At 41.2% G+C, this 72,089-nt stretch overlaps 1 protein-coding gene across 3 annotated transcripts; it reads right to left on the bottom strand.

The window, feature by feature from the left end:
• Positions 1-32,116: 32,116 nt before the first annotated feature.
• On the bottom strand, positions 32,117-65,847 carry LOC140199111 (MSL complex subunit 3-like). 3 transcript variants are annotated; one of them, XM_072260650.1, is made up of 13 exons: positions 58,115-58,353; positions 56,493-56,575; positions 50,741-50,836; positions 49,674-49,774; positions 47,604-47,731; positions 46,658-46,780; positions 44,981-45,141; positions 44,459-44,614; positions 41,923-42,188; positions 36,843-36,943; positions 36,518-36,617; positions 33,262-33,346; positions 32,117-32,829 (listed from the first exon to the last, which is right to left on the bottom strand). In XM_072260650.1, the coding sequence occupies exons 1-13, from the start codon at positions 58,283-58,285 to the stop codon at positions 32,730-32,732; spliced, it is 1,671 nt and encodes a 556-aa protein (XP_072116751.1). In that variant the 5' UTR covers positions 58,286-58,353; the 3' UTR covers positions 32,117-32,729. The 3 variants fall into 3 exon arrangements, with proteins under 3 accessions (XP_072116751.1, XP_072116752.1, XP_072116753.1); XM_072260651.1 differs by lacking the exon at positions 58,115-58,353 and adding an exon at positions 65,454-65,847 and having other exon boundaries at positions 32,119-32,829; XM_072260652.1 differs by lacking the exons at positions 56,493-56,575; positions 58,115-58,353 and having other exon boundaries at positions 32,119-32,829; positions 50,721-50,829.
• Positions 65,848-72,089: the final 6,242 nt, after the last annotated feature.

Here is a 72,089-nt window from a genome sequence, read left to right as displayed (position 1 = left end):
TTGATTCAGCAGACTGGAGAGCTTGGATCTGCTCAAGGTTTATATAGACAGAGAATATTTGATAGAGAACTGAAAATCATGTGGCAAGTAAAGCTTTTGACTTTCCATGTCTTTTAACCCCCAAAGATATATCTATCCACTTTAGCTAGGTGCTGTGAATTTTAGTCCTGTTGATAACCATCATATTTCACTTCCAATAAACCAAGTCTAAACAATTGCTAGGTACCAGTTACATAACAAAGACAAAATTTACTTGATGGCTTTAATGAAGTTCACTTAAAAGAACTTTAACCATCATTTAGCAAGATAAAGCAATAGCTCCCTCTAGAGAACTGGAGGTGTCCCAAGACTCCAGTCAGTTCACCAATTACACAGGACAACAAAGGTTTTGCTTCTTAAATACATTAGTGTGTATCTTATGGATTTTGAGTTGCTGATCATGAGAATCATCATCAAGTTTCCCTATCACACACCAATAAAATAAAATCACCTACATTTGTTATTTCAATTCATAATTCAAGTCAATTAAAATTTTTCTCACAGTGTGAGCTGAAAAGTTTTCTATCTTGTCTAGGTATGCCTGGGAATATTTAGACAGGGCGGATGCTGCATGGCAAGATAGATTTAGAAAGGCTATAAAATCATCACACACTCACTGTTCTACATATTGTGTTCACGTGTATATCGGCTTGTGATCAGGTTGATGCGCAAGACCTACACACAGAGCATATTACGTGTATCCATTATAATAAAGTAATTGTGATTAAATAATAGGAGTATTTGTAAAAGCAAGATGTCTCACCATTGTTGCAACAGCCGCAATACTTTCTGTTGCATTTGTGGCGAGTATACATTTAATTCTCAAAGATGGAGCATGACCCCTATTAAGAAAGCCTAGGAGATCTACTATGGGCTCTTCCCTGGTTTTACACAACTTGCGTTGTGAATTTTGGAGTTTGGCTCAGAGGCACTCGGAAGTCAATGCCATTCGCCGTCCCGATGATATGCTGAGAACAAAAGGATCATGTGACGGACTGCTACTTCTGTCCAACCTGTGTGTCTGGGTTCTCATTTAAAAACAAGAAACCCATTGACTACTCCAGTCTCCCTTCAGCCACGTGACCTGTACCGCATGACGATCGTATCGAAGCCGCCAGAGAAATGGAGTCTAGATGAAGTAGAACAAGATGCCACGATGCACGAGCCAGGAATGGAAATCAACACCAATACTGATACAGATTTTGAACCCCTTGTATCCAGTGAGCCTCATCTGATAACTCAGTCTGAGTTAAATGACCTGGTCAGAGATTTGGGTTTATCAAAGGCAAAATCAGAATTACTAGGTTCAAGTCTGCAAGGATGGCACCAGGCACAAAACTTTCTGTAAAGGATTTAAAAATTTGAGACAGATGTTTCACAGAATAACTGATGCCAAGGTTCAGTTAGGCATTTTTGTTGATCCACAACTCAAACAGATCATCAATGACAGGCAATTCGAAGAACTTCTAGTGGGGCTGAAGAAAATTATATGGAAGGCATTCAAGGATGTTGTTAAAAATTTCTTGGATGTAGTGTATATGGATTTCAGCAAGGCATTTGACAAGGTAGCCCATGTAAGGCTTATTGAAAAAGTAAGGAGGCATGGAATCCAAGGGGACATTGCTTTGTGGATCCAGAAATGGCTTGCCCACAGAAGGCAAAGAGTGGTTGTATTTGGGTCATATTCTGCATGGAGGTCGGTCACCATTGGTGTGCCTCAGGGATCTGTTCTGGGACTCCTACTCTTCGTGATGAGGAAGTGGAGTTATGGGTTAGTAAATTTGCTGATGACACAAAGGTTGGGGGTGTTGTGGATAGTGTGGAGGGCTGTCAGAGGTTACAGCAGGATGCAAAACTGGGCTGAGAAGTGGCAGATGGAATTTCATCCAGATAAGTGTGAGGTGGTTCATTTTGGTAGGTCAAATATGATGACAGAATATAGCATTAATGGTAAGACTCTTGGCAGTGTGGAGGATCAGTGGGATCTTGGGGTCTGAGACCATAGGACACTCAAAGCTGCTGCGCAGGTTGACTGTGGTTAAGAAAGCATACAGTGCATTGGTCTTTATCAATCATGGGATTGAGTTTAGGAGCCGAGAGGTAATGCTGCAGCTATATAGGACTCTGGTCAGACCCCACTTGGGGTACTGTGCTCAGTTCTGGTCACCTCACTATAGGAAGGATGTGGAAACCACAGAAAGGGTGCAGAGGAGATTGTCATACATTATTTCTCTTTTTGTGTTTGCACTGTTCATGACATCCTCGTTAGGTATTCCTTTCGTCCATGATATTCTTTGGATCCTCCTCAAAACCACATCTCTGCTGCTACAATTCATTTCCTAATGTTACTAGCTATTGTCCAACATTCTGAGCCATATAACATAACTGGATAAATGTAACATTTCAGTACTCTGAGGCGGGTTGTCTTGCCTAGTTTAGTATTGGTCAGTATACTCTTCATTCTCGTAAAGGTGTCTTTTGCCATCCCTATTCTTCTTTTGATGTCTAAGTTGCACCTGCCATCTGATGCCACCCAGCTTCCTAAGTAGCAAAAGTTCTTTACTTGTTTTATGTCTTCCCATTTATTCTCAGCCTGTAGATAGGATTCTCCTTCTTTTTTGATATCACCATACATTCTGTCATTTTGCAATTGATAGATAGACCCATTTTTGCACTTTCTTCAACAATCATATCAATTAAGTTTTGTAGTTCTTCCTCCGTACTTGCAATTAACAGTGCCATCTGCATATCTGAAATTATTGATGTTTTTACCGCCAACTTTGATTCCCAAGATGTCTCTTATTTTTTGTAATATTGTTTCACTGTACACATTAAATAAATCAGGGGAGAAAACACACCCTTATGAGAATAGGTTGAGTGAACTTGGCTTTTTCTCCTTGGAGTGACAGAGGATGAGAGGTGACTTGATAGAGGTGTACAGATAATGCGAGGCGTTGATCATGTGGATAGTCGGAGGCTTTTTCCCAGGGCTGAAATAGCTAGCACGGTTTTAAGGTGCTTGGAAGTAGGTACAAAGGAGATGTCAGGGTTAAGTTTTTTTTCCCCACACAGAGAGTGGTGTGTGCGTGGAATGGGCTGCCAGTGACGGTGGTGAAGGCGGATACAATAGGGTCTTTTAAGAGAGTCCTGGACAGGTACATGGACTTCAGAAAAATAGAGGGCGATGGGTAACCCTAGGTAATGTTCTGCACAGTTTTGTGGGCCGAAGGTCCTGTATTGTGCTGTAGGATGTCTATGTTTCTATGTAACTACAGAGCACCAAACTACATGCAGCTGGTTGACAACATGCTTCATACGTACAAAATCAATTGCAACATGTCACTAAAGATTCATTTTCAGCATTCCCATTGGACTTCTTTCCTGCAAATCTTGGTGCAGTCAGTGACAAGTTTAGTGGGCTCCTGAATTACCCATATGAACTGTGCTTTTGAAAAGAGAGAGAGAGAGAGAGAATTATTTAACACCGACATGTTGTTTTGAAAGAGAGAGAGAGAGAGAGAGAGAGAGAGAGAGAGAAAGTCTAACTGTTGGACTGTCACTTTAAGGCACTGGAAGTAACTTCTGGGTTTCTGCTGAGTTGGAATTGGAGATGGCACCGAGCAGCTCATAAGTTGCTATGGTAACCGAGGGTGGTTATTTAATGGACAATTGATGTCATGATTTTTCGGCGGCGTGTTGATATTTTCTTCAAGGACATGGCATGCTTGTGTTTTTTTTACACAGAGAGAGGAAGGAGGAGTTACTTGAATGACAGTTGTTGCTCAGCACAGGAAGATAAAATAGGAGGTCAGATGATAAACCTCAGACATATGTTTTGGACACTGAATGAGCATTGTTGTGCACGCAGAAAAAGTGGGTTTTGGGGGATCGATCAGGCGGATCAATCCATCACTCTTGCAGTGAAAAGGAAAGGGGTTGACTGGTGGAGAGTTGTCCATGTGTCCACCCTCACCTGGGGGATAGCTGCACCACAGAAAACCAGTACCCTTTGTTAAAGTCGCAGTCGGTGACTTTTAAAAGGATTTCGAAGGACAACGAGAAAATCGACGGCGTCAGCTCACCTGAAGACTCAAATCTCTCCCCCTCTCTCTCTCTCCATCACTACTCAACTCAATACCATGAACTGAACTGAACTTTACTCATCATCGTAAGACTGTATCTTTTTACCCCTAGACTTAGAGAAGCTTGGTTTTTCCAATCATATATTTCCACACTTACTAATATACTTACATAGATATATGTATAAATGTAAATAAATCAAACGGGTTAGCAATGATTATATAAAATCATTGCTAACCTGTTTGCTTTATCTACATTTATATTACTGTACTGCATAGTTACTAATAAATATTATTAGTTAATAGCAATACTGGACTCCAAAGTGTTTTCCATCTCTGCTGGTTCTTTATTCCCGTCACGGGGTACGTGACACAATGAAAATGAAAGATTTCACCAGGACATTGCAGTCATGGAGAAACAGTATCAGGCAACTGGAATCCATCAATGCTGGCTGATTATTGTTGGACATTTAAGCAAGAAGCCTGTGACACTGAGTACAAATGAAAATCATCAACAAAAAAAAATTAGCTTAGTTGAACGACTGCAGATCATCAGCATTGTTACACAATTAAACACATTATATTAAATAAAAGTTAATTTCTTGTTTCTCCAAGTCCTTACGTGGTACAAGTAGTCTGAATTTATATTAGTGTTTAGGTTTAAATCGTTTATCACAATCACAAAAAAATTCTGAGGAAGCTGAGAAAATCCATTGCTGTCCAGTGTCATTGTACATTGGATATGATTTACCAATTGTCCTAATTAAATTAAGCAGTTAAGATCATGATTTATTACCTGGGTGAGTGCAAGTTAATTTTACTTGACATGTTTAGATTCAGCAAAAAAAAATGTATCAAACTTGAATGAAGTGTTAGAAATTTACTTGCTCCCTACTCTTAATTAACAGACTACAATTTAATTTTACCTCATTTAAACTATTGGACTACTTAAATGTATGATAAATGAGCAGAATCTTGCCATTGTTGGTTGGTTGGTTCTGCTGTTCATTTAAACTCAAGTACTGAATGTATTTTTGTGTGTATGTGTCAAGTGAAGAACTTTACTGACTAGAGATTTAGAGGACTGAATCTGTCAACACGGAGCTCTTGAAACCGCTGGACAACCTCTTGGCTCCTGTGCAGATTGGACAGGGTGCAGCATTTGTCAGCTAAATAATTTCAAGAGGGATTTTAAAATTGAAATTAAGAGGCAAAGAGAATATATGTTACTTTTATTGTTTTTCTTCAGTGCATCTAACTAAGTGTTTTTATTTACATCTAGTATTTTAAATATTTAGATTTTAATGGTTTTTAGTGTTATCTTCAAGGTGTTAAAGTCAGAGTCACTGTACACTACCACACACAAACAAGCCCTTTGGCCCATCTAGTCCATGCCAAACCCTTATTCTGCCTCATCCCATTGACCTGCAACTGGACCATAGCCCTCCATATCCCTCTCATCCGTGAACCTATCCAGATTTTTCCTTAAATATTGAAAAAGAAGTACAACACTAGTGAATACAGCACAGTCTATCACAGCTAAAGATCTCCCCACCTTTGAGAACATTACGTGAAATGTTGTCACAGGAAAGCAGCATCAACCATCAGGAACCTCCACGACCCAGGACATGCTCTCTTCTCGCTGCTGCCAACAGGAGGAAGGTACAGGAGCCTCAGGACTCACACCACCAGGTTCAAGGCCATTTACTACCCTTCAACAATCAGGGTCTTGAACCACTCTCTGAGTGAAGTTCCCCCTCATGATCCCCTTAAACATTTCACCTTTCACCCATAACCTCTAGTTTCACCCAACCTCAGTGGAAAAAAACCTGCTTATGTTTATCCTATCTATATCCCTCATTATTTTGTATACCTCTATCGACTTTTCTTTCATTCTCCTATGCTCTGTTGAATAAAATCCTAACCTATCACCGGTCCCTATAACCCAGGTCCTCAAGTCCTGGCAGAATCCTTGTAAATTTTCTCTGCAATTTTCCAATCCTATTGACACCTTTCCTGTAGGTGGGTGACCAGAATTGCACTCAATACTCCTAAATTAGGCCTCAGCAACATCTTTTACAACTTGAATATAATATCCCAACTCCAGTACTCAATATGCTGATTTATAAAGGCCAATGTGTCAAAAGCTCTCTTTACTACTTGTGATGGCATTTTCAAGGAATTATAGATCTGTATTCTCAGATCCACCTGTATTGTCAGATCCCTCTATTCTATAACAGTCCTCAATGTCCGTGCTGGGGACCATGGCTTTTCTGCTCGTGGAAAGCTGGGTAGTTTAGAAACTGCAGCCGCTTCCCATTGGTTAGCTGCCTGGTGTCCAGTTTCAAATATCCTAGATAAAAAATAGCAAGTTGAAGGGGCTTGCTCTCTCTTCCTTTGTTTAAGGCAAGCGGTGCACATGACCATTGGGAAGGTATGCTCTGCACGCACTTTTAACTAAGTATGTTTGTTGAATATTCAGCTTTGTCGTTTCTGTAACTTGGGGAACATGAATGGTTGGTCGAATTTTTACTGTTTATAACTAAATGACTAATATACTTATTCGCAGTCAGTGTTTTCTGTCTCACTCACCAGACCTGTGAACCTGATCCAATGTTATAGTGCCCTCCCTCTCACCATATAAAATCTATCTTGGTCTATCCTCCTGAAGGGCAACACCTCACGCTTGCGTAACCCTCTCACTGGGGCTTGTATACAAACGGCTCGTTAACTAACTCTGCTAACAGCCATGTGACTCACCGGTGAGAAGGCCTCCTTTATAACAAAATATGTCTAGGGTTGGTATGATTTGGGGTTCAAACAAACAGGAAAGTTGGATATTCTGATTAATGGAACTTCGATTTAAATGAATGCTGTGTATATACTGCCCATACAGAACAACTGGTCACCAAGAAATAAATCTTACAACTGGATAAAATTATAATGAAAGCATATTTACCAATTTCAGCTTTATAAAACAGTTATGATAAGAAAGAAAAATAAAATAGTCCATTACAGTTAGAACAGTACAAATGCAAACATGACTATTGGAGCTCATTTCTTCCAAAAGTTGAGTATAACTGTTAGGGCACTGAATTTTCAACACCAATCTCTGGCAGAACTTTCCAGCTTGGTCTCCCTTATCTCGCGAAGCACTCCTTGCAAAAGCATCTTCCCATCGGATCGAATCCTACAGTCGTCTCCCTGATCTTCGCTTCTCCACATCTTCAGACCAAAAACCACAAACTCCACCACTCTTCATCACAAATCTCTCTCTGCCCAGCTCTCTCTAGAACCTTCTCCCAGTCCCACCATCCTGACTGGCTGACACAACATTCCTAAGTTGAACAATATGGCTCCTTATCATTAGCCAAAACCAAAACATTTTACAAGCAGGAAACACTGCTTTTACAGAAAACTACTAAACTGAAACTCCTTACAGAACAGCAGTAGAAATCTTAATTAGGGCATTACACCCATCTACATTAAATCCCATCTGCCTTTTTTAAAATCCATTTTCCAGCTTGTCCAGGTCCTGCTGCCAGCTTTGATAGTCTTCCTTGCTGTCCACCTGTCTAGGTGTCACATGCAAATTTGTTGATCAATGTCAGTGTTAGCTGAAGACGGACCTCCACCCACAGTTTTGCCTTATATCAAAGGCTGCTGGGGTATTTCAGAAGCAGGGACTTCATCCTGCACCCAGTCTAGTTGTTGCTTGTACCAGTGAGATGGTCTTAATGTATTTAACTCAATTAAGTGTGGTTGAGGTTCTGGGCATTAATGGAAGGAAACCCAGTTGTTGTTAGGAATAGCTGCGGTAATATTAGCTTATAATGGTAAGGGGTAGGATATGAGAGCGATTAGGTCTGGAAGTTGAAGGTTTGAAGCAGCAGCTAAAGTGACAAACACCATCTGTTCTCTACCAGTTCTGAAAAAACTTCATTCCAATCAAATAGAATTTTCAAAGCACAGAACAGAGTAGCATGCTCATACACCAACACATCTTTATCTAAGGATTCAAAGGCGTGCAGTTTCACAGCACAATACACACACCGCTGTGAAATTTTAGGTTTCATCCCAACTTGCTGAATTTAAAGCAAACTTTGGTGAAATATGTCAAAGTAAGCAGGTTCAGTCTGTCACCCAGAGAAATGTGCTGTACTTTCACATTTGTGTTCCAAGAAGGTAATATCACAGACGTTTCAACTGGTCATAGCAAAAATAATTTGGCACTCCTTCCTTTGCGGCAAGCTTCATGGACAAAATAATCAGTTCAGTATTTGTGATAGAGTCATAGAGAAGTACATCACAGAAACAGGCCCTTTGGCCCATCTAGTCCATGCTGAAACCATTTAAACTGCCTACTCCCATCGACCTGCACCAGGTCCATAGTCCTCCATACCAGGGGTCCCCAACCTTTTCTGCACTGCGGACCGGTTTCATATTGACAATATTTTTGCGGACCGGCCGACCGGGGTGGGGGGGGAGGGGTGGTTGCCAACGGCCAAGAGTAGCAGTCAAATACGTTGCGTTTACCCCGAAAAGACTACAGTGACCATGAAGCCTTGCGCGGGCACCAGTGCGCATGCGTGACTTGCACGTGCTGATTTTTTTTACAAATCGTTTTTGGCGATTCTGTTCGCAGGGAGTGGGGTAGTTAATCACGACCGGAATTTCGTTCCTAAAAGTGTTTACCTAACGAATTTAATATTAAACACACAGCGCATATTTTCCTCGCATGAACATAGTGATAAGTCAGTTATCGGGGAGGACAGGAGAGCTTGAAGTAAGTGTTGAACGAACTTCCAGTAGAAGTGGCAGAAGCAGGTTCGATATTATCATTTAAAGTTAAATTGGATAGCTATATGGATAGGAAAGGAATGGAGGGTTATGGGCTGAGTGCAGGTCCGTGCGACGAGGTGAGGGTAGCGTGCGGCACGGACTAGAAGGGCAGAAATGGCCTGTTTCCGTGCTGTAGTTGTTATATGGTTATGTAAGTAAGTCAGTAGCATCATAACATTTTAAGTAACGTTTGGATATTAAACACACAGCACATATTTTCTCCGTATGAACATATAAAATCATTGCAACACACCAATATCGCTGAATCAGTGGGAGCCCTGGGCTTGTTTTCCTGCAACAAGACGGTGCCATCGAGGGGTGATGGGAGACAGCGATACTCGAATGGGTTCCTTATGTCCAGTCTATTCCGCAATTTGGTTTTCGTTGCATTCATTGCAGAGAAATGTTGGAAATGGAAGCAACATTTTCAGTGCTTCCGTGGCTATCTCAGGATATTCACCCTTGACTTTGATTCAGAATGCCGGCAGAGATGTTATCTCAAACATACTTTTCAGCCCGCCGTCATTTGCAAGCTTGAGGAGTTGATCTCCTTCCCGCGCTGACATGGATGACACGCGCGTAATGATCTCGCGTGCGTTCAAGCTCAGCAGTGGAAGTGACAGGGAATGAGGAAAGGTGCAGCTGACTCATATCGCCAAATCATATCGTTTCCTCGCGGCCCGGTAGCGCTTGCCTTGCGGCCCGGTGCAAGTCCGCGGCCCGGTGGTTGGGGACCGCTGCTCCATACCACTATTATCCATGGATAGTGATATCCAAACTTTGTTTAAACATTGAAATTAAGCTTGCATGGACCACTTGTACTACCAGCTTATTCCACACTTTCATGACCCTCTGAGTGAAGAAGTTTTCCCTCATGTTCCTCTTTCACCCTTAACCCATGTCCTCTATTTGTAGTCTCACTCAACCTCAGTGGAAAAAGCCTGCTTGCATTTACCCTGCCTATACCTCTCATAATTCTGTATACCTCTATCAAATCTCCTCTCAGTCTTCTATGTTCAAAAGAATCCAATCTTTTCCACCTATTCAATCTTTCTTTATAACTCAAGTCCTCCAGACCCAGCAACATCCTTGTAAATTGTCTCTGCAATCTTTCAACCTTGTTTACAGCTTTCTTGTAGGTAAGTAATCAAAACTGCACTCAATACTCCAAATTAGCATCTTACACAGCTTCAACATAACATCCCATCTCCCGTACTCAATATATTGATTTATGAAAGCCAATGAGCCAAAAGCTTTCTCTATGACCATCTACCTGTGACACCACTTTAAGCAAATTATGGACCTGTATTCCCAGAGTCCTTTGTTCTACCACACTCCTAAGTGCCCTACTGTTTAAGACATACCCTGGTTATTCTCACTGAAGAGCAAAGCCTCACACTTGTCTGCATTAAATTTAATCTGTTATTTTTCAGCCCATTTTTTCAGCTGATGCAGATCCCTCTGCAAGCCATGACAGCCTTCCTCACTATTCAATACACCCCCAATCTTGGTGTCATCCACAAATTTGCTGATCCAGTTAAACATATTATCATCCAGATCATTGATATAGATGACAAACAACAAAGGACCCAGCACTGATCTCTGCTGTACACCACTAGTCATGGGCCTCCAGTCAGAGAGCAACCCTCTACTACCACTCTCTGGCTTCTCCCACAAAGCCAATGTCTAATCCAGTTTACTACCTCATCCTGAATGCCGAGCAACTGAACCTTCTTGATCAGACTCCCATGCGGGACCTTGTCAAATGCCTTACTAAAGTCCATGTAGACAACATCCCCTGCTTTGCCTTTATCAACTTTCCTGGTAAGTTCCGCAAAAAACTCTATAGGTTTGGTTAGACACAACTTAACATGCACAAATCCATGCTGACTATCCTTAATCAGTCCATGTCTATCCCAATATTTATATATCTGGTCCATTGGAATACTTTCCAATAACTTTTCCACAAGTAATGTCAGACTCACCAGCCTATAATATTCTTTTATACCTAAATTTGCACATTTTGTCAGGAGTGTTGAAGCAATGATCTGTTCCCTGGAAATCTCAAATATCCCACAAATATAAAGTCACATCAAAATATGCTTAATTTCTTGTTTCACTGTTAAGTTTTTACCATTGTCTTGCAAAGTGCTTTGCACTTTAAAACGAAAAGCTGTTACATGGGAAGGGTAGTCAAATGAAACTAAAAACAAATACACCCAAGCAACAGTGAATGTGCCAAATATTAAACTAAAATATTTTAACAAGAGTTTACAACTGTTGGTCTGAAAGAACCACAATATACAAATCAGCAAACAGGAATGAGGAAAGAGCACCGGAAACCGACAAAAGTTTTTTCTTACCATGTGGTTGCCACCATTTTGGAGGCGATCATTTTGTGAACTGTTTGTTAAACTGATTTTTGCTCCAGGATAACTGAATCAGAGCAACTGAACATGGACATAACGAGTTCCCTGCTGAGATCATTTCCAGATAGAAGCCTTTTATTATGTAAAATGAAGGCATGTCGAAGGAGCAGCCTGTCATCTGGTCTGTCGGGGCTAGTGTTTGGCTGACATAGTTGAACTGGTTCACACCAGTCTGAGTTGGAAATAACAAAAGGAGTTACTTAGGGCAGGGGTCCCCAACCTTTTTTGCACTGCGGACCGGTTTATTATTTACAATATTCTTGCGGACTGGCCGACCAGGGGGGGGGTGTGGAGGGTTGCCAACAGACAAGAGCAGCAATCAAATACGTTGTGTTTACCCCGGGAGAGACTACAATGACCATGAAGCCTTGCACGGGCACCGATGTGCGCATGCATTTTTGGCAATTCTGTTCAGTGAAACTACACTGTACATACATTATTTCTACTTTATATAGGCTGTGTATTTATCATATCATTCCTGCTTTTATTATATGTTAGTGTTATTTTAGGTTTTATGTAACACAGCGCATGAATATAGTGATAAGTCAATTATAAGTCACTTATAAGTCAATAGCACCATAACATTTTAAGTAACTTTTGGATACTAAACACACAGCACATATTTTCCTCATATGAACATATAAAATCATTGCAACACACCAATATCGCTGAATCAGTGGGAGCCCTGGGCTTGTTTCCCTGCAACGAGATGGTGCCATCGAGGGGTGATGGGAGACAGCAATACTCGAAGGAGGTTCCTTATGTCCAGTCTATTCCGCCATTTAGTTTTCATTGCATTTATTGCAGAAAACTCTGCTTGGCAGAGATATGTTGGAAATGGAAGCAACATTTTCAGTGCTTTCGTGGCTATCTCAGGATATTTAGCCTTGACTTTGATCCAGAATGCCGGCAGAGATGTTATGTCAAACATACTTTTCAGCTCACCGTCATTTGCAAGCTCGAGGAGTTGATCTTCCCGCGCTGACATGGATGACACATGGGTAATGACCTCACGTATGTTCAAGTTCAACAGTGGGCGTGACAGGGAACGAGGAAAGGTGCAGCTGACTCATATCGCCAAATCATATAATTTCCTCGCGGCCTGATAGCACATGCTTTACAGCCCAGTGGTTGGAGACCACTGACTTAGGGCACAGGTCTGGGGAAGAAGGGCTGCAAGGCAAGACTGATTGTAGCCGTAGGTCAAATCCATGAGAAACTGACACAAGTCACTCAGATAATCTTAAGCCAATGAAACTGAAAGATGATAGGTTGATCCAATAAGGAAAAGAGTAAGAATGGAAGATTTTGGGAGCACAGACAGTCACGACACTGTCGAGAACAACCATTGCAGAAGTGTATGACCCCACATCGGAAACATGGAGATATATAGGGATCAAGGAGATCCCTGGCCAGTGTAGATTCCTTTTCCTGGGTATTACCCTTTCTCTTCCTTTACTGTTCATGGAGGGTCAGGGAAACCTATTGACTGTGTGCACAAGTATTCAGTTGTGTAAATTCACATGCTTGTGAACTGAGCCAATTAAGGTATGTCAGTAAATAAAGATCCCCTGGGCCTAACTGGTCATTATTATTGGGGATGAATCCGTGTAATACAATTAACTTGCTGCTTTTACGCAAAATGTTGTAATAAAGCTAGACAGATATCCACGGCCTTCTCTTCACTTTTCACACAGTTTCTGCAATTTGCCCAGTCAGGACTCCCTCAGACTCATTGTAACCCCCTCCCCTCCTCAAGCATTCCCTACAGAGTCGGGTCTATGATACAAGGAACTTTTAAATCAACTTTTAAATAAACCTACACCAGTGACATGGATGCTTCAGATATTGACTAATGGAGAGCTGGATTTGAAAATGTTCAGATGGGCAACAAGTCCAGGTTGCAGCTCAGATTAAAGTACTGTAATAGGCAGTGAATTGAAGACTTATTGTCAACCACATTCAGTCTCAAACTGGCAGGCACCAACTATTCTCATCACCACTATAGGTGGTATGCAACAACAGAGTAACTCAATTCCAAATGGTGGCTGCTGGTGGACAAGCTGGAGATGAAGTCAGACTGTTGAGAAGCAAGCTGCAAATTTGCTTTAAGCTCAAGTTTTCAAGAAAAAAACAATTCAAAACTTGTTGTGAAAATACATAACAACGATTTTTTAAAAATCATGAAGAAGTGCCTGGATTTTCGACAGAACGTAGAAACACCTCTTACCTAAAGGAGAAATCACAAATGACCCATTGAAATATCATCTTATAACTTGTTTACAAACCATGTATAAAATTGTCACATCATGCCTCTCACAACTAATCACCACTCACTTAGATAACCACAATATACTTACAGAAGAGTAGAAATTATGCCTTAAGGTGTGTGAAAAGATATAAAGAACAATTAGTAATAGATTCTGTAATTCTAAATCAAGTTCGGCAGAAAAGCAGAAATCTTTCACGTTGTTATATTGACTATCAAAAAGCCTTTGATTCTGCCCCACACTCATGGTTAATAGAAGCTGTTAATATATGTAAACCAATATGTATGAAATTCTGACACCATCTGACCAAGCATTGGCATACTATGTATGAAATTCTGACACCATCTGACCAAGCATTGGCATACTATAATCTCCCTATCTATTAACAACAATAGTTATCAAAATAAACCAAGGCATTTTCCAGGGCAACTAAGCCCACTATGGTTTTGAATGCAAACAACAGGAATTCTGCAGATGCTGGAAATTCAAGCAACACACATCAAAGTTGCTGGTGAACGCAGCAGGCCAGGCAGCATCTGTAGGAAGAGGTGCAGTCGACGTTTCAGGCCGAGGGTTAGGGCCTCCTGACGAAGGGTCTCGGCCTGAAACGTCGACTGCACCTCTTCCTACAGATGCTGCCTGGCCTGCTGCATTCACCAGCAACTTTGATGTGTGTTGCCACTATGGTTTTGTCTAGCTTTAAACCTGCTCTCTCATTTACTGAATCAGATGAAAATAGGATATCAAATCAGAGACAACTAAATGAATTATACCTTGACACACTTCCTGTACATAGACAATTTCAAATTATATTCCTCTTCATCAATAAAGCTGAAGCAATTAATTCAAATAGTAAAACTATTTTCTAAAGATAAAAACATGAATTTTGTACTGTAGACAGTAAGTGCAGAACATTAAATATTTAGACAGATGCAATAGAGCTAGTAGAATATAAAACAGAGCAGCAGGGTACAATACAACCAATGGATGAATACGAAACACAAGTATCTGGGATATCAACAAGCAAAGAAAGTAGATCATAGTGCAATGAAGGGAAAACCTGAAACAGAATTTACTTCAAGGCTTATGATAATCTACCAAACAGAGCTCAATAGTAAAAATACACCAAAGGCAATAAACACTTTCGTTTTTCCCATATGAAAGTATTAATGTATATCTTGGTCTGAAACCGAGCTGGAAAATTTACAAAGAAAAATAAGAACTGAAATGACAAACTTTAGAAAACACTATATACACTTGAATGCACTTTGATAAACACTACCTAGGACAGGAGGAAAAAATAATAGACAAAAAAAATTACACAACAGTCCGAAAACTTCTGAGGATATATTTTCATCAACAAAAACAGGATTCGCCGCTTTACACAAGCATACGCAATTCTGATAAGTAGTACACACAACTAAACATAAGTGAAAGCACAATCCATAAGAATGAAGTAATTGTCACTACAGAAGAAGTTAATCAATGGAAGGCATGACCCTTCATAGAGGATAGCCCCGTGATCTGAGGGGACTAGATGTCGACAAAGAAGCATCAAATACCTGGCTTAGAGCTGGAGTCCTCTCCCCAGCATCAGAGGGGTTCCTTGTAGCTATACAGGACCAGATGGTTAATACAAAAAAAACAAAATACATAATAAAGTAAAGACAATAAATGCAGAAAATGCCAAGAGAAGCCAGAAACAATCCAACATATTACAGGATCCTGTAGCAGTTTAACTCAATCTAATTACTTACTCAGATACAATTAAGTGGCAAACATCATTCACTAAAATTTTGCTTTAAAATACAAACTCATTAAAGATACCATACCTTACAATAAATAAAGTCAGAGTCTTACAAATTATATTATGACTGGGCTATTATTACAGAGAGGACAATCCATAATAACTGTCCTGATATCATATTACAGGATAAACAAGCAAGAACAACTTAGTTAATAGATACAATATACATAAATCAATAAGTGAAAAAAACACCAGAAATATGCTGAATTAAAAGAGGAAATTGAAAGACTATGGAACATGAATGGGGTATTCATTGTCCCAGTACTAATATCTAAACTTGTATCATCGCAAAGTCACTACCCAAAAGCGTTAAACAATTAGGCCTACACAGCAATATTTATGTAAATCTCCAGAATGCCACAATACTAAACACCACTAGAATAGTTTGAAAGTTCCTAGCAACTGAGAAATGAGTTTGCTTGGCTATGCCCGTACCTCAGGTTTTACCAGCTTGACCTGAGAAAAAAAATAAAAACACATAATAACAATAAATAAATAGCAAGAACATGAGATGAAGAGTACTTGAACGCAAATCCATAGGATGTGGGAACATTTCAGTGATGGAGCAAGTGAAGTTATCTCCTTTGGTTCAGGAGCCTGATAGTTGAGGGGTAACAACTGTCCCTGATCCCGGTGGTGGTGAGTCCCAAGACTCCTGCATCTTCTTCATGATCTGAGTGGTGGGGGTTCCTGATGATGTATGCTGCTTTCCTGTGACAATGCTCCATGTATATGTGGTCGACAGCTGGGAGGGCCTTACCCCTGACAGAATGGGCCATATCCACTACCTTTTGTGGATTTTACATTCAGGAGCATTGGTGCTTCCACAGCAGCCATGATGCAGCCAGTCCATATACTCTCCACCACACATCTAAGAGGTTTGTCAAAGTTTTAGATATCATCCCAGATCTTCGATAACTCCTAATGAAGTAGAGGCATTGCTGTGCTTTCTTCATAATTGCACTTACATGCTGGACCCAGGGCAGGTCTTCTGAAAGGATAACGCCAAGGAACTTAAAGTTGTTGAAATTCTCTGCCTATGATTTCTCAATGAGGACTGGCTCATGGACCTCTGGTTTCCTCCTCCTGGAGTCAATAATCCGTTCCTTGGTCTTGCTAACATTGAGTAAGAGGTTGTCGCTGGAGGCCCCACTCAGCCAGATTTTTCAAACTCCCTCCTGTATGCCGATTCCTCAGCACCTTTGATTTGGCCTGCGACAGTGCTGTTGTCTGAATCATAAGTGTAAACTGAGTAGAGCAGGGGCTAAGCACACAGGCTTGTGGCGTACCTGTGCCGATGGAGATTGTGGAGATGTTGCCCATACGAACTGACTGGGTCTGCAAGTGAGGAAATCAAGGACCCAATTGCACAAGGAGGTATTGAGACCAAGGTCTTGAAGCTTATTGAGGGATGAAGGTATTGAATGCTGAGCTGTAGTTGATAAGGAGAATCCCGATGTATGCACCTTTGCTGTCCAGATGTTCCAGGGTTGAGAGAAGAGCCAGTGAAATGGCATCCAATGTGGACCAGTTGCGATCACTGCAAGTTGGAGCAGATCCAAGTCACTTCTCAGGCTGGAGTTGATATGCTTCATCACCAAACTCTCAAAACATTGTAGGTGTACACAAGTACTACTGAACGATAGTCATTGAGCCACATTCTCCTTCGGCATCGGTATAATTGCAACATGCCTGAAGCAGGTGGGTACCTCAGACTGCTGAAGTGAGAGGTTAAGGGCCTCAGTGAGCATTGCAGCCAGTTGATCAGCACAGGTCTCCGGTACTCGGCCAGGTATCCTGTCGAGGCTGAACGCTTTCCATGGGTTCTTCATCATGAATGATGCTTGCATGTTGGCGTCAGAATCTGAAATGACAGGATCATTGGTGGTAGTTTTAGTTGGTGATGATTTCCCCATGTTTTGACAGTCAAAGGAAGCATAGAAGGCATTGAGCTAATCTGGAAGCAGTGCCCTGTTGCTGCCTATGTTGCTTGACTTCACTTTGTAAGAAGTGATAGCATTGAAGCCCTGATTCAAGTTTAGTCTGGAATTGCTACTTTACCTGTGAGATACCTTTCTAGAGATTGTACTGGCCCTCTTGTATCTTACTTGGTCACCAGACTTGAATGCCTCTGTTCTGGTCCTTAGCAGATTGTAGATCTTATGGTTAACCCAAGGCTTCTGGTTGGGGAAGACTCTGAATGATTTTGTGGGGATAGTCTCGCCTACAACATAGAATAGTACAGCACAGTACAAGCCCTTCGGCCCACAGTGTTGTGCCGACCCTTAAACCCTGCCTCCCATATAACCCCCCACCTTAATTTCCTCCATATACCCGTCTAGCAGTCTCTTACATTTCACTAGTGTATCTCCCTCACCACTGGCTCAGGCAGTGCATTCCACACACCAACCGCTTTGAGTAAAAAACCTTCGTCTAATATCCCCCTTGAACTTCCCACCCCTTACCTTAAAGCCATGTCTTCTTGTACTGAGCAGTGGTGCCCTGGGGAAGAGGCACTGGCTATCCACTCTATCTATTCCTCTTAATATCTTCTACACCTCTATTATGTCTCCTCTCATCCTCCTTCTCTCCAAAGAGTAAAGCCCTAACTCCCTTAATCTCTGATCATAATGCATACTCTCTAAACCAGGCAGCATCCTGGTAAATCTCCTCTGTACCCTTTCCAATGCTTCCACTTCCTTCCTATAGTGAGGCGACCAGAACTGGACACAGTACTCCAAGTGTGGCCTAACCAGAGTTTTATAGAGCTGCATCATTACCCCACGACTCTTAAACTCTCTCCCTCGACTTATGAAAGCTAACACCCCATAAGCTTTCTTAACTATCCTATCTACCTGTGAGGCAACTTTCAGGGATCTATGGACTTGTACCCCCAGATCCTTCTGCTCCTCCACACTACCAAGTATCCTGCCACTTACTTTATACTCTGCCTTGGAGTTTGTCCTTCCAAAGTGTACCACCTCACACTTCTCCGGGTTGAACTCCATCTGCCACTTCTCAGCCCATTTTTGCATCCTATCAATGTCTCTCTGCAATCTTCGACAATCCTCTACACTATCCACCACACCACCAACCTTTGCGTCGTCTGCAAAATTGCCAACCCACCCTTCTACCACAACTGTTTTAATAAAGTCCGTGACAATGGTGGTGCATTCATTCAGATCCAGAGACAAGTCCTTGAACAGAGCCCAACCCACTAACTCAAAGCAATCCAGTAGCTGTCACTCTGCATTCCACAACCATCTCCTTGTTGCCCTCATCTCTGGAGCTTTGCCTTTTAGCCTCTACCTTTACGCAGGTAGAAGGACGGCCAAGTGATCAGATTTATCAAAATATGGTCTAGGCATGGAATGGTAAGCATTCCTTGTCTTAGAATTACAGTGGTCCAGTGTGTTGGACCTCTGCTGTTGATGTTAACTGGGCAAGGATTTCTTCAAACAAGCCCGATTGAAATCCCTGACTATAATATGAAATGCGTTGGGTGGACTATTTCTTGTTTGGTGATGGCATCATGGAGCATCTCAGGAGCTTGATTAGTGTGGACCACTAGTGCTATGTAAACCATATTTAGGATTACAGAGGAGAACTCCCTTGGTAAATTGGATGGTTGGCATTTGATTGTTAGGTGTTCAAGGTCAGAGGAACACGAGTTTGACAAAACCAACACATCAGAGCACCTCAGAGAGATCATCATGAAACACACACTTCCACCTTTTGTCTTTTCCAAATATTCCGTCCTTCCTGCATATCAAGAAGCCTTCAGTTCTGATCGCCATATCAGGTGTACTATAGGTAAGCCACATCTTGGTAAAACACCACACAACAATTTTTCATTTCCCTTCAATACACCAATCTTGTCCTCAGGTCGTCAATTGTGTTCTCCAGTGACTGCACATTTGCTGGCATGATGCTGGGTAGAGGGGCCTCAATCGTCTGTGTTTCAGGCTGCTCTGTAGCCCCTCCCTCCTACCTTGCTTTCAGCCTTGACAATGAAACTTCATTCGCTTAAAAGTGCCATTCCTGCTTGCTTGAGACTCAAATCCACCAAGTCCTTTTGAAGATTGTGGAACTTGTAGTACATCAAGTTGATTTAAGAATACTTGGCTTAAATTACATACTGAACATCACAGTGAGAATAATTCAAAAGAGGTATATTTAGAAGTATTGGACATAGTCCATAGAGCATTACTGTGGTTCACCAGCACCATCTTGAAGTCCATCTGTAGTTTCCAATCCATTAATTTCTAGAAATCAGCTCAAACTAAATTTAAACATCTGGCTTGTTTACAGAATCCCAAACTCAAATTCAAAGTAGAAGTGTCACAAGAGAACAAAACGATTTGCAGTACTGAGAGTTATAGAAACATAGAAACATAGAAAACAGGTGCAGGAGTAGGCCATTCGGCCCTTCGAGCCTGCACCGCCATTTATTATGATCATGGCTGATCATCCAACTCAGAACCCCGCCCCAGCCTTCTCTCCATACTCCCTGACCCCCATAGCCACAAGGGCTATATCTAACTCCCTCTTAAATATAGCCAATGAACTGGCCTCAACTGTTTCCTGTGGCAGAGAATTCTACAGATTCACCACTCTCTGTGTGAAGAAGTTTTTCCTAATCTCGGTCCTAAAAGGCTTCCCCTCTATCCTCAAACTGTGGCCCCTCGTTCTGGACTTCCCCAACATCGGGAACAATCTTCCTGCATCTAGCCTGTCCAATCCCTTTAGGATCTTATACGTTTCAATCAGATCCCCCCTCAATCTTCTAAATTCCAATGAGTACAAGCCTAGTTCATCCAGTCTTTCTTCATATGAAAGTCCTGCCATCCTAGGAATCAATCTGGTGAACCTTCTTTGTACTCCCTCTATGGCAAGGATGTCTTTCCTCAGATTAGGGGGCCAAAACTGCACACAATACTCCAGGTGTGGTCTCACCAAGGCCTTGTACAACTGCAGTAGTACCTCCCTGCTCCTGTACTCGAATCCTCTCGCTATAAATGCCAGCATACCATTCGCCTTTTTCACCGCCTGTTGTACCTGCATGCCCACTTTCAATGACTGGTGTATAATGACACCCAGGTCTCGTTGCACCTCCCCTTTTCCTAATCGGCCACCATTCAGATAATAATCTGTTTTCCTATTTTTGCCACCAAAGTGGATAACTTCACATTTATCCACATTAAATTGCATCTGCCATGAATTTGCCCACTCACCCAACCTATCCAAGTCACCCTGCATCCTCTTAGCATCCTCCTCACAGCTAACACTGCCACCCAGCTTCGTGTCATCCGCAAACTTGGAGATGCTGCATTTAATTCCCTCATCCAAGTCATTAATATATATTGGAAACAACTGGGGTCCCAGCACTGAGCCTTGCAGTACCCCACTAGTCACCGCCTGCCATTCTGAAAAGGTCCCGTTTATTCCCACTCTTTGCTTCCTGTCTGCTAACCAACTCTCCACCCACACCAATACCTTACCCCCAATACCGTGTGCTTTAAGTTTGCACACTAATCTCCTGTGTGGGACCTTGTCAAAAGCCTTCTGAAAATCCAAATATACCACATCCACTGGTTCTCCCCTATCCACTCTACTAGTTACATCCTCAAAGAATTCTATGAGATTCGTCAGACATGATTTTCCTTTCACAAATCCATGCTGACTTTGTCCGATCATTTCACCGCTTTCCAAATGTGCTGTTATCACATCCTTGATAACTGACTCCAGCAGTTTCCCCACCACCGACGTTAGGCTAACCGGTCTATAATTCCCCGGTTTCTCTCTCCCTCCTTTTTTAAAAAGTGGAGTTACATTAGCCACCCTCCAATCCTCAGGAACTAGTCCAGAATCTAATGAGTTTTGAAAAATTATCACTAATGCATCCACTATTTCTTGGGCTACTTCCTTAAGCACCCTGGGATGCAGACCATCTGGCCCTGGGGATTTATCTGCCTTTAATCCCTTCAATTTACCTAACACCACTTCCCTACTAACATGTATTTCGCTCAGTTCCTCCATCTCACTGTCCCCTACTATTTCTGGAAGATTATTTATGTCCTCCTTAGTGAAGACAGAACCAAAGTAATTATTCAATTGGTCTGCCATGTCCTTGCTCCCCATAATCAATTCACCTGTTTCTGTCTGCAGGGGACCACATTTGTCTTTATCAGTCTTTTCCTTTTTACATATCTATAAAAGCTTTTACAGTCCGTTTTTATGTTTCCTGCCAGTTTTCTCTCATAATCTTTTTTCCCCTTCCTAATTAAGCCCTTTGTCCTCCTCTGCTGAACTCTGAATTTCTCCCAGTCCTCAGGTGAGCCACTTTCTCTGGTTAATTTGTATGCTTCTTCTTTGGAATTGATACTATCCCTAATTTCTCTTGTCAGCCACGGGTGCACTACCTTCCTTGATTTATTCTTTTGCCAAACTGGGATGAACAATTGTTGTAGTTCATCCATGCAACCTTTAAATGCTTGCCATTGCATATCCACCGTCAATCCTTTAAGTGTCATTTGCCAGTCTATCTTTGCTAATTCACGTCTCATACCTTCAAAGTTACCCCTCTTTAAGTTCAGAACCTTTATCTGCAAAGTTTAAGTAGGAGAGTGGCCAGAAATTTTAAAGCAAGAGAATATTCGAAGGGGCTGGATACATGAGCATTTGGATAGACATGGGCTGATCAAGGATAGTCAGTACGGCTGTGTGCATGGTAGGTCATGTCTAACCAATCTTATAGAGTTTTTCCACGGAAGTTAACAGGAAAATAGTTGAAGGTAAGGGAGTGAATGTTGTCTACATGGACTTTAGCAAGGCATTTGACGAGATCCCGCATGGGAGGATGGTCAAAAAGGTTCAGTCACTCAGCATTCAAGATGAGATAGTAAATTAGATTAGACTTTGGCTTTTTAGAAGTTAGAGAGTGGTAGTAGATGGTTGCCTCTATGACTGGAGGCCTGTGACTAGTGGTGGCCACAGGGATCAGTGCTGGATTAACTGTGGTCTTTCCGTCAAGATTCCAAGGTCCATTTACAGAGAGGGGTACTGAGACCCACCCAGGACAGTTTACCCACCAGCTACCAAGGGGTGATTGAATAAATCATCGAGCTGAAGTTGATGAACAGCATCCTGCTGCATGAGGCACCATTTTCCCAGTAGGACAGGACAGAGTGCAGGGCAGAGGCTATGGCATCGTCAGAGGACCGATTTGAGCAATAAGTGAAGTGGAAAGGATCTGATGTAGCAGGGAGATGGGATTTAATGTGGTCAATAACCAACTACTCCAAGCACTTCTTTATTGTTGACATCACTGCCACTGGACAGTAATTAATAAAGCAGATTACCATAGCCCTCTTGGAGCCTGCGGGGACCATGGATTGATCCAAAGAGATGTTGAAGATGTCTGTTAGAAGTTTAGTTAACTGTGCTGCATAGTTTCTCAGCTCTTGACTTGGTATGTTACCAGGCCCTGCAGCTTTAAGTGGGTTGGCCTTGACCAAGGTCTCCCTCACACCAGCTGCAACCAGACAGAGTTCTTGGGGAAGGTCAGGGTGGGGGGGGGGCTTCTTCATCCACATATCGTTCTGTGAATCAAACTGTGTATAAAAGATATTGAGACTATCCAGAAGAGGCCTCACTGTTGTTATCAGGCAGGGTGAATATGTAGACCTTAATAGTCTAAATGCCCTGGCACAAGCATCTCATATCTTGGGTGTCACAGAAATGGCTGTAAATATCTGGGAATAATTTTATTTTGCAACAGGAAAGTGCAGCTCTTATTCCTCGAACTGAAGACAGCATCCAGATATCTGAGCAGTGCCCAGACTTCCGCTATCAACAAAGGCTCCTGATGTGCCTTCACAGGTGTGTTTAATAATGGTGATGTCCTCAGTGCACATCTCTATATAGCCAGCCACAGAACCGGTATACCCATTGATGTTAAGGTAATGGTTGTAGGTAGCCACCTCCCTAAACATGTGCCAATCCATATTTCCAAAACAGTCCTGTGATGCTGAGGTTACTTCTCCTTACCAGGTCTTTAAAACTTGAAAAATGCAGATTTAAACATTTTAATTGCATTTACTTGCAAGTGTGTGCTGTGCTGCATAGATTTAAAATTCATCAAGATAGTTAGTTGTAAGTTAACTGGGAGCTGCTAACCCATTTGTATTCCTTCTCATTAGTAACATCACTTTTGATCCTAACATTTTAGGACTGGAGACATAGCTACCTTCTTTGCTATGCACTCAGTGGCCAGATTATTAGATATCTCCTGTACCTAATAAAGAGGCCACCGAATGCACATGCATGGTCTTCCACTTCAGGATTCAACAATGCAGTTTTTGTTTTTTGCACCATTCTCTGAATTCCAGAGATTTGTACCTGAAAATGCCAAACCACAGCTGCAACAAGCTACCCATCATAATGAGAAATTAGAGTCTAGTGACATGTAAAATAGCTTCTTTAAGTGTTTTTGATGAAGCCTTCACAATATTTGACAGTTGCCATATCTGTATCTCAAGATACTCTATCGGCAAAGTTCATCTTCGGCACCACAACTCCCTTTAGTTACATTTTCAAGAATGGGGCAACACCTGAACCAATCAAAAGTTTGTAGTTAGAACTTCTTATTGTTCTAATATAATAAAGGTCAAGTCCTTCAGCTAGGATGAAGGCTAAGCTCATGCTAAATGTTGTCTTCCATACATTGAAAGAACATTGTCAACAGCATGAATGCATTCATTCTTTTCAATGTATCCTATTAATACTGCCTCTAATGCACCAGCATAGCCTTTGGTTTATATTTTCCAGATAACTATCAAAGACCAAGATCACAAATCAACCTCCAAACATTATATCATAACCTAGTTACCTTCCTTTTCCATATTTGCCCCAACTACCTGTCTTTGATTCCTGATGTGCATGTTCTATACTATTTTCTAAAAATGGAGAAAATGCAAAAAAAAATCTATAATGTTGAGACTTTATAAAGCACTGGTGAGGCCTCACTTGGGAGTATTGTGAGCAGGTTTGGGCCCCTCATCTTAGAAAGGATGTGCAGAAACTGTAGTGTTCAAAGGAGGTTCACGAAAATTATTCCAGGATTGAATGGTTTATCATATGAAGAGCGTTTGATGGCTCTGGGCCTGTATTGACCAGAATTCAGAACAATGAGAGGTGACCTCATTGAAACCTATCAAATGGCGAAAGGTCTTGTTAGAGTGGATGTGGAGAGGATGTTTCCAAATGGTGGGTGAGCCTCAGATCAGAGAACACAGCCTTAGAATGAAGGGGTGTGCTTTTAGAATGGAGATGAAGAGGAATTTCTTCAGCCAGAGAGTGGTGAAAAGTGGAAATCTTTGCTACAGGCAGCTGTGGAGGCCAAGTCTTTATGTATATTTAAGACAGAGACTGATAGATTCTTGATTGGTCAGGGCATGGAAGGATATGGCGAGAAGGCAAGAGTTTGGGCCAAGAGGGCAAAATTGGATCAGCTGATGAAATGGTGGAGCAGACTCAATGGGCCAAATAGCCCAATTCTGCTCTTGTACCACATGGTGATGCAGCCATTTAGAATGCTCTCCACAGTACATCTGTGGAAATTTATGAGTGTCTTTCCTGCCATACCAGATCTCCTCCAACTCCTAATGAAATCTAGTCGCTGTCCTGCCTTCTTTGTAACTGTAGCAACTGTTGGGCCCAAGCTAGATCCTCAGAGATACTGACACCCAGGAACTTGAGACTGCTCACCCTTTCTACTTCTGATCCCTGGGGACTGGTGTGAGTTCCCTCATCTTACCCTTTCTAAAATCCACAATTAGTTCTTTAGTTTTACTGATACTAAATACAAGTTTGTGACTGCAACACCACTCATCTAGCTGATACATTTCCCTCCTGTACACACTCTCACCATCTGAAATTGTCAATAGTTGCTCTGTCAGCAAATTTATAGATGGCATTTGTCATGGTTGTCACTGTGCAGTCAGTGGTGTAGAGAGTAGAGCAGTGGGCGAAGCACACGTCCCTGAAGTGTGTCGGTGTCGAGTATCAGAAAGTTGAAGATGTTATTTCTGATCCACACAGATTGTGGGCTTCCGATTTGGAGTAAAAGATCCAGTTAGGAAGTTGAGGATGCAGCTTCAAAGGGAGGTGCAGAGGTCCAGGCTTTGGAACTTTTTGATGAAGTACTGAGCTGTAGTCAATAAACAGCATCCTGACATAGATATTAGTACTGACCAGGTGATCCTAGACCACATGAAGAGCCAATGAGATCACACTGCAATTTGCCTACCACCACAATGGGTCTACGGCAATGGGTGCAGCTCCTCGCTGAGATGGGAGTTGTTTCTAGCCATAAACAAAGCACTTCGTCACCATAGATCTGAGTGCTACGGACGATAATCATTAAGGCAGTTCACCCTGCTCTTCCTGGGCAGAGAAAGATTTTAAACTGAACTGTTGAAGTTATACTAAACCTACATCAAACCTTGGTTGGACAGCACTAAAATGCATATAGTTGAAGACATTTTTTGAGGTATTGATGAGGGTGCAGAAGATGTTTATAAAACTTATTCACAAATTATTTGGCTGTTAGCACATGTAAGGTAGTGATAGTGATGGCTCAGCTTGTTCAAACCAGTCTTCCCCTCTAAATGCAGAGGAATGTGCCACTTTTCCCTATGCCAAGGCACAAGTTAATGGACTGGGGTACTATAGGATTAGTTTTAGTTTTTCTTTTGCTAGAGGCAAGAAAACTAATTTTTTAAAAAACTTCTCTAACATGCCATAAAAATTCAGAAGCTTTAACGAAATTGTACAAACGTAGCTTTCATCCTCAGAAGGTTGATCTCTAAGCCTTTTGCATGAAAGCAGTAAAGAAAAAAAAGAGAACCCGGATCTCAGGTAAGCCACTATTAAATTGCCGTGGCAAAAACAATGAGTGCCACCCAAAAGATACTACTAGTTTGTTGTTGATTAAGTAACATGACTTTGTTAATCTAGTCACATTGTATATCAGAAATCAGAGCATTCATCTGTTACTCTGGAGCAACCAACCCAGTATCTATTTTATCCATATCCATGTTCATCAGTACTTCAGGGAATAGAATTGTTCCAGCAAAATAACATTTAGTCCTCCAGAATTAGGTCTTCTCCAAATACAGCAGTCCAATTTCAGGCTCTTCATCTGTACTAAAGGATAGAGGGGAAATACTTTACCAGTATAATGTGGTAAAGTAATTGGAAACATGTTTGATTTCTAACTTCTGGAAGTTCTGATGAAAGACAGTTAAATCTGAAATTTTAACTGTTTCTCTCTCCATAGTTCCAATATGTTGGAACTACTCTATACTCTGAGTAGTTCCAACATATTCTACCTTTTACCTTCACATTTTTGAACACTTCCTCCCCCACCACTTTCTGTACACAACCAGTTTTAGCTGCGGAGCACAAGTGCATTTCAGCTTTGCGCCTTCTTTACCTGTTTCTCCCCACCCCACTCCGCCTCATGGCCGAGAGCAGTCATTGCTTTATTCCTCCATCAAGTTCCAGCTATTCACCAGAGAAAACAGTCATTGCTTTCATATCAAAAGTTCACTATCCAACACAAAGAACAACTATTTAAAGACTAAATTTACTTTTTACCATTATTACCTCAATACCCTCTGTTGGCAGGTCAGTCACAAGGAATGAACTGCTACCACTGTGCACTCAATGTAGTGGAACTTCGAAGTACAAGCTACCACTCACACTTTCCATTTTCTAAAGAAAACCTTAATGCAAGCTTGAATTCCATACTCTTGTTGAAACAATTCTTTATTGTTTCATTACAATTTTTGTATTGTCATTGTGCACCAAATACTATAGCTTCTTACGAGGGTCAAAATCTGCAAAAAAGGTGAACAGTGGACTTAATGAATCATGAATCAGACTTGGAGAATACGCTCACTTCAATTCCTTATTTTCCTGTTGATCCTTACCATGGTCAACTAACATAGGTTAGGTAAAAGACAACACAAACCCTAAGTAATTCAGACTACTTGCAACTTTATTGTGTTAATTTTATTATATCAAGTGCAAATACTGTATCCATACAAGTAATGTTGACCTGGGGTTAACAATTGCTGAATGCTAACAGTACTCACCCGAAACTACTTTTCTCACGTACACCACTGAAATAGGGGACCTCTCCCTATCCCAGGCATTGGGGTCTTCCTTGCAATAGTTAGCTCCAAGTTATCGCTGCTCTACCTCTGAAACTTTTCATTATTATTCTTTTTCCTCATCAGCTTTGCACCATTATACTTCAATTCAGTTGGTTCAGATTTATCAGACTAGCCTGTGTCCACTTTTCATTAGCTTTAGCCCAAAGATTACAGGTAGCATTACATCATTGCTCCTCTCCCAAATAAGGAAAGGATCCCCCCCACCCCCACCCCCCAAACCAGTCCATTTCAAACCAGTTGCATCCAGACACTGGACTCAGGTTATTTCAGTTCACGGACACAGACTACTCTTCTTAGAAAGATGCATTGATTCTTCTACCTCATCAATGGGCATGCAACAAATAACTTATTTGGAAATTATCTCTGATTTACTTGATCAGAGATAATTTCCAAATATCCATTTTCAATTATTTCAATCCAGAAAATGAGTTCAAGATGGTGAGCACACAAATACGTCTTAAAAAAAAAGGACAGCTCTTTTACCACATGGCAAAAACAAAGACATTTGTTTGGCCTACTTGTTCACCGTCCTTGCCTTGTTCCTGTCATTATTTTGCAGATTTTTAAAAATTTCTCCAGGAAAACACACTTTCATACCTTTTCCAAACTGGCCTATTTAACAATTTCACTGGGCCAAAATAACCTTGAGATGGTTCCTTTGTTAGGAATTTTTCCTAAGGAGATTTCTTCAGCAGTAATGGCACAAGAATCACTGAACAACTTCAAACACTCTTCTCCCCTGCCCACATTAAACTCAACATCCCCTTGCACGGCACAAGGACAACATGAAGCAACATAGAAACTTGTACATGAGGGTGCCAATCATTCTGTGGGACACCAAACAGAATCTGATTTACTCTTAGTAAAATCTCTCTTGAAAGACAGGAAAACTTTCCTAGTATTTTAGTTAACATTCTTAATTCAAATCAGCATCAACACTGTCTGCTAGATTTACCAATGAGCATTTACAAAGAGTTTAAAAATAATGCTTCAATTCTCAAAACAAGTAGCAAAAGAAACTCACTAGAATATTTTACAAGCTAACTTCAAGTACTGTCTAAGTATTGATACTACGAGCACAGATGAAACAGATGCCAGAGCAACTAAAATATGCAGCTTGCTCTTTGTGATTGAGTGGTCTTAGCTCCTTTGTTGTGGATTACTTTTTTAAAATCAATCATAATTATTTGGTTGCATTTAAACAAATAAACACCTACACCAACTTCAAACATCAAACATATCAAATAAGCCTCAAACATATTACATAGTATCAATTGACAATTGATGAAATAGTTCATGTAAACTTCAAAGTTGTAAATTCTCAATATCCAAGGTAGCTGGTGCTCCAAGCAAATGTTTAATATTAATAGAATATCACTTACTGATCTAATTAGTACAACAAAGTAATTTTTCCTTTTGAATTCTCAGCAATGACTTTCCGTAAAATATTTCAGTTCAATAATAGTTTAGAAACTTTGGTCTACAAGCTCAATTTTAATCTACAACTAATTAAGCAGTCACATAAATGCATAATTGAAGATGTTTCTTAACACTTTTAATTCAATATTCTAGAATGAGATGATTTGTGGAATGATTAACTGACAAATTTAGCAGAAAAGAACCTTATAATCCAAGGATTACAAGTGAAAAATATGATAAATCAGCTCAGATTCCAGTGGGAAAAATCCATAGTATTAATTCAGCACAGTCTGATATCCTTTGAGCTCAAAATGATGGCAGTAGAATTAAATAAGAGAAGCCTAAGAATTAGTTAATGGTTTTATAACTCTGCTGATTAAAGAAAAAATTGTACATTTTTTTTAAATTTTAGCATCTGTTTTTACACAATTGGCCATATATTTCCAGTCAACACTTAGAACCCTAGTGAAATTTCAACTGAGAAGTAGGATTAAAGGTTTCTTTTCCCAGGAGGGGCATGAACAGAACATTAGCACTGGGAAACAATGGTCAAGAGAAACAGAATAACTAAATTGATTAACAAGTTACAACGCCATATGGGAGTGTTAACAAAATAAAGCAGAGGGAAAACACCCATTTTATTACCACAACCAGGTAACAATCGACATCAAGAAAAAATCTCACTTGCCATTGCTCCACTACAGGTGACCTAGGCGGGAACAGGAGAGGAGATAGTTGCCAGAAATCAACAAGTGAAGCACAACCAGTCTCACATAACCCTGTATCTGGAAATGACTGCATTACACTCCTACTTTTGATATCGCACCATAAATAAATACACCAAGCTCCAGAGCTTTATCCCCAAATTTCTACTTTTATAAGTGATTCCTGAAAATCCAGCTGTTGCAAGTCTGCCTATGTGGGTCACCTGAAGACAAATTCCTCTGGGGTGATTCTGCTCTATGAAAGACAGATACAAATATAGTCCCTGTTATCAGGAAAGTTCTTACTGATGCAATATGGTGTAGAAAAGCTTTTAAAAAAATACAAGTTACTCACACCAATATTTTTAACTAAGAGAAGTTGTACAGTATTAAAGTTGGATTAAAGCTGAACAGAAGTGACTTTCTTTTAAGAGACTTTAGTTCCCACTGCCTATCTGTCAAATTAATCTGAATACCCACGTGTTTTATGCAGATTTCATACCTTGAGGTGGGGGGGGGGGGGGGGTGAGGAGAAAAAGAGAATCAGTTCAGATGGGCAACTAATAATAGGCTTTCAGATATTTTGACTTCAAGTGTTAATAATAACAATATAATTCATGTAACTTTTCCATAGTCACTTGTTTTGGAACTTCTGCAAATAAAAGGACAAAAATAAAAAAAAAATTATATGGGTTCAGGCAAATTATGTCTCCACCCCACACCCCTGGGTATTGCTGTCCAGGGCAACTTTTGTAACATCTGCCTATAATTAATTACCCCTTGAGAATACAGTAAGAACCAAGAGACTTGCTAGGACTTAAGAGTATTTTTAAATCAACCACATGGATGGAGCTAGGTGTCAACAGATCAGGCAAAGACAGGTTTCCATCCCAGTAAATTAGATGGGTTTTTAATGACAACCTGATTGCTTTTGAAATCAGTACTGACAATAGTTGTGTCAAGTTCCAGATTATTAATTTAATATATTTTCCAAATCTAGCCGGCTGCAAACTAAACTCTAGTTCCAGGATCGTTAGTTACAGGCCTCTGAATTATTAATCAAAAGTAAAAATGTCTATGTTGTAAGTCCAATAATGAAGTACTAGAAAAACTCGAGTTAGGCAACATTCTGTAGAAAGAGGAACAGAAAGGTCACTGAATCAAAATGTTAATTGTTTCTTTCTTCACAGTTATCAGGATATAGTCAGATGCTGAAGCAACATTGTTTTCATCTTACTCTGGTTTACTAAATGGGTAAGAACCTAAGAAATACACAGTACAGAGACAGGTCCTTCCACCCGAATCCACACCAACCATCAACCACCTATTTATACTCATTTTATGGTTAATCCTTTTTATTATTTTTCCTACATTCCTGTCATCTCTCTCAGATTCTACCATTCACGTACACACGAGAGGCAATTTACAGTCGTCAATTTACCTCCCAAACAGCAAGTCTTTGGGATGTGGGAGAAAATCAGAGTACCTGGAGGAAATCCAGGTGGTCGATGGGAGAATTCGCAAACTCCACGCAACAGCACCCAAAGTCTGGACTGAAATTTGTGCTATGGGGCAATGAATCTAGGAGCTGTGCCACTGATAAATGCTCTGCCACTACACAAGTTCAATCTGTACTTTCCAGCTAAAATATTATCAATATTTATCACAGGCATTACTGCTGAACTAAGTCCCCACCCACCTACCACAATTATGACATGATCAACCAAGAACTGCACATGGAAAAATACCAATTTTTCATAACTTTTTGAATTTCCTGCCAAGTATTACACATTATACAGGTTGAAGTGGTAGATTGTCATTATGCTGGACTGAATGGTGGATGGAAGACTGTCCCTGGAATATTTCAAGTAACTAGAACCATATTTCACCCTACCAAATTAAGTTTCCCTTCCATAATCACACAACCACATAAAAGCAATCCATATGCTTGCCAGAATAAACAAAAGAAGTGTGGCTCCAAGGAATAAAATTAAAAGCTTTTTTGATAATAGTTTCAACGATATTATCCTAATAGTATACAAGTAGTGGTACTCCACTCAATTAACACTCACAAAAGCACAGGACCACTGATATTTAAATAGGAACATAGTGGTATCATGGGCACCACAGTAGTGTAGAGGTTAGCATGGTGCTATTATAGCTCGGGGCATTCCGGAGTTTGGAGTTCAATTCTGGCGCCATTCTGTAAGGAGTCCCTGTACTTTCTCCCCATGGAATGCGTGGGATCCCCCCCCTCCCCCCGGTGCTCCCGTTTCCCCCACAGTCCAAAGATATACTGGGTCATTGTAAACTGTTGTGTGGTTAGGTCAGGGTTAATTGGGGTTGCAGGGATGACATGGCTCAAAGGGCCAGAGGGCCTACTTCATGCTGTATTGCTAAGTAAATAAAATAACATTAAAAAGTCTTACCATATAGCAAAAATTTATTTCTGATAGCAAACGCTACTGCAAATGACATTACTTTTTCTTCAATTGCGTCATTTCAGAATCTCACCTTAAAACATGGTTAGTCAATACTTTAAGATGGACGTTCAAATAATTTTGTACAGAAATTAAGTCTTGCTCAATAAATGCAACTTGCATTTCAGGATGCATTTTGTCCATTTGCAGAAGGAACTTCTACATGCAGTCATTTGCTTCATCAAAGAAGAACGGGATGTGCTCAGGGCAACAAGCAGAGATGAAAGCAAAGTAGCAAGTTCAAGCACAATGTGGTCCATCTCCACAATGTAGTCAACAGATTTCCAGCAAGCAGCACCACTTAAGAGAACACAAGCCCTCCTTTCTTCTCAGCTGCTGAAGATAATTTACTTTCTTCAGACTATAACCACAAGGCTAAAAGTAACAATGTGGGTTAATTTACAGTTCTGCTAGTTCTTCAATAGACAGCCTGAGGACGTTTTGTAGAATAGTAAGCTTCAGATGCAGCTACATATGCAGATTCTGGAAAAAAGTCTTCTTGGTATTCAGCTAAAAACCTACAGATAAAAATATACAAAGTAAGCTGTAATTCATTAAAAGATTATCCAAGTGAGGCTGAAAAATGCAGAAAGATGTTTATTATTACAGACTTTGTCTTTCTTCTGATGTGCCAATTTTTATATATCTGCATGTCCTTTGAGTATATTTAGAGGTTCTTGATTAATAAGGGTATCAAAGGTTACGGGGAGAAGGCAGAAGAATGGGGTTGCGAGGGATAATAAATCAGCCATGATAGAACGGCAGAGCAGATTGGACAGGTCAAATGGCCAATTCTGTTCCTACATTTTGTGGTCATAAGATCTGAGACAGTACTAACGATTAGTCTTCCATAGATTAAGATGGCACAATCCGCTTCAGAGTGTAAGATTCCACCGCTCAGCTGATGAACATGAATTCCATAAAGTTCTGAGCACATTTTAAAACCTTACCTTAGAAACAACTCGAGATGTTTTACCAAGACTTTGACGTTCCTGTCAGTAATTTGCATTTTGCCCAAGAGCTCTGGCAGCTTCACTATTATAAAACAGATCAAGGCCATACAATCAATTTATAATGAAAATAAACAGTAATCATATTCATGCTTTATTAATTCCATATCTTGCCCAGGAACACCAATAAATGAAAATTTTTAATTTTCAGATACTTACCTAGAACTCCATAGCATAACATGCATTTGCAGTATTTATAGCGCAGCAGGAGCTACTGAGTACCAGCAGCCAGAATTCAGTCCTGATTTCCAATGCAGTCTGTGTAGGTTTGTACGTTCTCCATGTGACTGTGTAGGTTTCGCCCAGTGCTTTGCTTTCCTCCCACATCTCTGAACACTTATAGATTAAGACAAGATTTGGTCCCTCTGAACTGCAGGTATATAGAAAGATGATCGCTAGCCCCTGGGGCAAGTGGAGCATTGGAATTGATGAGAATGTAGAGAATAGACTATAGGGAAAATGAGTGGAGGAATGATTTCTCTATGAACCTACATACCTGTAGGCTTATGACCAAAAAGGAGTTGCTTTCTATGCTCATCAGAACGTTCCTTTATATTTCAGTCTATTTCTTCCTTCCCTCCTGCACCCTTTGGTCAATTAACATTTGCTAGAAGTGATGCTAGCATTTAACGATTAGCTTTATTTGTCACATGTACATCAAAACATAGTATGAAAATGTGCTTGAGACAGCCTGCAAATATCACCATGCCTCTGGCACAACAATATCATGCCCAGAACTTACTAACCCTAACTCATGCATCTTTTGGAATGTGGGAGGAAACTGGCGTAGTATAGGGAAAGCACACAAACTCCTTGTCCACGTTGGTGTAAAATGAACATTGATCACCGATTGCTGGCGCTCTAAAGTGTTGTACTAGCTGTTACATCAGGGGTCCCCAACCTTTTTTGCACCACGGACCGGTTCAATATCGGAAATATTCTTGCGGACCCGCCGACCCGAGGGGTGGTGGGGGGGGGAGGGGGAGGGGTGTTCAAGTAGGGTTAAACTCACCTCAACATGTCTTTTACAGTTAGGGTTACCAACTTTCTCACTCCCAAATAAGGACAAAAGTAGTCAAATACGGGACAACACACATCAAAGTTGCTGGTGAACGCAGCAGGCCAGGCAGCATCTCTAGGAAGAGGTACAGTCGACGTTTCAGGCCGAGACCCTTCGTCAGGACTAACTGAAGGAAGAGTTAGTAAGAGATTTGTCCTGACGAAGGGTCTCGGCCTGAAATGTCGACTGTACCTCTTCCTAGAGATGCTGCCTGGCCTGCTGCGTTCACCAGCAACTTTGATGTGTGTTGCTCGGATTTCCAGCATCTGCAGAATTCCTGTTGTTCAAACACGGGACACTTGTGTTTACCCCGTGAAAGACTACCATGACCATGAAGCCTTGCGCGGGCACCTGTGTGCACATGCATGACTTGCACATGTGATTTGTGCATGTGCGTATGTGCCAATTTTTTTTTCACAAACTGTTTTTGGCTTAATCTTCCCGATACACTGTACATCCATTATTTCTACTTTATATAGGCTGTGTATTTATCCTATCATTCCTGCTTTTACTATATGTTAGTGTTATTTTAGGTTTTGGGTGATTTGGTAGGTTATTTTTTTGGGTCTGGGAATACTCAAAAATTTTTCCCATATAAATTAATGGTAATTGCTTCTTCGCTTTACGCCATTTTGACACAAAAGGTTTCATAGGAACGCTCTACCATAGTGGAGGAAAATAAGGGACAAGGGCGGTCCCGTTTGGGACAAACCAATTTAGCCCAATATACGGGACAGTTGGCAACCCTACTTTCAAGTTCAACAGTGCGTGACAGGAAACGAGGAAAGGTCCAGCTGGCTCATGTCATTTCCTTGCGGCCCAGTAAGACATGCTTTGCGGCCTGGTGGTTGGGGATCGCTGTGTTACACCACAGTGCCGTCCTAACCATCTTAACTGCCAAATTGTGCTTTGGGGTAAGGATACCACCCTAATCTTAAAGCACAATACCACCAAAATCTAAACTAGCATAATCAATCCTTCATTGGGTGGTTAACTTCCTAAGTCAATACCGGAATTGTTTAAAAAATACCCTTCACTGATTCTATTACAAACATCAATTGTCTTCATCAGAAAAAAAATGAGTAATATGATAAATATTAATTTTTTATTTTAATATTTAAATAATCACTAACACTAACATGTAGTTCTAAGTTGCAGGAAGTATGGGATACAGAGAGAGATGAGAATTAATCTAAGGGAATTGGGGGTGCAGGAATTCATATTAAAAGGGTTGCTGGGCATGGGTGAGAGAGCACAGGTCAGGGTATTTTTAGCTTTCTTAACGGGTACAGGGTTCTTTTTACAGGATATGACGGATAAGCAGGAATAGGGTCCTAGGATGGCCAAAGAGGGGAGGATAAAGTGTAGGTGAGACAGAGATAGAGAGATAGAGAGATAGATATTGGGTGATATCTTTTAAAGGTTTACTTTGATCATAATTGTACAGCAAATTCAAAATTCCAGATATTATAATGTTGTGTGACAAATACAATTTATTTGAATGCAAAGAATACCTTACAGAATATTCCTGCAAGATTTTGATATTTTTATATAATGTTTGTTACTCTAATTGGCTTTGAACGCTTAATAAAATATATTTTCAAGTTAGTTATTACAAGATGAACTTATGCTTTATAGAAACGGAAAAGGCACCTTGACTGAAGCCCACGGCACTTTCAATGGTTGCTTAAAAAACACTATTTAAATCAACACACATCAAAGTTGCTGGTGAACGCAGCAGGCCAAGCAGCATCTGTAGGAAGAGGTGCAGTTGACGTTTCAGGCCGAGACTCGGCCTGAAACGTCGACTGCACCTCTTCCTACAGATGCTGCTTGGCCTGCTGCGTTCACCAGCAACTTTGATGTGTGTTGCTTGAATTTCCAGCATCTGCAGAATTCCTGTTGTTTACTATTTAAATCATGCTATTTTTCTGCTGTTTTCCACAATATACATTTTGGAGGGTTATAATAAAGGTGGAATTCTGCAGATTGATTGGATTTCTATTATGAAACTTAACATTATTATTCTTTTTTCTTCTATTTTAAGCAAACATGCAGCATCCATTTGAAATGAGGGACAAGACACTTTCTCTTCAGCCAGTATCCATCATGAAAATAAAGTTTACAAGAGCTTACCGAACAGTCGCAACAGATGCTGAGCTCCATAGATGTAAGAAGGCGCAGGAGGCTGTTCAGTTAATGGATAATTATCTGGCATCATTTTCCAAGATAATACCTATTAAACCCAATACAAAACAAGTTCTTAGTCACAAGCATTTGCCGACTTAAAATGAAAAAACAGTGACAAAACCATGTCAGTTTTATTTCCTACAATCATAACCAATATTTTTTTTTATTCAAAAGACATGGACATCACAGACAATGTTGACATTTATTGGTAGAATTTTAACTTGAAATATTGTCTATCATCTAAGTTGAGAAAGAGGTTCGTGATTCCTACCTCACTTAGTTCATTGTTCCTTCTACTATCAAATACTGCAACCCCTTCTTTACTAGGTGTGAGGGCAACAGGAGATGAACTCCCACTATGGACAGGTGTTTCTGAAAAATATATTCACGTGACACAAGTGTAAACCAGTGTTCAGAGGCAGAAAACATTAATAAGATACTAAGGGAAAAAAAACATGAAGGGTTATTTTCGTGTACAACCCATCAGTTACTTAACATCTTAAGACAGTTTGTGTACCAATCCATAATTACATTACATTCAAGAAAAAAAAATGACAATCACAAAATACAATTTCTCTGGTATTAAATGAAATTGTCATACTTGTAAGTAATTAAAATAGAACTTAATAGTCACAATATAAAGTGCATTTATGGAACATAATAGTATAGCACCGGAGAGGCCATTCAACCCACGATATTCTGCCGATCTTAGTGCCAATTTATACCAAATGTCCTCATACTGTGGATTATCTATTTCCCTTCATTCCCTTTATGTTCATTTATCTAAAAGCCATCAACTGCCTGCTTCCACGACTACACTTGGTAACCCATTCCAGGCACCACCATTCTCTGCTTAAAACTATCCCCTGAAGTTGCCTTTAAACGTCCCCCGCTAATTTAAAAAGCATCTCTGGTGTATGACATTTCTACCCTGGGAAGTAGATCCTGTCTACCCCAACTATGCTGCTCAATTTTAAGACCTCTACAAGGCCTCCCCTCAGCCTCCAATACTAGGGAGAACAACACAGGTCTGTCCAATCTTTCTTTATGACTCACATGCAGTAATCCAGGCAGCAACCTCTCCACGCTTCCCACATTCTTGTCATAGTATGATGGGCAACCAGAGCTCCGTGCAATAATCCAAGTGTGGTCTGACTGAATTTTCATATAGCTCCAGCATGATCTCTTTACACTTACACTCAACACCCCTACCAATAGAAGCAAGCATTCTACATGCCTTCCTTGCCACCATATCTACTCTCAAAGCTAATTTCAGTGAACCATGGACCCGACCCCAAGATTCCGCTGAACCTTAATGCTATCATAGAGCCTACCTTTAAATGCATTCTTTCTCCTTCCATTTGACCTCCCAAAGGGCAGCACCTTACAGTTGCCTGGATTAATCGCTATCTGCCACTTTTCTGACCATATCCGTAATAGAGCTATATCCTGCTGTATCATTTGATAGTCCTTCATGCGGTCCACAACTCCAACTATGATGTCATCCACAAACTTCCAATACACCCATTTACATTTTCATCCAAATCATTGACAATATCACAAACAAGAGGTGCGGCAGCATCCATTCTCACAGCTCCCCAGCCAGAATAACAGTCTCTACTGTTCGTCTTCTAAGGACAAGCCACTTGCAAATCCAAACTTCAAATTCACCTTGGATCCCATGCATCTTTATCTTCTGATTAACAAACGATTACGAACCATATCAAATGTATTACTAAGGTCCATGTAGATAATGTCCACCGCCTTACCTTCATCAAGTTCCTTTGGCACCTCAAGAACACTTATGTCTGTATAATATGAGCTGGCCTGCACAAAGCCATGCTGGCTGTCCTTAAGCAGGCCAAGCTTTTCTGAATATGCATAAATCCTAGCACCCAGTATTCCCTATCATTAAAGTGCTCACTGGCCTATAACTATCTACCATTTCAAAGAGGCACATCTGCTACTCACCAGTCCTTTTGAACCTTGCCTGTGCTTGCAAGGACACAAAGACCTTTATCAAAGTCTCAGCAGCCTCCTCACTTACTTCTATCAGTATTCTGAGACATGCCATTCAGGCCCTGGGAACTTATCCACTTTAAGTGGTTTTCAGAAGATCCAGCACTACCCCTCAGGTCATGAAAGGTTCCCTTACCCTACTATCCTTGTCCTATCCTTACTCCTTAACAGCACATGCTGATCCTGAACTCTGAACAGCTGGTTCTTAATTAACTCATCGAACACAACATGTCAGATGTGGACTTGCCCAACAGAAGCTGCTCCCACTCAAACACCCCTTAGTTCCTGTTTTACCCTGTTGTAATTTGCCCTCCCCCAATTCATTACTTTCCCACAAAACACAATTGTACCATTACTCATAACCATCTTGAAACTCATTATTCCCAAAGTATTCACCCACTATAGTTTGTCACCTGGCCTTGCTCATTTCCCAAAACCAGTTCTGGTAAATTCTCATCTATCTGGATGGTTCACTATCTATTTCAAGAATCCCTCTTGGATGGTCTAACCCTATCCCATCTAAACTTATTAGGTAGTTCCAATTAACACTAGGGAAGGCAATGTCCACAATTAGGGCAGCCCTCTTGTTTATCTACCTTCCCATAATCTGATTACAATTTGTTCCAACATCTCTTGGTAGCTATTGGGGAGCCTATAGAATAAATCTACCAGCGTAATTTCATCTTCCTTATTTCTGAGCTCCTCTGTGGATGAGCCTTCCAGTGTGTCCTGTGGGTACTGCTGTGACGTTCTCCCTTAATAGTCGTGCAAACCCTCAATCTTTTTCCATCTTCTCTATGACTTTTAAAACAAAAGAACCCAGGAATGTTCAGCCACCAGTCCTGTCCCTTATTTAACCAGGTCACTAATAGCAACAGCACCATAATTCCATGTACTGATCCAGACTTTAAGTTCATTCTCCTTACCCCTATTACAACCAGCAATGAAATACATTTCGGCCCATCAGCCTCATCAGGTTTATCAGCCTATCCCTTTTAGTCTTACATGTCATACCATCTTTCTTACCTTCAATCCTACCGGTTACTGCTCTACTGTTGTGGTTCCCATCCTCCTGCCACTTAATTTTACACCATTCCAAGTATCACTAGTAAATTGCCCAGTGAGGATATGTTCCCTTCCAGTTCAGAGGCAAACTCTCTCCTTTGCACAGGTCCCAACTGCCTGGAATGACCAATGATCCATAAAGTTTGAAGGCCTCCTTTCTGCATCATTGCTTAGCCACGTACTGGATGTTTATTTCTCATCTCACTAGCACACGGCATGGGTGGTAACCCTGAGATTACAACCCTGAAAGTTCTTTTTATATTTTCTACCTAGCTCCTAAAATCACTTTGCAGGACTTCAACTCTGCTCCTGCCTAGGCCATTGATACCTACATGGAGTAAGACCTCTGGCTGCTCACTCCCCTCCCTCAGCATGTACTGTACCCACTGCAAGACACCTTCGACCCTGGCACCGGGGAGGCAACATGCAGCCACAGAAATACTTATTTTCACCTCCTGCTATGGTGCCCTTATCATTATCATTCTGCTTGACTTCACCGTTCTCCTCTTTGCCTCAGAATCGGGCATGGTGCCACTGACCTGGCCACTGCTGCCAGCCTCAGAAAGAGCAATGCCCTCAAGTTTCCAAAGGTGTAGACCTGTTAATCAGAGGAATGGGCCACAGGAGAACAATACTATCTGCCACCCCCACTTTACTTTTCCTGGTGGTCACCTATTAGCCTGGACCTTGGGTGCCTGACTGAAACCCACAGCTTCCACAAATGATCCAGAGTACATCCAAATATGCCTGCAATTCCTTGACCTGGTCTGTCAGATGCTCAGCTGTGTGCACTTCCCTCAGATGTAGTCAGAGAGTACGAAGTCTTTTTTTAAACTTCCCATATCTAGCAAGAGGTGCATTCCTCTGCTCTGACAACCAATTTATCTTCACCAGGTCAAAAGGTCACAGATTAAATCTGCTCTTCATCTGTGCCTCAGTTCTAAAGCCTCAAGCCAAAGCATCAGCTTCCCATTCTTACACTGCCCCAATCCTTTACCCTATCTTCCATTAATGGTTCAACGATTCAGAAATAACTTTCAAAAAAAGCTGCGGGTTCCTCCCCTTTACTGCTCCGGCTGTTACATCTGAAAAGTTCTTATCTGAAAATATGAGATACTTTTGGAAAACCATCCCAATTAAGATTTATCATCAATATAGTACCCTGGGACAATGCCAGTCTTAAGTAATCAAGCAGACTTTAATTCAGAGTTCTACAACAGAAATAGCAGTTGTGCTTGCATCAGTCTGATTCCAATTCACTAATTCTATTGTTTGGATGTGACCCAGCCTAAAACAGTAACTCATTACAATGCTTCAGATTTTAATATCATTACGCCCCTGGCACCAATGGCAACATTTCATAGTTAAAATTGCAATCTTTGGCTAACAGAAAAATGTCCCTCTGTTACAGTGCAGATGACATGATGGTTGCTGGTGTTGTAGATAATATAGATTATTGCAGGTTACAACGGGACACTTTTAGGATGCAGAACTGGGCTGAGAAGTGGCAGATGGAGCTCAATCTTGTAAAATGAGAAGTGGAACGTTGAACTTGAAGGCAGAGTACAAGGTTAATGGCAGGATTCTCAGCAGTGTAGAGGAACAGAGGGATCTTGGGGTCCACATCCATAGAGATCCCTCAAAGTTGTCGCTAAAAAGAGTATATGATGCACTGGCCTTCATCAGTCAGGGTACTGACTTCAAGAGCTGTGAGAAATGTTGCAGCACTACAAAACTCTGGTTAGACTACACCGAGTATTCATGTTCAGTTCTGGTCACCTCATTATTGGAAGGATATGGAAGCTTCAGAGAGAGTGCAGACAAGATTTACCCTTTAGAGTGGAGGATGATGAGAGATGACTTAATAAAGGAGTTAAACAAGATTATAAGAGGTTTTGAAAAGAGTGAACCGCCAGTGCCTTTTTCACAGGATAGCCATGGCTAATATGAGAGGACATAATTTTAAGGCAAGAAAATAAGGGGTGATGTAAAATATAATTTTATTTTTAAAAACACAAAGGACGATAAGTGCATAGAACATACTGCCATGGGTGCTGGTAGAAGCAAATATATCAAGGGCATTTAAGAGCCTTTGAGAGGCATATAGATGAAAGACAAAAGGAAGGCTAAGTGTGAAGGAAGGGTTAGATTGATCTTGGAGTAGGGTAAAGGTCGGCACATTACTGAGGGCCAAAGGGCTTGTACTGATGTGCAGTGTTCAATGCAACCCAGAAAAGGATTTGTTCAATGGGAATTCAAACACTTACTTTTCTCCAAGTGTAAAAGTAACTTGGGCATTTGGGTGGCAGTTTCATAAAACCGGCGCTTTGACTGAGGAGATGCATTGCTTTCAGATAATCTATCACAGCCTGACACATGCCGCATAGACCGCCTCAACGATTGAACGGATTCAGGATCAATCCTACGTCGCTTCGGTGTTGAAGGGTCACCTGACAATGGCTGGCTGTCTGTGGACTGAGGGGTTGATGGGTTCAGAAGAGGAGGAGGACTTGGTGAATGTTCCTTATGAGGTCTATTAAAAATTAACAAATAGTAAATTATTTACAATTCTTTGTAAATATCAATAATTTAAAAACTCATTAAGTACAAAATAAAAAAGGTGTACATATTAATATTGAAAGTCAACAAATGAACTGCACTTGATCATAGTTATCCAAAGTAATCCAGACAAGGAACTATTCAATATCTGAAGAGTTCAGAAAAGGGTACAGGATTAAAGAACCATTGTTCTTTATCTAAACCATACTAAAAATGGATTACCAATAGGCAGAATAACTGTTAACCTATTGAATTTTCATCAGTATTCTCCAATTCTGACCTTTGATACTGGCCCTCTCTCCAACATCCAATTACAGGGTTAGAGATTTTCAATGCTTAAAATCATCCACTTCCCCTCTAAATCCATTAAACTATGAACCTAAGTATCCAGCTTTTAAAACAAAATTGCTATAACTGGTCATACTAATCCCAGCATGGTTTAACCCGGTTTAAAAAATAAACTTGAAAATAATTTTGAATTTAACATAATATAAATACATACACCGTAAACACAAGTCTAACAACAAATCATGCCAGTTCCTGCTAATCAGAACTTAATATTTCTGCTGCCCTCTTACTCTAGAAATTCTACTGCTTCCTAGCTTGAAATATTTATGCGATTTTCTCTTAAACAATCTGACAATTTTTGTTTGAACTACTGTAATAGAGCATACAACTCTCAAACAATCAGAAGATGGGCATCTTTTTTAAAAATGTTAAAGAGTCCTTCTTATGGTCAGCCTAAACAGAAAAACCAATGCGTCCTACACACGTTAACAAAATATTTCACCTTGAATAAAATGTTCTACATTTTGACTTCGAATGAAATATTGCTTAATAACCATAATTATACCATATTTGACATGTCTCGGTCATTAAATCTAAAGAAGAATATACCCTTGAATGTTGATTTTTTTTGCACCTGCAGATAATTATGCCTAAGTTCTTCCATTCATCAGTACCTTTCATTGTCTATGGCTTCTTGACTCTTTTAAAGAGCAATGTCAAGCTTTTCTATAAAGTCTATGATTATGCCAGTGGCAAATTTCAACATATTTGCCACATTAATCGTTTACTTTCACCGAAAGTGAATGAACACTTATGCAGACTGCAAATGATACCACTTCTAGACTTGGCTGCACAAATTGATCTTATTTGTATTTTTCCATGCTGCTGTATTTCATTCTGTAACACATTTTTGTATACCAATACTGCAGATCACGGAATTATAAACAAAACAACATGGAGAGGATCAGATGGCCAACTGTAAAGTATTTTAAAGAGAAAATATACAAGTAAAACCCTTCCTTTTTTTAAATATATATAGTATTTTCCCCAGGAAACCTTGGAATGTAGCTCAAATATAAATGCTGGACATTGATTCTACAATACCTTGGAAAAGTATTCAACTCCCAAACCTTTGTTCACAAATATTACCACCACAGGTTTTAATCATTTTAACTACGTTTTTTTTTATTTTGAATCATATGCTCCTTTTTTCACAGTAGAGCCACTGACTTCTGCAGCTCACTCAGTGACTATTAGCGTCACAATAGCCTCTTTTTTGAGTGTCATTCTTCTCCACTGACTAAGTTTAGAAGGGAAGACTGATCTAGGCAGTGTGGCTATAACTTCCTATTTCCACTTTTTCACGACGGACTACACTCAGCTCTGAAATATCTTCAGTGCCTTTGAGGTGATCTTGTATTCTTCCTCAGGTTAGTGCTTCTCTACTATAATTTTCCCAACTATCAAGAACGCTCTTTTGTCTTCATTTTAACTTGGTCTGTTGAAACTCTACCACACTTTTGGACCTTACAGAGAGAGGGGATTATTTATTCTCATGAATTCATTGAAAACAGGTGATCCTCCAATTTCCTACATCAACAAACTGGGTGAGTTGTTAAGGCAATACATTGCACCCTGGGAATGTCAGCGCAGCGAATAACATTTTTTCAGCTTCATAATTTTGGTTTTTGATTTCCAGTAAAGTGTTGACAGGTTTTGGAATTTTTCTTCTGATTTGACATGATGCATAACATTTTGTAGAGTATTCAAAAAAATCCCAAAGCAATACATTTTCAATTTTGAAAATGAGACAGTAAAACATGAAAATAGTTGCGGGGTCTGAATACTGTTCCAAGGCACTATACGTACAAAGTTAATTTACTCTAGATAGCTTTGGGAAAAGAAAGGATGGTTTTAGTAAGGGCATCAACCAGAGATGTAATCTATTTTCCTTACCTAATATGTGACAATGTTTCTTTGATTGGAACAAAAAATTTGGATGAAGTTATCTTCTTGAACTGGGCATGCTCATACTGATAGAGCAAAATCATAGGCAAAGTAAAGTCAAATGTAATTCTTAAACCATCCACCATTTCTTTACAAAGTTCAACACTACATGGGGGAAGAAAGAAAAAATGTGTAAATGACTTAAGTGTCTGACTTATACAATGGTCACAGATCCATTACTTTTTTTTAATCTGATACTAAATTAATCTAATTCAGTTTCTGTATCAGATTCCATATACCTTAGAATGGTTTCACAAGTTTGACTGGTGAACACGATGCAGAGTTTGTTATTCTACTCTAGTACCATACAGGGTGGTACATTAGTTTGGATTTCTAAACAAAACCTTCAATGCAAAAGCCCATTTGAAGACTGGACAAGTTAAGGACAATGAATGGCTAGCATTATTCTTTCATGACAGAAAAATAAAATCCACCACAGATCGATTTCAAACATCATCTGCAAAAACTTACTTCTTCTCAGGTGGAATGTAATGAGGATTCATTGGAATCTGCGAGTTGCTCTGATGATGTCGAGATCTTTCGTTGGCTGAGAAAGCTGCATTAATTGCAAAATGTTTCACGTAGGATTCCAAAATATTAATAATGTTTGTCTTGCATGGAAGTTTCACCAGCTGTCAAAACAATACCATTTGTTTTATTCTAATGAAATGCAGAACTCAAGTTCTTGAAAATGCAAACAAATGTAGATGCAAGTTCACTGCTTGAAAATATACTACAACAAAATCGATTTTGATTTTCACAATACACCAATCAAAATAAACGACATGTCTACATGCCCCTTATGCAAGGTTCTGGACTCACTAGCTGTTAACTTTGAAGTCAAAAAGAATAAAAACCTGAAAAGATGGACAACACAAATGATAGAAAATCACCTGTAATATATTATTGCTGGTATAGTTTTATATTTTTCTGACAATCAAATTTATCAACAATCCTAAATATTTTTGATTATCCAATTATACCTTTTAGAACCAAAAACACTGCAGGTACTGCAAATCTGAAATTTAAAAAAATAGGAAATGCCAAATGCTCTCAGCAGGTCAACGAGTATCTCTAAAAAGGAGTTCATGTTTCAGGTCAATTATTTTTCATCCAACCTGGAAGAGGTGACAACAAAATGAATAAATATGTTGAGAACATCAAGATTTTAAAAGAAAAACCAAGAGCAACTCTGACAGATTAGAGGCATGTGTGATTTATTGACAAAAGAAGAGGGAGAAAAATAAGCTGATGGTAAAAGAACAAGTGAACACAAGATCAAGTTGGAGGAAAAGTAAATAACAGTAGCAGATGCAAAACAGAATAAGTGCTGGAAATAGCAATTAGCTGAAATTGTACATCTAGGAGCTTGCAATGTGTCACCAGAACAATGTAGGTGGTGAAAGTCAGAGGTCAGAGAGACAGAAAAACTTTAGCATTAAGCTTAGAATGAACAGCAATGTTCTGTTATATGGTGATCCATTTGCATTCATTTTTCCCCAACAGAGGGACTACAGAGAACATTAGAGTGCAGTACAGGCCCTTCAGCACACAATGCTGTGCTGATCTTTTAACCTACTTAAGATCAATCTAACCCTTCCCTCCTAAATTAACTCTCCATTTTTCCACCAGGTGCCTATCTTAAATGTCGCAAATGTATCTGCCCTGCCTCTATTATATTACAATTGCTGATTTTATTATCTTGTATCTGCCTACATTATCAGCAACAAATGTAAATGTACTAAAATGGAAATAGTACCAGTAAAACATTTCACTCTGGAAAGAATGCTTCGTTCCTGGAAGAGGGATAGGGTAGAAGTCAAAAAGCAGGTGTGGCAGTCTTTCAGAATCTTGCAGAGGACAACCTGCAAATACCCTCGAACTGGTAATTCATCTTTTTTTTAAATAAATAGCCTAGAATTTGAAGTATTTTACAATGCACAAGTTTACATAAAAGTCACTTCAAACTAGATATAGGATAGTAGGTAGTGATTCTCATTTTAGAAAGTGCTCAGATCACTTACTTATAACAGCTAAGTGAGGAAGAAACCACAATTTTAACACATACTTTCAGCATTCACAAACATGATACATTTCAATCTAAAAGTTGCAAATAATAAAAACCATATTTTACAGATCAAGTCACACCTTTTTCCTTTTGTTGATATAATAGCAATCATCCTCTAATTTCTTTTTTAGAATTTCAGGAATTTCTATGTTTATACTTTTCTCTTCCATTTCCTTCTTCGAGCAAGCCTCTTGATCTTCCTTCTAGATTATCAAGAAGCAATTTGCATGATTTTAATAGGGTTCTCACAACTTCATGATACTACTACAGTAATAAAATTTCAATGATTTCCATCAGTATCTGAGCTTCAGTTTACTGGTAACAGCCAAAAGACACCAGCCCATAGGCAAAAGAATTTATGAAAGATCATAAACAAGAGAAAATCTGCAGATGCTGGAAAACCAAGCAACACACACAAAATGCTAGGAGGAACACAGCATGCCAAGCAGCATTTATGGAAGAGAGTATATAATCAACATTTCAGGCCGAAACTCTTCATCAGGACGGGTAAAGGGTCACTGCCCGAAACGTCGACTGCTTATCCTTTTCCATCGATGCTACCTGGCCTGCTGAATTCCTTCAGCAGTTTGTGAGCGTTGCTTATGTAAGATCGTGTTGGATTTAACCAAAATAACACAAGTTACATAACTGAATCCCTTTCAAGCATGTAATCGAAAATACATTTAAAAAATGCACTCAACAACTTCCAACCAGATGGAGAAACATACGTATGGAGATTAAAAATAAAATTTGCAAGTATATTGAAGTTTTCTGAAGTGGATAGACTTCCAGTATACCATCTTTTACAAATGAACAAGCATTTCGCTACTGATGTTACTTGACAATAACATTCAAAAATCTTTAAAAACTACTAATTCTTGACAACTCTGCTTTGTTTTCTCCATAACTCTACCAAACTTAACCCCTTCCGGGACAGATAAAATCTGCATATTAGTTACTTAGTCTCCCATTCCATAGAAATGGTACGACCTACTGTGTGTTTTCAGTATTTTCTATTTTATTTACCATTTCTACTATCTCTTCTGGTTCACTGTCATCTTCGCAGTCTAATAACTCTTCATCCGAACCATCTACATCATCTTCATCATCATCATCATCGTCATCAATGTCATCATTAGAAGTAGCACTCAAAGCTTCAAAGGGAAAAAGAAACAGTTTTATGAAAATGGCAACTGCAAACATGTTGTAAGTGAACTCCAGCTCAAAGCCAAACAAAAACCTGAAAAATGACAAAGAAACTGCACATTAAAAACTTAATACTACTTTTAAGAAAATGCACCTTTTGAAAAAAACACTAAGATGAAAAGAAAAATATTCATTGGTCACAAAGGCTAATGATTTCATTTCATTCTTCAGAAATGCTTTAACAGTGACTTAAAGTTCAGATTTACGATTCCTTTATATTGCATAAACAAAGTTTCTGCTAGACATGCCCATTCCTCATTTTCGTTGAAAGAATAGCACTGTGCTAATAGAACACAAGGAAGCAACCGTTCATCTCCCACTACCTCACACAAGTTCAATGTTACTGCCTCTTCTTACTGTATGCATTGAAAGAGATCACTGAACCAAAAATTTGAAATATTACTTCCATGTGATTCTCCTTACTGTATAGACTTTAAAACACTGATAGTTCACTGAAGTAAATGCACAATCTTACACAGTAACTTATCCTTCAACTTCATTGTATTTAAATTTATGCTTGAAAAGTTACTTCTCAGCAGCTTAGTGGAAGTGATTTTGAGTGAAACTGATTTTCAAAAACCCTTAACTCCAGGAGTTAAAACAAAACTCATTAGCTTTTGAACCTTTACCTTGCTGTATCCTAATGGTTTGATGCAATAAAGGTGAAGGGGCTAGAACCAAGAGAATAGGACAGCATCTTTCAATGCAATGTCAATTGTGAAAACACCATTTTCTACGCAATTATCTCATCTCAGGGATGTTAGTTAGAAAAAAGATTCAACTTTAAATGTTTGTAGTTATGAGACGGTAATTTCAATTTATAATACTTAAGACATGAAATTCTTGGGTCCTTACACCACTATTACAAAAACTGTGACAAGATTTGTAATTTTCATCAAGTAGTAAGAGATGTTGATTTCCACCCTTGGAAAAAAAATGACAATAGAAATTCACACATATTGATCACTAAATCAGCATCTCCCATGTTATCATACATGCATCGATGAGACTGAAACTAACATCTAATCACTTTCATAGTTGCCGTCAGTATTTAAATCAGAACATTAAACTTCAAGAAATATGTTTTTGCTGTTGTGCCACTTGGCTGAAATACATACAGGTTGATTTAATTTAAACTGACCAAAACATCATCCATAGTGCTTGTGAAATTGATTCATATGTGCAAATACCTATCAAGGGGTAAATGTACATTTGCCTCTCTCTAAACTACAAGGCTACTTTAATATTTCTCAAAGTAGTGCAACAATTCACCACAGAATTTTTATGATATGGAATGAATAGATACAAAAATGTTCCATTAAGCTCTAGTATGTTGAATATCATACTATTCCAATTTCTGTTTCCAAGTTTACAACGTTTACCGTGTAGGGAGAAGAAGTAGTACAAGCAGCAGATAAAAGTAAAAAACATATCATCAGTCAGGAATTTGGCAACGAATAATGAGAGCTAGCAAGAACGCTTGGTCAGTTAAGCACTTCGCTCCATTTAGTAGTACATGCACACCATAACATTTCAAAGAAGAACACTACAGTACAGGACGTCCACAATAAAAACAGAAAATGTAAGAAACACCTAGTAGGTCATTTACTTAATGTTATTTGTTAATTTTCTCCCTGCAGATACTCCCCATTAAATGTGTGACCCTTTTCAAAAATAAACAATGACCTTAGTTCACGATAAAGCATCCTTTCCACATCCATCCTGTCAAAACTGCTCAATCTTTTACACTTCAATCCACTCACACTAATTTCTAGCAGACATGGGGCATGTTTGCCCAGCCTTTCCTCAGAAAGGCATCCTAATAATCTACACGACACTTTCGTTAAATTCAAACAAGAAAATGGAATACCTTTTGACAAACATACTCACAGTTTTCATCATTCTCTTCTTTTTCATCAACAGGAAGACATTTTAGAACCGAGTCAACACCAGGGAGCCGGCAACGACGTTTCTTTTTCCCTTTGTTTTTCCTAATCATATGAAAGTTAACATTTGAAAAAAAAGTCAATCCATTATGTATTTATTTCTAGGCTACAATTTGAAAAGTCGCCAGAAGGAGAAAAGCTTTTATGACAATATTTCCAAAGAAACTGAAAAGCTCACAAAAAATACAACTCTGAATAACAAAATACTTAGCCTTTTATGGCAATAAGTTTGTTTTTTAAAAAAAAACAGTAACTTTTCAGAATAAAATGCATTTGTTATACAAACCATGTTTTTACCTCCAAGACAGCAGTTAAGACTATTACTTTCAACAACTTGAATTTTGTTAATATAGTTAGCAGTTAACAACAGTTTGATTTCAGCACAAAGAAAGCTACATAAATGTTATTTCTTTTTGGTGAACACTTGTATTGTTGGACACAGTAGTGATGAAAACTTTGGGAAAGTTGCAAGTGGTCCGTGGTACCCTTTTCACAGCTCTGTAGATAGGAATCTCTGAGACAATTTCAATCAAGGTATCACTGAGGTCTCTGTCTATCACTGTATTGATTGTATTATTTTTAAACCATTAAATTTGGAACACAAATTATAACCAAAAGCATTCTTTGTTTGAATACCTTCAGCCACAATCAACATAAGAACGTGCACTAAATACTTTGGAGAACTCCTGTTGTGGCTTTGCACTAACTGTAGTTGCTACAAAGAGCACATGTACTCACCTTTTAAGCCTGTACTTATTGGGGACCAAGTCCAGTGTGCACTTTATCTATGTGGCTGGCAGCATATTGTACTGGAAATAAGCACGTAATAGTTCATTTGTTTCTCAAACTTCAGTTCATCTATCCTGGAGACTGAGCTTCCGAACTTCACACCAGGTTTCAGGTGAAAGGTTTATGTAGTTATCTGACCAAGCAGCCAAGTACTTTTATATAATTATTTTGCATATACTTTGGGGTATGTAATGATGCTTACATCACGTAAATTATTCTTACATGCGAGCCACAGCTTTCTTGGCCAATTTACGTTGTAATCTGCGATTCTCATCCGTGTCACGAAGTACATGATCTTCTGCTGCCCATCTATCCCAGCTAAAGACAGGAGGATAAAGACAGGTAAAAATAAAAGGCAAAAAAAAAACAAAATGAAAAATCAAAGGAAGTTACAAAAGCAAAATAAGGTAATTAACCTATTCAATAGCACAAGTATATTTTCAAATGTAAAATTGCATTGGTCAGTAAAAGGATTAAAAGAGCTTTTAGGTAAAGGGCAGATCATTTGGTTTAAAACGTTAAAGCAATATACAGCAACTTCTGAAGGAAAAAAATTTGCGATACAACTAAGAAAATGTCAATTTAGCATGGTGGAGCCAAGTGTAGAAAAAATGGAAAGCACTGGATTTAACATTTTGAAAAGTATGCTTGGAACAATCCCAAATAAAAGCAAATGGGATATCCAAAAATAACACAACAGAACAAATCTTGGCCAAAAGTTCAGAATGTCTTGTTCACACAAAACCCTGCAGTACCCTTAGTAATACAGTATAACATTTAGCCTTCAAAGTAGCCATACTAATAGTTCCAGATTCTCATTAATTTACAATGTTTATAATATCATTTTTAGTTTTTTTCAGATGTATTAGAAGATTACATTACTCCAAGTCACAATTTTGGAGATGCTTAATGAAAAGAACACCAAACTGCACTAAGGAAACTTACAAACAAAATACACGAATCAGACATTTCCACTTATTTCCTATCATAATGAAGCACCAAAATGAATACAAAATTTCAATGGCTGAAATTTATCCAAAAGTAAAATATTAAAAATAAATTATTTAGAGTAAAATTACTGAATAAAAAGCCACCACAATCTCCAGATTAGATTTGTTAAATATCAATTTTGAATTGTATAACATGGCTGAGACAAATAATTCATTTTCAATCTAGTTGGGTGTATAAAAGTGTAGACAAGAGGATGAATACAATGCCCTGGTGGAGAACTTTGTCAAATGGTGTAAGCTGAATCATCTGCAGCTCTACACCAGTAAGACAAAGGAGATGGTGAGGACATGGATGTGGTGAGAACCTACAAGTACCTGGGGGTGCACCTGGATGACAGACTTGAATGAAGCACCAACACAGGCTGTGTACAGGAAGGGCTAGTGTCACCACTACTTCCTGAGGAGACTGAGGTAATTTGGAGTATGTAGGCCTCTCCTTCACATATCCTACCAGTCTGTTGTCACCAGTACAATCTTCTATGCTATGCTGGGGCAATGGCATCAACACAGATGATGGCAACAGGCTCAATAAACTGATTAGAAAGGTTGGCTCTGTTATAGGAGTCAAACTGAACACACTGGAGGCTGTGGTAGAACAAAGGAGCCTACGGAAAATCTTGGCAACTCTGGACAGTGTTTCCTCACCCTCTACATGCCATGTTGGCTGAACAGAGAGCACTTTTAGTAATAGACTAAGAAAACAGAGCTGCTCCAAACAGCGCTCTATGAGGTCATTCTTACCTATGGCCATCAGGCTCTATAATGTGTCCAACCTATAGCCGGAGAAGTGATGAATCCTCCTGTTAAGACTGTTTGAGGCTACTTATTTTTATTCTTTCTTCACTTCTAATATTTGTATATTTGAATTCTGCGCACTTGTAATGCTACTAGGACACTAATTTCCTTCGGGCTCAATTAAAGTATCTATTTATCTACTGAAAACATTCAACTGCAGCTTATAAACATTTGTCATTCTATCAGTCTAAAAATTCATTATATTTTTAGATTCATGGTACAAATTCTCCAAATCTTACTCACACAAATCTAAGCCAAACAGAACCAATCAAAAAAAGTAAATGTTTACAAGTCTTTAATGGCAACACCATTAATCATCATAATCATAAAATTAAAATTATTGGAATTCATACAAAGTCCTCTTATTAGAAGTAAAGAGCTATTATAATTCTGTTGCTTACAGCAAGGCCAGATGCTTAAAACAATTTAAATCTCAACTATCCATTGATTAACCAGCTACAATCAACCCTCCCTCCCCACCGTCAATTGAATGCTGTATTTACCCAAAAAAAGGGAACACATCTTCAATTAAGAACAAAATAAACAACGCCAGATACAATTACATGAACTTCAATCAGCAAAATACACACAATTCCTAATCTCGGCCATCTACAAATCTTAAAAGAACTGTGCAAATATAACTCACAAGCTAGTGCTGGAGATGACAATCCCAATTTAATCAGGACAACTAGAATTTCACAAGATTCAAAATTATTTGTGACATTAATATATCTGTACACAATAATACCAAGCTATTTAAGGACAGAAGTTTAAAAGTCCACAAGCTTATAAACGTTTTACTTTTATTATAAAATAATTATTAAAAAAAATTATAAAATTAAGATAGTTCATGTTCAGGGATTTCCAAGCACATGAGAATTCAGCAATACAGATGATATACTGAACAGTTTTGTTCTTCAAATTGTTAAGTAGTCCAGTTATCGTCAATTCATGACTCAACAGCTGGAAAGTTTTGGCACAAACCTGAAAATTTGATTATATGTTTCTATTCTCAAAAGTTTGAGCTTTTGATAAACTCAAACACAAGAGAAACATCTGAAGAAATTGGAAAATGTACCAGAAAAAAAGCTATGAACTCTGCTTCAAACATACACCAAGGATGGTTACCAGTGTTAAAGCATATCTCAGCACTGTTTGACTCAATATGAAAAAGTGTTCAGATGCTACATATAAACAATGGATGTATAGATGGGATTCAAACACCACCTTTATGCATTGTTTCTGGAGGCCCTTAAAAAATGAAGAGCAGATGTCATCAATGGAATTTGATTAACAGTATGCCAAACAAATGTTACGTAGCCCTTGGCTATTTTAAGTCCAAATTCTTATCACAATAGTCCTGAAAAATCCAGCTACAAATAAAATGTATTCATACCAGTTTTATTTTGGTTGGTCTCAAAGCAATACGCGATGTTTACAGCAAGATTCATTTAACATTTTTTTAATATATAATTCTAAGGAGATACAGACACACACACAAAAAGATGCAGAGGCATCACAGACAATGCGAATTTAAAAAATTACTATATAAGCAGTAATAATCAGACAAGTACAAAATCAAAGTTTCTTCATAAATCACCAGAGGAAAGAAAGGCAGAATTAAACTAAAATAGGAAGTCACAATTCATGTTTCAATAAATGGTGGAAACTGAGAAGAATCAGCTGAATCACTTCAGCAAATAGACTGAAATAATGTAGTAGTAGAGCAGGAAAAGTTTGGATTAAGGAAGAGTTCAAGGTAGATTTTTGTTAAATGTTAATAAGCAGCAATACAAGAAGGTTACTCAAATTGTTGCCTTTTTGCTTACTAAGACCTCTTGTACACAATATTTACTTTTTTGAAGACATCTCTATATTATGCAAAAGGATAATAAAACCTTAAAGAGAAAATGCATCATGCAATTATAATGACTGCTCAGGAAAATACCAGCAATCTGCACCAGGAAGTAATATTTACTAATGCGTAACTATATATACACTGTTAAGACATCACATTGCAGGTAATAGGGATTTGCTGCCACTACAATCATTCAGGGCATTTCCAAAATGGCTAAGAAACAGTTAATCTTGGAACTCGACAACACCAGACACATATAACCAGCAACGTAAACCATCTGGTGAAGTTTCATCAAAAGCAACACATGGTAACTGATGGGGAAGGAGGTTTTAAACTAATGCATGCAGCAGAAAAAGGCAATTGCAAAACATCACACCACTTTTTAAAAAAAAATCTTCTAATAAAGAATTTGTTTTATAGTATACCATCAGAATTCACACAGTTTAAAAGCAATCTAATCCAGTAATCTTTGTTTCACTTCTATGACACTGTTTTCCCTTGCTGCTAATGTGATAATTAGCCAATTTATTCAACTTTTGCTTTCCTGTCCCTTTTTCTCTTCTATTTAAATTTGTTTCTTTTTTACTTTTACAAACCCTATTCCTGAATCTTTGTGATGGTTATTTTACTTTGATTCAAAATTCCTTTTACCCCTCATCACCCCTCTCTGAACTTGAGATTTTTTCTACTTTAAAAGGGAGATAAAGCAAGTGGCTGTTTAGAATTTCTAAGCTTCACTTAGTATCAGAAGAACTTAATCCTGAAGTAACAAAGCACTTGTGTACCATAGAAAACTGTACAGTGTACATCAAGGATTACTTCTTAGAACAGCAAGCAAGGCAGAAGAATTAGGAAGAGATATTGTGGTTAAAAATTTCCTAGGAAATTGTGGTCACAATATGGTAAAACTACAGATTGAGGGTGAACGCTACATGCAACAACTTAAATGAGCCAATTACATTGGTATGAAGGTGCGTCTAAGGTGGACTGGGAAAATATGTTATAAGACAGGTCAGTAGATGAAGAGTAGAAGATATTCGAAGAGTTGGTACATAACACTCAGCAGAAATTAGAAAATGTGATTCTATGAGAAAGAGGCGTAATCTATAATTAACAAAGGAGGTCACAGATAAATTTAAATGGAAAGTGGGGCATACAATTTGACACGGACTGGAAAATGTTGGAATCTGGGAGCAAAAATTTTTAAAATTGATAAGATGAAGAAAATTGATTGAAAGGAAACTTGCTGTAATATCAAACACACAATAAGAGTTTCTATGATTATATAGATAGGAAGAAGGCAGCTAAGTTTGGAAACACTAGACAATAAGGCCAATGAATTAATAACAGGAAATAAAACATGTTCACAGACATGTTAATATTTTGTATCGGTCTTCTCTGCGGAGCAGGTTGGAAATACCCTTAAAATAACAGATGGGCTAATTTCAAACAACATGGAGGAAATGGCAACTTAGAGACTCAAATTTACCTCTGCAAATTGCCAGGATTCAAATAGCCTGAAAGCAAAGGAGTTAAGAATGTATTTGCAGAGGCCGTGGACCTATTGGTTGCAGTCCTTCAAAACTCTCCAAATTTCAGGTGGCTACCCAAAGACTTGCTAACAAGCTTCCCTTGTTTAAATAAAAGGGAGGAAGATAAAAGGCACAATACCATATGACAGTTCAGAAAAATAAAGGGCCACCCTATTGAAACAAACAAAATCCAAAGAAAGCTTGACAGGGTTGATGTTGACATCTTGGGAGTATTGCAGCAGGACCATAAGGAGATACCGCAACAGAATAACAGGCCAACAATATAAAATAGTGACGCATGGAAATGTCTTCTCTCAGAGAATAGTGCATCTCTAGAACTCCAGAATTCTCTGCTACGGCAGGTGGTGGTTTTCAGATAAACAGATGAAAGGTGGAGCTAGATAAATAACTGAAAGATCAGGGAATGGATGAACAAGCACAGAAGAAGAGCTGAGGCCAACATAAATCAGGCATGATCATACTGAATGCAGCTGCATTAAGGGGCCTTACGGCCAAATCCTGCTCTTATTTTTTTGTGTTACATTATTTCTTTGTCAAAAAGCAAGAGACCATGAAATTCTACACAATTAACTTGGTTTGCCCTTGTACTTGTGGAATGTTTAATCGTTCAGTTCCATGGCTGTGTATGCCATGATGTATTTATGATGTGTACTGTGGCTTCTATATGTTTTGAAATTTGGCAAAACATTTGCAGAACCTTTATTCATTCACACAAACACACAGTAAGATGTTTATTTAAGAAATAAAGAATTTTCTACCTTCTGTTCCAACCATTGAAATGAATCAGATATTCTGGGATTTTTCGACCTTTCTCATCTCTACCAACTTCAACATCAACGATCTGTAAGAGAAATCAGAAAATATTCAGAAACAGTATAAACAAAAAATAATACCATTCTATATGTTTTAAAAGACACATACATAATAAAGGTCATTTCCCTACTTCAATATTTTTTTTAAGAAGTCACAATAGATCTGCTGATGCTCCATGCTGAATTTTCAGATTTCAGTTCTCAATGACCCAATGGTTAGATACTTCTTTGATGGAAGTTTAAAGAGAAGTTCAACCAGGAAGAAAAAGCTCAGCAAATGATTCAAAATAATCTGCAAAGAAACTAAAAGACAGAACTATGTCATACTGAGCATCACCCCCAGTAAAAAATGTAATAATAGTTTAAAAAGAACTTTGCCTTGGAACAATTAATTTGGGGTCAGTGCCATCTTTGCCTGCAAATTTGGACAATACGGAAACTATTCAGTGACAAGCATGTATTAGAAATAACTGCAACATTTAAATAATATCATGTACCCACTTACAGAGAAAAGCACCAGGGAATAATTTCCTTATGGGATGTTTATAGCAAAAACAGCAGTGGGAGTGAACATAATACAAATTTACAAGTTATTCAGGGCAAGTTAGATAAACAAGAAGGTCAGAAGGAATAAGTGAAATAGAACATAAGGCCGTAAGACCATAAGACATAGGAGCAGAGTTAGGCCATTCAACTCATCAAGTCTGTCCATTTATCACATAATTCTTAAAATACACTCAAAAAAATCTATCCATTTAGTGAATTGATTTTATTGATATTTTGAATCTTTACCCATCTGGCTTTAAAAAAGAAGTCTGTTTCATTGGTTTAAATATAGTTGACCATTTTGAATAGTTTGCATAGTATAACTGATTATCTGGCCTAAATATGTAATTTTTAACCAATGTTTATACCTTACTGCTCACCTAGTCTATACAATGAAACCTGGAGGCAAAAAAAGTGAAGTTCAAATCTAGGTTATGCATACGATAATTAATATACTGTAGCGGTGTGCTACACACAGCGCTAGAATAACCACACGGAGTCAGTGAATTAGAGTTGCGATGAAAGAGATTTATTCAATCTTCGCGGCCTGCTTTAAAGTCTTCCTGTTCCCGCCCTCCCTGGGCGGGATTGCTGTGGGGAATGCATATTCCCAGACCCTTTTCGCGCGTGGGATTTTCCCCCTGCTGGTGAAGATGGCCTGGCGCCCTTTTTGGGGCCAGCCCTCTGCCTGCGCGCGCTGTTGTGAGCCGGTTCGTGTATGCCAGAAAGTGGATCGCCACATAACCCCCGCCCCCCAGAACCGGCGATACCTCCCCCAATGTCCACAGTCTGGATCGGCCTCTGTTTGGGAGGTCTGCCCCTGCGCCGCGGTGCCTGAGCCTGGACCCACTGCGCCAAGTCCACATGGGCCGGTTTGAGTCGGTCCACCGTGAATACCTCCTCTCTCCCCCCAATGTCCAGCACGAACGTGGACCCGTTGTTCCTGATCACCTTAAACGGTCCCTCGTAGGGCCGCTGTAGCGGTGCCCGGTGTCCGCCCCATCGTACAAAAAGAAACTTACAGTTTTGCAGGTCTTTAGGTACGCAGGTCGGGCTCTGTCCGTGCTGTGAAGTGGGTATGGAGGCCAGGTTACCGAGCCTCTCCCGTAGTCTGTCCAGGACTGCTGTGGGTTCTTCCTCTTGCCCCCTTGGGGCTGGTATGAACTCTCCTGGGACGACCAGGGGCGCGCCATACACCAACTCGGCCGACGAGGTGCGCAGATCCTCCTTGGGCGCCGTGCGGATTCCGAGCATGACCCAGGGAAGTTTGTCCACCCAGTTAGGCCCCTCCAGGCGGGCCATGAGAGCCGACTTCAGGTGACGGTGGAAATGCTCCACTAGTCCGTTCCACTGTGGGTGGTAGGCAGTTCTGTGGTGTAGCTGTGATCCTAAAAGGCTGGCCATAGCCGACCACAGGCTGGAGGTGAACTGGGCGCCCCTGTCAGAGGTAATGTGGGCCGGTACCCGGAAGCGTGCTACCCAGGTTGCGATCAGTGCTCGGGCGCAGGATTCGGAGGTGGTATCGGTGAGCGGGACTGCCTCTGGCCATCTGGTGAATCGGTCTATCATAGTTAGGAGGTACCGCACTCCTCGCGACACTGGCAGGGGCCCCACGATATCCACATGGATGTGGTCGAACCTCCGGCGGGTGGGTTCGAACTGCTGCGGCAGAGCCTTGGTGTGCCGCTGCACCTTGGCCGTTTGGCACTGCATGCACGTTTTGGCCCACTCACTGACCTGTTTACGCAGTCCATGCCACACGAACCTGTTGGCGACCAGCCAGACGGTTGCCCTGATGGAGGGGTGCGCTAAGTTGTGAATGGACTCGAAAACACGCCGGCGCCAGGCTGCTGGGACGACGGGACGAGGTTGGCCGGTAGCTATGTCACATAGTAGGGTCCTCTCACCTGGGCCTACAGGGAGGTCTTGAAGCTGTAAACCGGAGACTGCAGTCCTGTAACTGGGGATCTCAGTGTCTGCCTGCTGTGCCTCTGCCAGCGCTGCATAGTCCACCCCCTGGGACAGGGCCTGTATGGTAGGTCTGGATAGTGCATCCGCCACGACGTTGTCCTTTCCAGAGACATGCCGGATGTCCGTCGTGTACTCGGAGATGTAGGACAGATGTCGCTGCTGGCGGGACGACCAGGGGTTGGACACCTTAGTGAACGCAAAGGTAAGCGGTTTGTGGTCTGTGAACGCGGTGAAGGGCCTACCTTCTAAGAAGTACCTGAAATGCCGGATTGCCAGGTATAGTGCCAATAGCTCCCGGTCGAAAGCACTGTATTTGAGTTCGGGTGGTCGTAGGTGTTTGCTGAAGAATGCCAGGGGTTGCCAGCGACCCTCAATGAGTTGTTCCAGCACTCCACCGACCACTGTGTTGGTGCGTCCACCGTGAGGGCAGTAGGAACGTCCGTTCTGGGGTGCACTAGCATCGCGGCGTTCGCTAAAGCTTCTTTGGTTTTATCGAAAGCAGTTGCGGCCTCTTCGTCCCAGGTAATGTCCTTGCCCTTACCCGACATCAGGGTGAACAGGGGACACATGATTCGGGCTGCTGAGGGGAGGAAACGATGGTAGAAATTCACCATACCCACGAATTCCTGCAGGCCTTTGATTGTGTTGGGTCGGGGGAAGTGGCGGACCGCGTCTACCTTGGCGGGCAGCAGGATTGCCCCATCTTTAGTAATCCTGTGGCCCAGGAAGTCGATGGTGTCGAGTCCGAACTGGCATTTGGCTGGATTGATTGTAAGGCCGAATTCGCTCAGGCGGGAGTAGAGCTGGCGGAGGTGGGACAGATGCTCCTGCCGACTACTGCTGGCTATGAGGATGTCGTCCAAATAGATGAATGCAAAGTCCAGGTCGCGTCCCACCGCGTCCATTAGCCGCTGGAAAGTCTGTGCGGCATTCTTTAGACCAAACGGCATTCAGAGGAATTCGAAAAGTCCGAACGGGGTGATAAGTGCTGTTTTGGGGATATCGTCCGGATGTACAGGGATTTGATGGTATCCCCGGGCGAGGTCTACCTTGGAAAAGATCCTTGTGCCGTGTAGGTTTGCTGCGAAGTCTTGAATGTGCGGCACAGGGTAGTGGTCTGGCGTTGTAGCCTCGTTCAGTCTGCGGTAGTCACCGCATGGTCTCCAGCCCCCCATTGCCTTGGGCACCATGTGAAGGGGGGAGGCCCGTGGGCTGTCAGACCGTCGTATGATCCCTAATTCCTCCATCTTCTTGAACTCCTCCTTCGCCAGTCAGAGCTTGTCCGGGGGAAGCCTTCGAGCACGGGCGTAGAGGGGTGGTCCCTGGGTCGGGATGTGGTGCTGTACTCCGTGTCTGGGCATGGCTGCCGTGAACTGCTGTGTCAGTACTGTTGGGAAATCCACCAGGACCCTGATGAATTCATCGTCGGACAGCGTGATGGAGTCCAGGTGTGGGGCTGGCAACTGTGCTTCACCCAGGGAGAACGTTTGAAAAGTCTTGGCGTGGACTAATCGCTTCCCTTGCAGGTCGACCAGCAGGCTGTGGGCCCGTAGAAAATCTGCCCCCAGCAGTGGTTGGGCCACGGCGGCCAGTGTGAAGTCCCACGTGAACCGGCTGGAACTGAACTGTAGCCGCACCGTGCGGGTGCCGTAGGTTCGTATTGTGCTGCCATTAGCAGCCCTCAGGGTGGGTCCCGGTTCTCTGTTGTGGGTGTCATAACTCGTTGGAGGTAAAATGCTGATTTCCGCTCCGGTGTCGACCAAAAAGTGGCATCCCGACTGCTTGTCCCAGACGTACAGGAGGCTGTCCTGATGGCCAGCCGCTGTAGCCATCAGCGGCAGCTGGCCCTGGCGTTTCCCGGGAATTTGCAGGGTGGTCTGCAGCGGCGGGCCTCTGTGCCCCACCGCTGGTGGTAGAAACACCATTGTTCGTTGGGCTCCTCACTCCCATCGCCGGGTTTTGTAGGCTCTGCTGCCGGGCCTGGTTTGGTCTGTCATTGGGCACGCGGCTTGGTGATCTGTGCAACGGATGCCCCTCTCTCTTTCCTGGCATTCCACAGCACATCTGCCCGGGCCGCCACCTCCTGGGGGTTGCTGAAATCTGTGTCGGACAGCAGCAGGCATATGTCCTCGGGCAGTTGCTCTAGGAACGCCTGCTCAAACATGAGGCAGGGTTTGTGTCCTTCAGCCAGGGCCAGCATCTCGTTCATTAATGCTGACGGCGGCCTGTCTCCCAAACCATCCAGGTGCATTAAGTGGCATGCTCGTTCGCGCCGTGAGAGTCCGAAAGTCCTTATGAGCAGGGCTTTGAATGCTGTGTACTTGCCGTCCTCTGGGGGCGACTGTATAAACTCCTCAACTTGTGCAGCTGTCTCCTGGTCGAGGGAGCTCAGCACGTAGTAGTAGCGAGTGGACTCCAAGGTTATCTGCCGAATGTGGAATTGTGCTTCTGCTTGTTCGAACCATAATTGGGGTCGCAGCGTCCAGAAGCTTGGCAGTTTTAACGAAACTGCGTGAACAGATGCAGCGTCGGTCATCTCTGGTCCAAATATCGTTTGGGCCGTCGGGGTCACCAATTGTAGCGGTGTGCTACACACAGCGCTAGAATAACCATACAGAGTCAGTGAGTTAGAGTTGCGATGAAAAAGATTTATTCAATCTTCGCGGCCTGCTTTAAAGCCTTCCCATTCCCGCCCTCCCTGGGCGGGATTGCTGTGGGGAATGGATATTCCCAGACCCTTTCCACGCGTGGGATTGCCCCCCTGCTGGTGAAGATGGCCTGGCGCCCTTTTTGGGGCCGGTCCTCCGCCCGCGCGCGCTGTTGTGAGCCGGTTCGTGTGTGCCAGAAAGTGGATCGCCACAATACTTAACTTCTCCCCACCTCCCAACAGGGCAGTGAGAGCAAGAAGGCCTGCTGGTTTAGTATTTTGGTGCATCATAAAACAAAGCTAACAATGCAGTTTCATTGGGCCTTCAATAAAGTAAACCACTGCAACATGATTATCAAAAGCATCAGCAGTAAAATGGGAACGGATGGCTTCAGCAACATCTGAAATAGAGTAGGCCAGAAAGGTTGGGGGAGAATTCAAAACTCAAACACAATGTGGCCAAATTCACAAAATAAAGCAAAAAGCAAAAAAATGCTCCAACAGCACCAGTGGAGAGAAGTACTATCTTTACTCAGTGCTCTTTCATCAGACCAGGTCTGAAACAGGGGCACTGCCCTGAAACATGAGCTTGTTTCTCACTCCACATTCCTCATGCCAGTTCTGCTATTACCTGATGAAAGAAAGTACAGTCGGCAATAAAAAAAAAATCCTCTCCCTGCAGCCCTAGAGCTGCCCACCAAATCAGTGTAGAATCCATCCATCTACAGGCACAATATTCACTGCTCATCACTTCTAAAGGAAATACAGAGAGCACCATAAACCATCATGTATGACCTTTACTAATCACAGAAACAAAAATCAAGGGGCTGGTAGAGTGTCGCAAACATTGTTGTCAAAGAAAATCACCTCCATGTAAGATCACAACACACAAGCTACAATAGACCCCACCACACAGCAGACATCTAGCTAGATATCATCACCATGCAAACAATTTTCAGAATATTTTTCACTTCAATGTTACACGACGCATCCAATGAGCTTCCCACTGGAGTGGAACAAATGAGAAACTGCGCAGTCCATGTTGCCTCCATTCCAGAGCAGAGATCAACCCAACTTCAATCACTGAATCACCAAGACTCGAACATGTACACAGTCATAGGACAAGCTCCACGACATCTTCAGATTCTTCCAGCAGTTAAAAGAATATGCTTTATGCTTAATTCAGAAAACAAGGATCACCAGCTGGACAATGTACTCCACCAAAAGTAGTAATTCACAAGACAAATTTTCAAGATATTGAAAATTTCAACCACCTCCTATTTTTTCTGGAGTCATCCCTCAGAGAATGCAGATGTCAATTATAAAAATTCATTATCACTTTCAGTGCCCTAGCACACAGCCTGATCAATTCTTACACAGCTCACTCTACTAGGCAGCAGTGACCACCATCTTTTGTCATGGATAATCTACAGATGACATGACATGTCCAAGCACTGGAGAGATGCCACCAAATCAATCTCCACAAAATCCTCTGAAGAATAAACAAACTCTCACCAGGCTTAACAACCTCAGCACCAATTCCTTTGGTTCCAAACTGCAGGCCACATAGCTGAAAGGCCCAGCATTTGACACTGAAACAAACACACTAATACAAGCTCCAGAGTCAAAGGAGGACCAATATCCACACATTGCATTGTTTAGAGAGATAAAGAGTGAGATCAGAAAGGAGTTTTAAAATTTAGCTGTCAGACCAACCAATAGAGGGTGAAGGTACGAGCAAAAGGTGAATGTGATATGGGCAGTACTAAGATGCTCACAGTGTAAGTGCATGGTCACACAGGGTGGCAGGATATTGGAAAGCCACACTTGGAGATAAACTTAGTTGTGTGTAAGCAAATGCAGCAGATGTGTCACTAGGAGGTCAGCAAAGGTAAAAAAAAAAAGGTTCGCAAAAAAAAATAATTAGGCTTTAATTGAGATGACTGCAAAGTTACAGGGAACAAAAACACCATGATTAGGTTCAATTGGAGGAAATTCCTTCCCATCCATACTGGATGCTGAAAGGAATCGAAATCCAAAGTGGTGGTAGCGGTGGTATAGTGTACAAATCAGGTTGGCAAACCTATGGCATGTGTGCCCAAGATGGAACACAAAACTTCTGTTGGCACATGGCATGCAGTGCCACCCCTCGACTCATTACACCCTACCCATAATAAAAAGGCACATTATTGCCATCTTTACTGCAAAATGTAGTAGGGATTCTTTATTAAGCAAAGCAGTGGGATGTTTTCATAATTATTACTAATTTATTAATCAAGTCATTTTTTATTGTCATTTCAACCATAACTGCTGGTACAGTACATAGTAAAAACGAGACAATGTTTTTCAGGACCATGGTGCTACATGAAACAATACAAAAACTACACTGAACTACGTAAAACACCACAAAACTGCACTAGACTACAGACCTACCCAGGACTGCATAAAGTGCACAAAACAGTGCAGTCATTACAATAAATAATAAACAAGACAATAGGCACAGTAGAGGGCAGTAGGTTGGTGTCAGTCCAGGCTCTGGGTATTGAGCAGTCTGATGGCTTGGGGGAAGAAACTGTTACATAGTCTGGTCGTGACAGCCCAAATGCTTTGGTGCCTTTTACCAGATGGCAGGAGGGAGAAGAGTTTGTATGAGGGGTACGTGTAGTCCTTCATAATGCTGCTTGCTTTGTGGATGCAGCATGTGGTGTAAATGTCTGTAATGGCAGGAAAAGAGACCCTGATGATCTTCTCAGCTGACCTCACTATCCGCTGCAGGGTCTTGCAATCTGAGATGGTGCAATTTCCAAACCAGGCAGTGATGCAGCTGCAAAGGATGCTCTCAATGCAACCTCTGTAGAATGTGGTGAGGATGGGGGTGGGGGGGGGGGGGGAGATGGACTTTTCTCAGCCTTCGCAGAGACACGCTGCTGGGCTTTCTTTGCTTCTGAAGCTGGTGCCGAGGGACCAGGTGAGATTCTCCACCAGGTGAACACCAAGAAATTTGGTGCTGTTAACGATCTCTACAGAAGAGTCGTCGATGTTCAGCAGAGGGTGGTCGCTCCGTGTCCTCCTGAAGTCAACAACCAACGCTTTTGTTTTGTTCACATTCAGAGACAGGTTGTCGGCTCTGCACCAGTCTGTTAGCTGCTGCACCTCCTCTCTGTATGCTGACTCATCGTTCATCGATCTTAAATAATCATTAATCAATGATAAAGGTATTTTAACCATAAATATGTTAAAAGTCGAATCCTGTCGGCATTAGCCTGAGAGGCAAATTTTGCAAGGAACCTCAATCTTCTTTCAAACCTTTTCTAATACTTAACCCAAAATCCTGTTGCACAGGCAGGCTTCGAAGTCACGATCATTGCGTGTTATTGCCGGTCACGTTGGAAACAAAGCACAAGGACAGAAACAACGAAAATCATACAATAAGCTTAATGTCAAATTACCTTTTACTCACTTCCCTCAGTCACCATGCCTGAGGCCCCGAATGAGAATCATCTCCCAGATGGATCCTGAACTCCAACAGCATGAAGCTCAAAACCCACAGCGTTTAAAACCACCCCCCCCCCATGCAACGCGGGCCAAATTTCCATCTCCAGCCCCCGCCAGACTTCTCCACAGGCTTGTGTGTGCCCCCAACCTCAGCCCCCTTGGCCGGCTCTCCTGATCCCCCGTGGGCCGCGGGCCGGGCCTCCCACCGTCTCCGGGGTCGGGGCCGCGGTTCGAGGCCGGACCCCTACCTTGGCATCATATAGGACCTTGGCTTTTGTCGGGTCTGGCTCGAAGCAAAGAACTCGTTCCCCTTTTCGGAATTTAAATTTCATTCCCCGTGTGTTCATTTGGTCATGATGAAGCTCGAGGTGAAGCCGTTTAACCCTGCCGTCACAGCCGCACTAGGCCGGCACCTGACCGGACAACTCTGCCTCAGCGGGACCGTCCGACAGACAAAGGCGTAGCCGACCCGCCCCAGGCCTCACACCGGCAGCGGCTCATCCCACGGCTGCTCCGCCAATCCGATCCGCGGCCCACGCACTCCGCCTCCCTTTTGAGGCGGTATTCGGCCAACTGGTTATGCTATTTGCAGTTTTCGGTATAAAAAAATTAGCCAACAGCAGTGGCGACGGCGGCCGCCCGCGCGGTTCTGGGAGTTGTAGTCTTCCTGGCTTTTGAAGCTGATTGGACGAGACCCAGCCACCTCCAGATCCCGCGAAGTGCCCTGGTGTGTCCGCCAGCTCTTTGTTCCGGTTGCTTCGGATGCACAGCATCTGCGGACTTCCTCGTATTAGTGAAGCGCGTTTGTCGTTCCTCTGTATCAAAGTACTGACAGAACTGTTGGCGGAGAGGTCCAGTGCTTGAACTCCCTCCCAGTAAGAAACAATTCACCTTGCTACTGCTTCCACCACAGTTGCCCCAAATCTCAATAACTCGACAACAAAACTTATCACAAAAGGCGGCAATTGGCTTTACTTTCTTTGAAAGTAAAGGGCTGAGATGGACACTTGAGTATCGTCTACCTATACAGCACTTCCTCTGTAGCTATAACGCGATATTCTGTTACTGCTTTCCCCCTGTAAAAACTTGATGTATTGATGTGAAATGAATGGTACAGATGGCAAGTCACTGTACTTCGGACATGTGACAATAAGAAACCGATTACCAACCCGGGAGGTGCTCAGCCACTTGTTATCAATTATGAGCAGATTAATAGTTCAGCACAGACTAGATGTCCCGAAGGGCCTGTTTCTGTGCTGTAATATTCAATAACTCAAACTTCAAAGTACATTTCCTTCAGATTTATCTCCTTACAGGCAGCCACAAAACAGAAACCCAAAATAACCCATTAAAAAAATACTCAAACACCCAGTGAGGAAAAAAAAGCAAATCATCCAAACCGTAAAAGAAAGCAAATAGTACTCAGCACAAAGTGAATCTACAGCCAAAGCCCAGAGTAGGCTGCAGCCATGGCCTCAGTTCAGCACAGAGCTAAGCAGACATCACGGAGCCACAGACAGGAAGCCCTGAGCAGCTGGAGGCTCTTCAGAACAAGATGGATATAATGTTTCCTTCACCTAACATCTCAAGTTTGAAAAATCATAAGATATAGGAGCAGAACTAGGCCAATCGGCCCACTGAACGGCCTAATCAATGGTGACTGATTTACTTTTCCCTCTCAAGCTCAATCTCCTGCTTTCTCAGACATCCCACCCTGCAAAAGCTCATTTCAGGGAAGTAGCACCATCAATTTGCAGGAGATTCCCGGGAGGGGAGGGATGTCTGCAATAGAGTAGCTCCTTAGCAGCTAGCCAGCTAGCTTAAATAACGTTAGCTATGCTAATGAATGAATGACACCTGTTAAACTCACCTCAACATGTCTTTTACAGTCTTAACCCACCATGGGCAATAGAAAAGTTACTGTTGCAAACAGTGCAGTAAGCAACTCTGTCATTATCTCTCTCTCTCTCTCCGGGACATTTTATATAATTTGCGGGCATCAGGGAGCCACTATTAATAAGCGGGAGACTCCCAGAACTTCCAGGAAAGGTGGGATGTCTGCCTTCTCCCACATCATCTTTGACACACTTACTAAATCGATTTGTACTCCAGGGAGCGGGAAGCGCAGAATCAAATATCGCTGTGATGATTGTACGCTCTAGAGTCAATTGTTTGGCGACAATAAAGTATAAAGAGGAACCTCCCAGTCTCCACTTTAAATATACCCAATGACTGGGCTTCTATAGCTGTTTATGGCAATGAATACCACAGGTTCACCACCCGCTGCCTAAATAACTTGCTCCTCATTTCTGTTAGAGTCATAGAGCAGCAGTACACCACAGAAACCAGCCCTTCAGCCCTTCTAGTCCATGCCAGCCTAGTCCTCTGTCAGTTAAACATGAGCGCTTGGCCTACTAGTATCTAGTTCCCCTGTACAAATTAATAGAAACACTAACGTTCACTTTACAAAAGACAGTTTCTAAATCTGCTCTTAAAAGATTATTGAAGGATTATCTCGTACAATAAATTGGACTCTTCACCTCACAATCTACCTTGTTATGATCTTGCACCTTATTGTTTATCAGCACTGCACTTTTTCTATAGCTGTTACATTTTTGAGTACTGTTGGGGGGGACAGCTCACCTGGGGGAAGCGACAGTGGCCGTGCCTCCGGCACAGAGTCTGGCCCTGTAGCTCAGAAGGGTAGGGCAAGGAAGAGGAGGGCAGTTGTGATTGGGGACTCGATAGTAAGGGGGTCAGATAGGTGATTCTGTGGACACAGTCCAGAGACCCGGATGGTAGTTTGCTTCCCTGGTGCCAGGGTCCGGGATATTTCTGATCGTGTCCAAGATATCCTAAAGTGAGAGGGTGAGGAGCCAGAGGTCGTGGTACATAAAGGTACCAATGACATAGGTAGGAAAAGGGATGAGGTCCTGAAAGGAGAATATAGGGAGCTAGGAAGGGAGTTGAGAAAAAGGACCGCAAAGGTAGTAATCTGGAGTAGGAATGAGATGAGGTGGAGGATAAATGCGTGGCTGAGGGATTGGAGCAGGGGGCAGGGATTCAAGTTTTTGGATCATTGGGACCTCTTTTGGCGCAGGTGTGACCTGTACAAAAAGGACGGGTTGCACTTGAATCCTAGGGGGACCAATATCCTGGCAGGGAGATTAGCGGGGGCTACTGAGGTGACTTTAAACTAGAATGGTTGGGGGGTGGGAATCAAATTAAAGAGACTAGGCGTGAGGAGGTTAGTTCACAACAGGGGGATGGGAACCAGTGCAGAGACACGGAGGGGTGTAAAGTGAGGCTAGAAGCAAAAAGTACTATGGATAAAAGTAAAAGTGGCAGGCCGACAAATCCAGGGCAAGCATTAAAAAGGGCCGCTTTTCAGCATAATTGTATGAGGGCTAAGAGAGTTGTAAAAGAGCGCCTGAAGGCTTTGTGTGTCAATGCAAGGAGCATTCATAATAAGGTGGATGAATTGAAAGTGCAGATTGTTATTAATGATTATGATATAGTTGGGATCACAGAGACATGGCTCCAGGGTGACCAGGGATGGGAGCTCAACGTTCAGGGATATTCAATATTCAGGAGGGATAGACATGAAGGAAGGGGAGGTGGGGTGGCGTTGCTGGTTAAAGAAGAGATTAACGCAATAGAAAGGAAGGACATAAGCCGGGAAGATGTGGAATCGATATGGGTAGAGCTGCATAACACTAAGGGGCAGAAGACGCTGGTGGGAGTTGTGTATAGGCCACCTAACAGTAGTAGTGAGGTCGGAGATGGTATTAAACAGGAAATTAGAAATGTGTGCAATAAAGGAACAGCAGTTATAATGGGTGACTTCAATCTACATGTAGATTGGGTGAACCAAATTGGTAAAGGTGCTGAGGAAGAGGATTTCTTGGAATGTATGTGGGATGGTTTTTTGAACCAACATGTCGAGAAACCAACTAGAGAGCAGGCTATTCTGGACTGGGTTTTGAGCAATGAGGAAGGGTTAATTAGCAATCTTGTCGTGAGAGGCCCCTTGGGTAAGAGTGACCATAATATGGTGGAATTCTTCATTAAGATGGAGAGTGACATAGTTAATTCAGAAACAAAGATTCTGAACTTAAAGAGGGGTAACTTTGAAGGTATGAGACGTGAATTAGCTAAGATAGACTGGCAAATGACACTTAAAGGATTGACGGTGGATATGCAATGGCAAGCATTTAAAGGTTGCATGGATGAACTACAACAATTGTTCAACCCAGTTTGGCAAAAGAATAAATCAAGGAAGGTAGTGCACCCATGGCTGACAAGAGAAATTAGGGATAGTATCAATTCCAAAGAAGAAGCATACAAATTAGCCAGAGAAAGTGGCTCACCTGAGGACTGGGAGAAATTCAGAGTTCAGCAGAGGGCTTAATTAGGAAGGGGAAAAAAGATTATGAGAGAAAACTGGAGGGAACATAAAAACGGACTGTAAAAGCTTTTATAGATATGTAAAAAGGAAAAGACTGGTAAAGACAAATGTAGGTCCCCTGCAGAAGGAAACAGGTGAATTGATTATGGGGAGCAAGGACATGGCAGACCAATTGAATAATTACTTTGGTTCTGTCTTCACTAAGGAGGACATGAATAATCTTCCAGAAATAGTAGGGGACAGAGGGTCCAGTGAGATGGAGGAACTGAGCGAAATACATGTTAGTAGGGAAGTGGTGTTAGGTAAGTTGAAGGGATTGAAGGCAGATAAATCCCCAGGGCCAGATGGTCTGCATCCCAAAGTGCTTAAGGAAGTAGCCCAAGAAATAGTGGATGCATTAGTGATAATTTTTCAAAACTCGTTAGATTCTGGACTAGTTCCTGAGGATTGGAGGGTGGCTAATGTAACTCCACTTTTTAAAAAAGGAGGGAGAGAGAAACCGGGGAATTATAGACCGGTTAGCCTAACGTCGGTGGTGGGGAAACTGCTGGAGTCAGTTATCAAGGATGTGATAACAGCACATTTGGAAAGCGGTGAAATGATCAGACAAAGTCAGCATGGATTTGTGAAAGGAAAATCATGTCTGACGAATCTCATAGAATTTTTTAAGGATGTAACTAGTAGAGTGGATAGGGGAGAACCTGTGGATGTGGTATATTTGGATTTTCAGAAGGCTTTTGACAAGGTCCCACACAGGAGATTAGTGTGCAAACTTAAAGCACATGGTATTGGGGGTAAGGTATTGGTGTGGGTGGAGAGTTGGTTAGCAGACAGGAAGCAAAGAGTGGGAATAAACGAGACCTTTTCAGAATGGCAGGCGGTGACTAGTGGGGTACCGCAAGGCTCAGTGCTGGGACCCCAGTTGTTTACAATATATATTAATGACTTGGATGAGGGAATTAAATGCAGCATCTCCAAGTTTGCGGATGACACGAAGCTGGGTGGCAGTGTTAGCTGTGAGGAGGATGCTAAGAGGATGCAGGGTGACTTGGATAGGTTGGGTGAGTGGGCAAATTCATGGCAGATGCAATTTAATGTGGATAAATGTGAAGTTATCCACTTTGGTGGCAAAAATAGGAAAACAGATTATTATCTGAATGGTGGCCGATTAGGAAAAGGGGAGGTGCAACGAGACCTGGGTGTCATTATACACCAGTCATTGAAAGTGGGCATGCAGGTACAGCAGGCGGTGAAAAAGGCGAATGGTATGCTGGCATTTATAGCGAGAGGATTCGAGTACAGGAGCAGGGAGGTACTACTGCAGTTGTACAAAGCCTTGGTGAGACCACACCTGGAGTATTGTGTGCAGTTTTGGTCCCCTAATCTGAGGAAAGACATCCTTGCCATAGAGGGAGTACAAAGAAGGTTCACCAGATTGATTCCTGGGATGGCAGGACTTTCATATGAAGAAAGACTGGATGAACTGGGCTTGTACTCGTTGGAATTTAGAAGATTGAGGGGGGATCTGATTGAAACGTATAAGATCCTAAAGGGATTGGACAGGCTAGATGCAGGAAGATTGTTCCCGATGTTGAGGAAGTCCAGAACGAGGGGCCACAGTTTGAGGATAGAGGGGAAGCCTTTTAGGACCGAGATTAGGAAAAACTTCCTCACACAGAGAGTGGTGAATCTGTGGAATTCTCTGCCACAGGAAGCAGTTGAGGCCAGTTCATTGGCTATATTTAAGAGGGAGTTAGATATGGCCCTTGTGGCTACGGGGGTCAGGGGGTATGGAGGGAAGGCTGGGGCGGGGTTCTGAGTTGGATGATCAGCCATGATCATAATAAATGGGGGTGCAGGCTCGAAGGGCCGAATGGCCTACTCCTGCACCTATTTTCTATGTTTCTATGTTTCTATTTTCTCCTGCATTCTGTAAACACGAGAAATTCTGCAGATGCTGGAAATCTTGAGGAAAACACACAAAGTGCCAACAGGCAAGACAGCATCCCTGGAGAGGAATAAAGAGTCTTTTTTTTTTGTGCCAAGACGTGGACTGATGACGGATTTCAGCCTGATTCGTTGACTGCTCATTCCTCTCCTCATGCACTGACTGACCTGCCGAGTTCCTCCAGCAGTATGTGTGTGTGTTCCTCGTTCTGCATCCTGTTACTGTTTTCCCTTGAACTACCTCAAGGCACTGTGTAATGATCTGACCTACTGTTTAAAAAGGCAAACACGAGGAATTCTGCAGGTGCTGGAAATTCAAGCAACACACATCAAAGTTGCTGGTGAACGCAGCAGGCCAGGCAGCATCTCTAGGAAGAGGTACAGTCGACGTTTCGGGCCGAGATCCTTCGTCAGGACTAACTGAAAGAAGGGCTAGTAAAACTTCCCAGAATCATTCTCACAGAAAGGATTTTAAAAAAAAGATTTAAATTCACAACCTGTCAATGTCCCAAAACACTCCTAAGCTAAT

The sequence above is a fragment of the Mobula birostris genome, chromosome 6 (genome assembly GCF_030028105.1).
Source record: "Mobula birostris isolate sMobBir1 chromosome 6, sMobBir1.hap1, whole genome shotgun sequence".
Classification (NCBI taxonomy): domain Eukaryota; kingdom Metazoa; phylum Chordata; class Chondrichthyes; order Myliobatiformes; family Myliobatidae; genus Mobula; species Mobula birostris.
This window is presented reverse-complemented; position numbering and strand designations above follow the sequence as displayed.

Excerpts from the sequence above, each read along its gene's own strand:
- LOC140199111 (XM_072260650.1), bottom strand. The coding sequence starts at position 58,285 with ATGGCGCGCCCCTGGTCGTCCCAGGAGAGTTCATACCAGCCCCAAGGG. Across the intron at positions 49,775-50,740 it reads AAGAAAGCTGTGGCTCGCAT|GAAAAACAAAGGGAAAAAGA; the intron begins GTAAGAATAATT and ends TCATATGATTAG. Across the intron at positions 36,618-36,842 it reads GGAACAATGAACTAAGTGAG|GTATTATCTTGGAAAATGAT; the intron begins GTAGGAATCACG and ends TGGGTTTAATAG.